At 40.0% G+C, this 72089-nt stretch overlaps 1 protein-coding gene across 1 annotated transcript; it reads left to right on the top strand.

The window, feature by feature from the left end:
- Positions 1 to 24705: 24705 nt before the first annotated feature.
- lrrc4cb (leucine rich repeat containing 4C, genome duplicate b) lies at positions 24706 to 64347 on the top strand. Its single transcript, XM_056380130.1, has 2 exons — positions 24706 to 25560; positions 60830 to 64347. Exon 2 carries the CDS (start codon positions 60857 to 60859, stop codon positions 62750 to 62752), a length of 1896 nt encoding a protein of 631 aa, XP_056236105.1. The 5' UTR covers positions 24706 to 25560; positions 60830 to 60856; the 3' UTR covers positions 62753 to 64347.
- Positions 64348 to 72089: the final 7742 nt, after the last annotated feature.

The raw sequence follows: 72089 nt of genomic DNA, 5'->3' as shown, positions 1-72089 counted from the left end.
TTAAACTTTAATATTACATAAAAATGTCAAAAAACGTCATAGTATAGTACGGCATACAATTTCCAAAAAAGTTAAACTTCAATATTACGTAAAAATGTAAAAAAAAAATGTCATGGTATAGTAAGGCATAAAATATCAAAAAAACATCATAATATAGTAACGCATAAAATGTCATAGTATAGTAAGGCATAAAATGGCAAAAAATATCATAGTATAGTAAGGCATGAAATACCAAAAAATGTAAACTTTAATATTACATAAAAATGTTAAAGAATGTCATAGTGTAGTAAGGCTCAGTGGTCTAAGCAGGTGCCCCATGTGTAGAGCCTACAGTGCTCGCTGCAGTTGGCCCCGGTTCGAATCCCGCATCGGACGGTCTTTCGCTGCATGTCAATCCTCCCCGTTTCCTGTCTCTCTCCACTATACTGTCCAATAAAGGCATAAAAAGCCCAAAAAATATACTTAAAAAAAAAAATGTCATAGTATAGTAAGGCATAAAACGTCATAGTATAGTATGGCATAAAATATACAAAAAAAATGTCAAACTTTAATATTACATTAATATGTCAAAAAAACGTCAAAGTATAGGTAGGCATAAAATTACAAAAAATGTCATAGTATAGTAAGACATGAAATACCAAAAAATTTAAACTTTAATATTACATAAAATGTTAAAGAACGTCATACTATAGTAAGGCATAAAATGTCAAAAAACATCATAGTATTGTAAGGCATGAAATTAAAAAAAAAAAGTCATAATATAGTAAGGCATAAAACGTCATATTATAGTAAGGCATTAAATGTCAAAAAACGTCATAGTATAGTATTGCATAAAATATGAAAAAAAAGTAAACTTTAATATTACATTAAAACTTCAAAAAACGTCATAGTATAGTAAGGCTCAAATACATCAAAAACGCAAAAGTATAGAAAGGTTTAAAAACGTTGTGTAGCGTAGTGGTCTCGGCCCCGGTTCGAATCTCGCATCGGACGGCCCTTCGCTGCATGTCACTCCCCTCTCTCTGCCTACCTGTTTCCTGTCACTCACCACTGCCATTAAAGGCATAGTAAGCCCAAAAAATACACTTTAAAAAAAAAAAAGTCAAAAAAAAAAATATCACAGTATAATAAGGCATAAAATGTCAAAAAATGTCATAGTATAGTAAGGCATAAAATATAAAAACAAATGTTAAACTTTAATATTACATCAATATGTCAAAAAAAGGTCATGGTATAGTAAGGCATAAAATATAAAAAAAACGTCATAATATAGTAAGGCATAAAATGTCATATTATAGTAAGGCATAAAATGTCATAATATAATAAGACTAAAAAAAATAAAAAAAAACGTCATAGTATAGTAAGGCATAAAATGTCAAAGAATGTCATTATATAATATGGCTCATAGTATATTATGGCATAAAATATCAAAAAAAGTTCAACTTTAATAATTCATAAAAACGTCAAAAAAACGTCATAGTATAGTAAGGCATAAAATATCAAAAAAGTTTAACTTTAATATTACATAAAAATGTTAAAAACGTCATTCTATAATAAGGCATACAACTTTAAAAACAACATAGTATAGTAAGGCATAATATATCAAAAAAGTTGAACTTCAATATTACATCAAAATGTCAAGAAAACGTCTTAATATAGGAAGGCATAAAACGTCATATTATAGTAAGGCATAAAATATCATACTATAATAAGGCTAAAAAACATCAAAAAACATCACAGTATAGTATGGCATTAAATATAAAAAAAATGTTAAACTTTAATATTACATCAAAATGTCAAAAAAAAAAGGTCACAGTATAGCAAGGCATAAAATGGCAAAAAAAATTACATAGTATAGTAAGGCATAAAATGGCAAAAAATGTCATAGTATAGTAAGGCATAAAATGTCAAAAAACGTCATAGTATAGTAAGGCATAAAATATAAAATAAAACGTCTTAATATAGTGAGGCATAAAACGTCATATTATAGTAAGGCATAAAATATCATACTATAATAAGGCTAAAAAAAATTAAAAAACGTCATAGTATAGTAAGGCATAAAATATCAAAAAACGTCATAGTATAGTAAGGCATAAAATGTCAAAGAATGTCATTATATAATATGGCTCATAGTATATTATGGCATAAAATATCAAAAAAAGTTCAACTTTAATAATTTATAAAAACGTCAAAAAAACGTCATAGTATAGTAAGGCATGAAATGTCAGTATAGTAAGGCTCAAATACATCAAAAACGCAAAAGTATAGAAAGGCTTAAAAACGTCAAAAAATTTCATAGTATAGTCTGGCATAAAATATTTTTAAAAAGTTAAACTTTAATGATACATCAAATCATCACAAAATGGCATAGCATAACGGAATAAAATGTCATAGTATAGTAAGGCATAAAATATCAAAAAAGTTTAACTTTAATATTACATAAAAATGTTAAAAACGTCATTCTATAATAAGGCATACAACTTTAAAAACAACATAGTATAGTAAGGCATAATATATCAAAAAAGTTGAACTTCAATATTACATCAAAATGTCAAGAAAACGTCTTAATATAGTAAGTCATGAAACGTCATATTATAGTAAGGCATAAAATGTCATATTATAATAAGGCTAAAAAATATCAAAAAACGTCATAGTATAGTATGGCATAAAATATCAAAAAATTTCAGTAAAGTAAGGTATAAAACATCATAGTACAGCAAGGCATAAAATATCAAAAAATGTCATAGTATAGTATGGTATAAAATATTAAAAAAAGTTAAACTTTAATATTACATCAAAATGTCAAAAAAACATCATAGTATAGTAAGGCATGAAATGTTAAAAAAAAATCATATTATAGTAAGGCATAGAATATCAAAAATAACTTAAACTTTAATGATGCATAAAATTGTAAAAAAAAAATGGCATAGATTAGTAAGTAATAAAATGTCATATTACAGAAAGGCATAAAATGTCAAAAAACGTCATAGTATAGTAAGGCATAAAACGTCATACTATAGTAAGGCATAAAGCGTCATAGTATAGTAAGGCATAAAATATAAGAAAAAATTTTAAACTTTAATATTACATCACAATGTCAAAAAAAGGTCATATATAGTAAGGCATAAAATACCAAAAAATCAAAACTTTAATATTACGTAAAAATGTTACAGAACATCATAGTATAGTAAGGCATAAAAGGTCATAGTATAGTAAGGGATAAAATATCAAAAAAGTTGAACTTCAATATTACATAAAAATGTCAAAAAACGTCATAGTATAGTAAGGCATGAAATGTTAAAAAAAACATCATAATATAGTAAGGCACAAAATGTCAGAATATAATAAGGCTAATAAACATCAAAAAGCGTCATAGTATAGTAAGGCATAAAATATCAAAAAATGTCATCATATAATAAGGCTCCAAAATGTCAAAAAACCCAAAAGCATATCAAGGCTTAAAAACGTCAAAAAACTTAATAGTATATATAGTATGGCATAAAATATATTTTTTAAAAAACGTCAACTTTAATAATGCATCAAATCGTCAAAAAATGGTAAAGTATAGTAAGGGATAAAACATCATAGTATAGTAAGGCTCAAATACATCAAAAAATGTCATAGTATAGTCTAGCATAAAATATTAAAAAAAGTTCAACTTTAATGATACATCAAATCATCACAAAATGGCATAATATAACAAGGGATAAAATGTCATAGTATAGTAAGGCATAAAATATCAAAAAAAGTTTAACTTTAATATTACATAAAAATGTTCAAAATGTCATTCTATAATAAGGCATACAACTTTAAAACATCATAGTATAGTAAGGCATAAACTGTCATTGTATAATAAAGCTCAACAACGTCAAAGAAAGCAAAAGTATAGTCAAACTTAAAAACGTCAAAACGTCTCAGTGGGGCGTCAATTAGCTCAGTTGGTTGATGTGCAGAGGATAAGGTCCTCGCTGCAATTGGTTCGAGTCCCGCGTCGAAAAAAAAAAATGTCAAAGAATTTTGTAATATAGTAAGGCATAAAATTTCATAGCATAGTAAGGCTTAAAAGTGTCATTAAAAGTCATAGTATATAAGGCATAAAAACATTAAAAAATGGAATAGTACAGTAAGGCATAAAAACCTCGAAAAACTATAATATAGTAAGGTATAAAAATGTCAAAAAATGTCAAAGTAGAGTAAGGCATGAAACGTCATAGCATAGTAAGGCATGAAAATATCATAAGACATCATATTATACCAAGCATAAAACTGACAAAAAAAAGGTCATAGTATAGTGAAAAAATTTCTTAGTATAGTAAGTTATAAAATGTCATATTTAAGTAAGGTATAAAAAATGTCATAGTACAGTGCAGCATTAAAGCACAAATACACCATTGTATAGTGAAGCATAAAAAGTAATAAAAACATTATAGTATAGCAATGCATAAAAACATCAAAGTCAGTGTTGATTCTGTCCTCCCAAACTATCGGTATGGACATGTATCTACTGTCCATATGCAAACCTACACCCTTGGGTCTCGCCACAGTTTGTGCTACTACAGGTATCTAGCTACAGTTTGAGAAAAATGAAATTGTCTACTTACTTTCACTTATGTCCTCTGCAAAGCAGTAATGGTTTGATGTCTGCCAAATTCCAAAGTGAATCATCCTCCTCAGCAAACTTATCAGACCAGCAGCAGCCCTTTGCTCTGGGCACTCTTCTTCTCTTAATCCTTCCACCCCGGCCTCACTTTGTTTTCTCGCCTGCTCTGACTTTGCTGATAGACATGTAGAGAACCTCAATCCACAACCCTAGAAAACCTGTGTTTGCGGTCCCAAACACAATTATTTTTCTCTAAATTGTAGATATATGCAGTTTCAAGCCAGCAGTCAAAAACAACCTCAAGTGTCTAGTGTCTTTTTTTTAAAACTGGATAATGTAACATATAGCTTCCTAAAGAATACTGAGTGTCTTTTTCTTTTGAGTCCAACCCTTTTATTGTACAAAACACAAAGCTTCAAAAGGAATGTGGATACTTAAGAAGTTGTATTCTAGGTTTTCTCGGTTTCTCATGCTTTCTAGTTCCTGTCTAGATTTAGAGACCCCACATCCCCTTTCTAATAAATCATCTAATAGTTGCCAAGATATTTCACTCTTGATCAAAGTGTTGGGCTGACTGACTGACCAACCAGCATCTCCATCCCTTGAGCTATGCCGCAAGCAGGGCTAATAAATAAATAAATTAATAAATATAGTAATACAGCAATATAATAATACGGTACATTCCAGTAGTAGTGACATTCCTGCTGAATCTATAGTCCACTAAGGTTTAAAATGATTATCATAAGCTAAAAATAATGTGCATTCATTTCCTAGGTGTAATGATATTCTTCATTCCTCTGTGTTTGTTTTTATCATAGTGAACTTGAACTTTGACCTTAGACCACCAAATTCTGATCAGTTCATCTTTGAGTAAGGGTTAGAGTTACAGTAATGTCTCCCTCCATGGCTGTCAATGCTGTGGAGACATAATTAGCAAGTAACTATCTAATGTATTACCCCTCAGCCTAACCATGTGTAAGAAACAAATGTATTTTTAGTAAATTTATGTGAAAGCGTTTTCATTATCTTTCTTTATTACTGAATTATTGTGTCAGAATAAAAAAGCAACTGTCTACATTTAACAAAAAAAAGTGTAGTGTGAGACATGACGAATGGCATTTAAAATCTAAAATGTGAGATATATGTATAGTAAGTATTTATTGAGAGATGGCTGTGCATTCATTTTCCTTTTCTTCTATTTCCCACTTCAGCTACGTAACGATTTTAAGCAAACGTGAGTCTACCAGTAATTCAGTTGTTTTATCAAGAGGAAAGGCCATGTGCCATTAAAATCTAAGAGAGTTTATCTTCTTGGGTCATAAATGTTCTGAGCAAATTTCATGGTAATCTACCATGCAATCTACAATGAGGTTATGAGGAATGCAGCATGCAGAGTTGATATATTTATAAGAATAATAGTCTTGAGGCAACAAAACATTCAGATTCCTCCTCCGGGGATTGGCAAATTTAATGGAAATTCAGTTGTATTGGGGATATTTTGTCATGCACTGCAATGTTGTTGTTTCAGGAAAAATTTTTGTGTTTTACAGAATAAAGTAAATGGTAATATTTTATCTAACTGAATTGGGTAGAAGAAACTTTAAAGGGATAATGGAAACGGTAACTTTATGCTTTTGTTAAAGGTCCCATATAGTGTAATGGTCCATGTGTTTTTTCATTATAAAGCAGGACTAGGTTCTATATTAACACCTGGACCCACCATCCAGCCTTCCAGGATTTGATTTGTTGATTTGACGTGTTTTTTACGTGTTTTAAGAGAGGCTCAGAGCCTCGCCTCTTCTGATTGGCTCACCGACCTGTTGTTACTAGCGCTCCAGAGAGAAGCCTGAGAGAGGAGATGTTGGTTCTTAAAACCGCAAATATATCTTCTCATGGGAAAACACTTCAAACAAAACAGGAAAAGTGTAAAATAAGGGACCTTTAAATGGAATATATGATTGCAGATTAATAGTACTCTATACTGAAAACTGCAAAGAAACAATTATTGCCATTTTGTATTCACTTAAATTTAGAAGGCTTTTAAATATCTCAATCAGAAATGATCAGCATTGTAGAGACAACCTTTATCAGCAGATGTGTTGTCATAGACGTAGAAGCGATGGTCAGCCATTAAACTTTGACACAGTACCTTGGAAAGAAAAACAAGAATAACGCTCCACTAAAACCCACTAAAAAATGATCAATAAACAATCGCCACCTATGTATGAATACTTAATCGGTTGACTGCGTTTATACAGTTGCATTTTATATTTGAGTTTAATATTTTTTGAGGAGAAGTCCATATGTCTGACTTCAAACATGTGGAGTTCATTATAACTTTGGCTTTGAGAACATAGCTTTGACTTTAGCTTTGGTTTTCTCTTCATCTGAGGCCCCACCCCTCCCCACCCCCCAGGGTCCTGAACAGATCCTCAAACAGATGGATTAGACAAGAAATATCATCAGCAAAAAATACACTGGACCCACATCTGCCTTTTATTTTAATTGCATGTAAGATACGTGTCCTTTATTTCACAGCATATCAGAAAGAGACCAAACATACAGAGGAAAAAGGGAGAGCGGACATGTGACACAGATTATGAGCCAGATTTATCATTGATTGATAGTAATTCCTCTAAATCCTAATTTCTAAGTGACAACCAGGCCCTAGACGAAGCAAAGTCATAAATAATGTTGATCCTGCAGACTTCAGAACAGGCAATGAATTTCATTCTAAGTCTGCAATACTAACTTCTACAAAGAAATTCCACTAAATAATGAGAGATAATCTTATAAAATGTTGATGTTAGGTAAAAGCTTTGGATTAAATTAGTTGGTGTTAAATATTAGTCTGACAGGCCAATATACTGTGTAGGTCTACATCAGTCACATGATCAAGTGCCCCTATAGGCAAATCTCTATGAAAATATGTCTTAGATCAAATGGATTACAATCATAAATTCATGTAATGTATCGTCTCAAATCCTTCATGTTCCATGCAAGTGAAGTCAGTCGCACGTGTCAGGCCTGCTGACATTTTACATGGTTTTTAGTTTGAAAATGTGATACCTGAAAATCTTTTATTAGTCTTTTATTAGTCCTGGATCAAGTCTGTTTTAATGAGCTACAGTAACGTCAGCTTTAAACGGAAACTTCAGGTGAGAGCTTTTTTTTTTGTTAAAGTTGTTATATGAGAAGCAAAATGAACTTTAATCCTCGAAAAAGTGGTTGGCATAGAGACAGCAAATGGAACATGACAGTAAATTTATTCAAAAATACTACTGCTGCTGGTGATAATAATCATAATTATGACAATAATACTTCTCAAAACTGAGATCTTTTACTTCATCAGGAGATGAAAGACAATGGGCCTCATAACAGAACAAAGGTTATTATCACAGCAACAACACTACACTTACACACATTGTGCAGTCCGATATAAAATAGCTAATTCCATGTCTTCTGACTTCACCGTGGACAACTACAGTAAAGAAAGCTTATTACATACTGCATGTTGATTAAATTATATTAAATAATAATGTAAGAGTCAATGGTGCAGATGATACCAGTTTTATTATTCAAAAACAATTTAAAACAATGTCTCCCAATTATATTTGAACGTCCCTCCTGACCATGCACGCTTATCGCCTTCACACAAAATGCAATTTCGCCTTTAATTGTTTTTACAGCCTTGATTCATTTGTTTGTTCATTTGATCAGACCATTTAATAACACACCAATGATTGTTCAATCTATCGCCAACCGTTCTCTGTTCATGGTGCCATTTAGAAAATCTCTCTGGAGTTTATCCAAATAGAAGTAAAGTAAGATGTTTTTTATTATCATTATTTTTACTGGATATTCAAATTGTATCCTTGTCTACATTCACCTTTGAAACCACATAGGATACTGACTGTAGATAGTGTAGCTTATCATACTACTGATGTTCTCATCAGCATGCTCAATAAATACACCCTACATTGCACAGTGAAACAGAGTTATGCATTATGCAACCGCTTCTTGACAAGTCTTGTCTTGTTTTTTCTGAGTCAAACAAGGGGCCAAAGCATTTTATTATTATTCTTTATTTATGTTCAAGCCTCCAGACTGTAATATTATGTAACATAACTTCAGTGCATCCAAAAGAGGCACTTGACAGCCATGTATGACCATACATATCACACACACATGTATTTGAGTGTAGGCGGGTGTTTGTTACAGTACGTTTTGTCACATAGCATAATCTAATTATATGGATAGCAGACACATGGTATCTGGACACTTAAGAGTTGCAAGTGACACAGTCCCAACTAAAAGTGAATAGTGTTCAATCCCCGTAGCAGTTACAGGTTCATTATTATCATCATTATTATTATTATTATTATTATTATTAACAATATTACTATTATTGTTGTTATTGTTTATTTGTTGGTAAAAGTCTTGTGAGCTGGAATAAGCTAGAAACATGAAACCTGGCCCAATAAATGAGCCCAATCGGCCACATGGTGGCGCTATAATTTAAGCCTGGAAATGCAATTTTGGAAAGGCCACGCCCCTCACAACGTTTGTCCCACAGACTTGAAATTTAACACACAAATTTGCTCGACAAAAAAGCCTCTTGGACCATTAAAGTCCGCCATGATGGATATTTTTACCAATTAGCATAATGTGAAAAACATTTTGCCACTTGGGGCAGCGGAAACAAGCTGGAAGAAAACACTGACATACTGTATAACCTTGAAGTTGGGGCGACATTATTATTCTGGCCATTTGAGTCCAATGTTGATTCTCTCTAACCAGAAGCTGAAGCAGCCACCAACACACAGGAGGAATATACCAGCTGCACACAGACAGGCAGCAGCCAGCCACAGGGTTCAAGCCCGGGGCCGTCTCACTGAAGAGGCACCCCCCCCACACACACACTCACACACACACACACACACACACAAACACATATCTACTGTACACTGTAGAGTAAATCTATTTGGCTGCACCCAAGCTGCATAAAGTGTCATTTCAGAATGATGTATTAGATTTATTAACCAAGTGTATTGTATGAGCCCTGGGAATCCTCCTCCTGACTCATTTAGCTTCCCCGGGCGTGTGCGTCATTCACCTCCCCCTCATCACCTTCCCCCAATTGGAGTTCAAGGTTCTGTCATGCAAACTACTTTTTGCCAAATCAAATTTGAATGGATTGGAGGGATGACAACCATTCCCAGTGAATGGATTTGCAAGGGACTTAGTTCCTTCTTGGCACACATCCCTGCTTCAAGAAGCAGCCACAAGACAGAGTGCCTATGCAGCTGCCGCCGCACATCTCAGCTATCACACTGGAAATATCTCGTACTCGTGCAGTATATTTCATACATAACGTGATTGGATACATCCAGTGGAGATCTGGCAGACGTGCTTCTAATCCAGTTACTTCCACATCTGGATTAAATTAACTGCAAGCCAAGTGGATGTTGGATAATATATTGTTTTACACATATTTTATAATCAAACTAGAGCCTTGTTTATCTGACGTCTGAGGAATGGAGGTTGTTTGCTCGGGGGAAATGATTGGAGGACTATATTATCACATTAGACCTTCCTTTGAACCTCAAAGGTAAAATGGTTTATCTTCTTCCATCATAGCAAAGAGCTGCGCTGTGAGTGATTTCCCAGCTCTGCATCTCAAACGGTTCACAGAGAGCGGACTGTGATTGCCTCTGAAGTCTGAGACTTTGAGACAGCAGCAAGTTACTGCCCAGTTATGCACGACTGGTACTTGTGACAGCTTCACTACCGCTCCACAGCGCGACATGACAGCAGTACGTGTATGTTAGCAAAGCTTAACTGTCACATTTAGGTCCCTGAAGCTCGTGCTTACCCCACAGCTTTCGCCTCTCCTTTGGGCTCTTGGAGATGCCCTACAAATGGTTGCTTGGGAAGATGATGATTTTTTGATGCCCTCTGCTGGTGCCTTGTTGTCTCTAATTGATGCTTTTAATAAAGCTGTGATTTATTTTACCAATGAGTATTTCAACTCAGTTGAGCAATTAAAACACAAGGGGAAGCTTTTAATATCCAACTCTTTTGATCATAATGAATATATTTATCTCACTAAATTCTAATTTAACTGCAGGCGAGAGTGACAAAAAACATTTATTAGATTGTAGATTATCAATCAATAATGAAAATAGTTGTTCATTGCAGCTGTGGTATGGATTTTCCTCAGGTACGAGTGCAACATCACAAACTGGAATTCTGGGTAAAAATTAGGGAGAGTCCCTTTAATAATGAACAGAGAAGAAAATCATACTTGTCGACAAAATGCTGCCAAAAAAAACAAAAAAACATTTACTATGAGGCAAAGGAGACATTTTTTAGTGGTGTGTCTTCATTAGTCTGTCTGAACCTCCGGGCTGGTAATTAATGAAAATACTCAAGTAACATTTTCACAATGGAGATGACTCAGACTGCGAGTCAGAGCAGAGATCTGGCACAAAGAAGTGTGGGAGTGAGGGACATCTCAATATTACACCTTTGGTGAGAGGAATTAAAGGCTCTTTCTCTTACGCATTCAGGTTTTCACAGATTTGCTCAATATAAAAGATTTTTTTAAAAAAAACAGTATCACATGCAGATTTACAGCTGATATTTGAGGTTTCTCGATGTGCTTTGAGATCGCGGCTTGTAAAACATGAAACGTGCAGGAGAAGCCGTAACAATGAACTTCTTGTTGCTATTTCATTTGCAAATATATGCAAATCTTGTTGACACTTTATATTTGTGTAATTTCCGCTCAAAAGAGAAAAATGTCCACTTTGTTGTATTTAGGATTACAGTGTTTGCCCTACTTTCCTCCACACCAGCTTGGCGTGCTGAAGCACTAGATCACAGCGTCTGGCAGAAACATGTGTCGAGTTCACATTTCTGTGAGGTTCCCTGCTAGTTATGCTTTCGAGGGCCACAGTCAGAGGGACGGGGGCCCCTGCACTATCCGAGCTCAAGTCTGCCCGCAAGGGAAAAGATCACACTCCACGCATGTTTTTTTAACTCCTGAATTAATGAGTACGCAGCCGGATTCATCATTAAGGCTTGTTTGTGTCAAGTGTTTTATAATAGGAATGATCACTTGAGACCGGCTGTTTCAGGAGCATGTACTTGTAGTACATGTAAATATATTTCACATTAATTCTTCACATACCAAGTCCAGTTTGCATACCATAAAACATGCATGCTTGTGGATTCTATGGCAGTTGGTGCGGGAATGAAAAATATACTTTCAGACCTGAGATTTCATTATTGCTCCTCTCTGGTAAAAAAAAAAGAAGCTGCATAAAGCATCTGGCTTCCTGATGTTGAGGCTGACCATCACTACTAGTTATTACACATTCAAGATGAATTTTCAGATTCATCAGCGAGAGGTATACAGATGATTATCTTATTTTCTGCAGAAGGTGAATGATGAAAAACAAATTCATGAGCTCCCAAAACCTAAAGGTCTGCAGCCTTGCAGGAATAACACGAGACCGGGGACGAGCGCTACAAACGCCTGCGAAAGCTGGGGTAATAATTTAGATGTGCCGCCAAAAGACAGGTCTTACTGAGCTCTTAGGAAACCATGACGGCACCTCATCTGTCATCTGTCATCCTCCCTTCAGCCCATCTCCTGGGCCCGGCTGGAGAGCATCCTCCGTCTCTCCTTGCCCACATAGACAGACACATATATGATGGATGAGGGGAGCGTGCACACAAGCCTCGCTCTTTCAACGGAGCATGACTCCATTTACACCTACAACATTACCAGTGAGCACTGTCTGGCTGGTGGATCCCAGTGTTGTCCTCATCCTGACCGCTTTTATGAACAAATGGCAGACAGATGTAGGGCACACTTGGCTCCTTTTTATTTTTTATTTTTGGAGCTGTAATCTCACCACTGGTGTTCAGATGCAAGTGGATACAACTGTCTCAAAGAGCTGCTGCCATTAAGAGGGAAAAACATATATTAGCATATTAAAATGTTCCTTCCGGCATGAGAATAAAAAAGGCTAAAAATAGTGAGTCACAGGGAGATCTGCATCACGATTATTTGACTGTAATTTGTCATGAAATCATCTTTGGAAGTTCACCAGACTGAGTGTAATGCTGTTTAATTCAGCCGAGTTGAGGCAGGTATGTGGAGGTTTCGTCTGACTGAGAAAGGTGATAACAGCCTGTGTTTTGGTGCTTTATAAAATTTAAAGCTACTTTACTTTAATGTCCTCAACACTGTCAAACTCAGACAGACTTCTTATGAAAAATATGTCATGATTCATTCCCTGCTTTTTAACTAACATTAATTATGACAGCTGTTATGATTTCTCTCTCTCTCTCTCTCTCTCTCTCTCTCTCTCTCTCTTAAGCAGCCATGAGATGCAGTGTTTTACTTGTTCAGATTTGCTTTCAGGAAAATGTGCATTACAAAGCTCTTTTACAGCTTCGAAGATGGCACTGCTGTCAAAGCCCGTTTCATATTTAATATGGTTGCTTTACTCCTCGTGTTTTTCTGAAACTATCAGATTTCACAGGCGACATAAACTGATAATATGACTGCAGGTAACTCTAACAGGAGGTGGGGTGATGTGGAATTACTGGGCATTTGCTGCATTTGTATGTTCTTAAACTAATTGACATAGGAAATTTAAATAAATAAATGAATAAATATAACCTTAAAAAATAAACACTATTTAACCCTGTTTAATTAAAACAGACAGATGCTTTGCCATGTGGATAATTTCTGAGATTCCCTTATGTGCAAAAGAGTCACACTCCTGCAACTATTCCTAAACTTTGATGATTTAAAGTTCATTTTATGGAAAGGCTAAAATCCTCACAGGAACCAGAAGCTAAGTTTAGCATGGAGAGTAATAAGCCTGCTGCCTCATGGTGCTTCACCTGCATATTGTTAATTTAATTTAGCTGATGTGGGAAACCATGCTGATGTGTTGCTTCAGTCCAAGAGCAACAATTAATGAAGGACAGGCATCTTTCTGCTCTCATATTTTCTCATACAAACAAATTAAACTGCTCCATTGCAGTGTATACAATACATATAAGTATACTCTGTGACAATGCATTTTAGCCAGTGAATTTACAATGAACAGATCCTCAAAAATGACAAAAAAAAAGACTCATACAACCATTTTCTGATCTTTGAACAGTATTGTTAAAGGAGGTTTTTGTAAGTTTAGCCAGCGTTAGCATTAGCAGCTGTTTACTAAAACTTCATTCCTTTTACTCACCAGCAGCTGTCTTATCTCTATGTACTGAAGTTAGCACGCTAACAAGCTAGCCACGGCCCGTCTCTTCACTTTTACGACTTGTCTTATAAACGCAACGATGGCTGAAGCTCTTGTCAAGCGACAATCACCTCCACCAGCTCCCGGCAAGAAACCGCATTCGGCGGCAGAGAAAACTAACAAACAGCCCCTTTAAAAATCCAGTTAAGTTCAGAGTTGGGGTTAAAAAGTAAAAAAAAAAACAGCGGTGTCATGGTTTTGTCTCCCGTGTCAAATTCAACCTCCTCCCTAAGACGGTTTTTGACAACATAACAATAATGTGCTACTTCCATCAGTGCCACTTACAGATGACAGTCACTACCCTCATGACTGTAAGAGGCAGCTTTTCAGGAAAGTGTAAAAACAACCAATGCTGTTATTTTTCTGTTGATGACAAAGAGCAGCAGCGCATCCGCAACCACAGGCTGAGCTGTTTGTCCGTAGAGCTGGAATGATCACTTAATAATTGTAAGGGGAACAAAATGGCAGCGATCCACATTTTACATTAGAGACATCACCTCTTATCACACACTGCAATGGTAAACAAAAGCTGTCGAATCTGTGGGTTTATTCATCCACAAGCGGATAAAACTGTTGCACCGAGTATGTCATCGACAGCAGGAGCTTTGAAAGTGTCCAAATCAAGTCCAGCACCACTGTAAGTTTTTATTGTGAAACACTTGATTAACAGGAAAGAGAGAGTCGTTCATTTGGTAGAACTGTTTAAGAATCTGCATTTCCATCAGTATCACTGTCTCATGAGCCAATAAGATTGTGAACTAGTGGCTTAATATAATAAATATACATGTACAATAAAACACATTGCTGTGAATAAATAATTCGAATCTGTATGTGAATAAATTACCGACACGCAGCCATTAGTAAGACTGAATCGAAACCCAGTTGGCTCACTTCCAAATCAACGTTTGAATATTAGATGGAGATTGTGACACGAGAGGAGGGACTTCACAGCCCTGAACCTACTCATATAAAGTCTGTTGTCACTGGGTTTGTGCTGCTGATTTCCTGCCTCTTAAGTATCTATACAGATATATTCAGTGAGGATGTGAGGCAAGCGTAATGTGCTGTGACATGAATAAGGAATGTCAGGTGGTGCAGTTATATAATGTTGACTCTCTATGTATTTTAGTGAAGCGTTCTGTATGTGTTTATAGGAGGAAAAAAATTATTTACCTAAGTGAATCATTTCCGCCTCGTAGCAAGTGAGGCATGAAAGGATCCAATAAAAGCTACAAAAACATAATGTTCTTTTAGTTGTGGATGTGCACATTTGCAGTAGTATACAGTTTTATTTACATGAAAGCAGTACATAGTATCAACCTGACTGCTTGGGTCCTTAAAGTGAATGTGTGCACACTAAACTTCCTCTTCACCCCCCCCCCCCTTACCTTTTAATATGATATCATAATCTATCCCATGCTTTTTAATAATCCATTATGCATATTTGTGTTACCCCCTGAGTGAGTTAAGCTAATACTCCCACTTTGCTTTTATTAGTTTGAAGCTGCAGAGCCGCGGTTATTCAATTTAAAGATCTGCCTTTTTCTCTTTTCATGTCAGGGATACACGGAGGTTAGCTCTAACCTGTTTGTCTACACTGATTACACGAACCCATAAAAACGGCCTAATTTGTTCAAATTAACTGGATCACACATAAAACAAGTTGTTTTTTTTTATTGCTTTAAAAATTTGCTTTAAAAAAAAGATAATTCTTATTTTTCTTGCCACAGATTTGATCAGTCTCTTTTGCTTTTTACTACTGCTTCCTTGTTTATTTAGATATTTATTCCTTCACTGTTTTTTTTTATTTTATTTATTTATGTTTTTGCTGATCCTGCTCCAATCGATTGGCTGCACTCTGTTGCAGCTGAGAGGGATGGGTAGGTGGTGCGTGGGCGTTTTTATGATCCGTCCTCATCCTCTTTCCATCCTGTAAAGTGCTTAACGACAATCAATCTTAACTCCCCTCCTTAGGAGATAACGTCGACCATGAGGTTGGTATTGATTTGTGAAGAGGCCTCCAGGTGGTCTTTAGTCATTCCACAAACCTCACCTACCCGCCGACGGAGAAAAACACTGATTTAGAAGGAATCGAGTATCAGTGATGAATTGAGCACGGTAGCATCGGTAGTAACATAACATCAGCAGTAAGGAGAGCGTAGCCTGTCTGATAACCCAGGAGACATAACCTCTATTAATTAAATTAGTTGGCTGGTGAATGGGGCAGTTAGATTAGTTGGTTACATAATGAATTGTGCTGCCTGTCTTATTGTCAGATAGATTTATGCCCCAGTCGCCATTTGCAGGTGAGTATATCCTTCTTCTGACATCTGAATTGGGCTCCTGTATGGCTGCTCACTCTGGATTATGGCACAAAAAGACTTTAACATCAGATCCCGTGTATTGATTAATACAACCACCTGATCATATCTGTCATCCATGGGCCATTTCATAGGATTTCCGAGGAGAGAAAATTGCCTTGTTAAGGTGACAATTTTAATGCCAGGACAACTACAGAGCGCTCGCTGGTCCCAGATTTTTATTTTTTTCTCTAGACATTGATTTTGACTAGAAATGTTCCTGCGACTCAGAACGGTTTTTGCTGAAAGAAAACATTCAAAATTCAACACATGAGTACTGAGAGACTAAGGTTGGCTTGGCTTGGAAGAGGCAATCCTACAAATGGAAGGTCACCGCTTCGGTCCTTTATGACACCCACTGTCCATTCTGATTAAGGAGGACATTGAGCTGCCACTGCAAGAGCGCCACCAGTGTCTTAACCTGCTGCTTGATTTTCAAAGTGATAAATGCACATGCTCAGTACGTCCGCCTCTGATGCACTGCTGTGCACAGGAACTATTTTCTCTTTACATCTGGGTGATACTAGAATCTTCTCAACCCTGAACTGAAGAGAAGCTTATATAAATATCTTCAAATCTCATTTATCTAAAAGGTATCAAAGAAATTAATTTATTACTCGGCTGGTATTCTTTTTCATTCCGATTTAAAGTTAACTCTTGAGAGTAGTTCTCAGTGCAAAGATGTTTTATGCATAGGACTCAGGACCTTACAGATCACATATGACAGCATGCATGTGATAAACTCATTTTGCCGTGTCTCAACACCGTACACAAGCTGCACAAAGACAGGGAAGTGTCATAACTCAGTGGGTTCTGGTTTGCTTTACTGCGACATGCTACAGCGTTTACGACAAAATAACAGGACACACTAAATTCCCCTTAACCGCTGTCCCCGTGCACTCCCCACCGCCTAAAGCATTTGCATTAATCACCATCCTCATGCATTTAGTCCGTCTGAGCTGCACTGTAGGTTCACACGTGGCGGTAAAACCGTCGAGAAAGTTACAGATAAAAGATATAACACCCCGACCCATTTTAGAAGCCTCTCTCTGTCTGCATGTTTATGCTAATAAGCCTCATTATCATGCTTTATAGAAATCTGGGAAGTCACATGACCAGGACTTGGTACACTCTTTTGGAGGTCATTCAAATCCAATGGGGACCTTGTGTAATTAATCAAAATAATGTATTCTGGAGAAACAAGGTCTGTTGGACAGCAGTGTTCGACAAAGATAGGAACACGGCGCGTATTTGACCACATGCCAGCACATCCATATTGGCATGGCATAGACGTCTGCAGCTTTGCATAACTCTTCATTGTTTGCTCCTAAAATAATCTGGCCTAGAACCTATGAGAAAGGCTAAAACATTATATATTTTTTTAATCCTCACATTTTTCTTTTTATGCACTTTCTTTTGCAAATCTGTCACAAAAATCAGAGGAGTTTTGCATAATTGGCCTCCAGCTCCTTGCAAAGCCTCCAACAGTCTGACTGTTGCTTCAGATACTGCTGCAGTTATTAGACACATTGCCATCTAAATGCTGAAGAGTTTCCCTCTGAATTACACCTTACTGGCGACATCAATAATGTAAAGAACATATGTGCTTTAAAAGAACTAACAAGCCGACTGAAGCTGGTAGATCATGATATACAGAATTCTCTCTGGTTTCCACTTCAAATCAATTCAATGCATAAAATAAATGATCAGCTGTTTTTTTTTTTCTCTATATCAGTGACAAAGGCCCCTGAGAAATTAGGCTTTTGTAACCAAGCACACAAACGACTCTCTTTGACCTACATACAGATCCTTTGGCACTTCTATAAGCCAAAGAAACAAGGAAAAAATATATAGTAGGTATTTTGTTAAGACTTTAACGACCCCCTCCGATGAAAATCAAGTTTTTATCCTTGTTAACATCCAGGTTGTTTTTCTGTATAATACAAGACATATCAGTGAAGTAATCATCAACGCCCTGACTGCATATTTCCACCTTGAACTGCAGTGAACCAATGGCAGTCTCATAAAAACCGTTTCAGACAGCAAGGGGTTCATACGTCACAAACCTAAGGAACCAATCCTGTCGACTTATGGGGACGGAGGGCGGGGCTAAATAAACCTGAAACCTCGTCAGTACCCAAGCCAGAGTTTGCATTCGCACAACGATTAAACGCTGAGTCAGCCGCTGCCAATTCAACAAGCTAACAAACTAATAAAAGATGCTAACTGCGCTAACCGTTCTGATCCGTCTGCAAGTCTCTGGTTCTGGATCTCAGACTCCTCCTCTGAGTCTGGGTCTGACTGAGGCTCCAACATGTGGCTGAGTCTCTCTGATGTCTCCTCCTCTCACCATCTTGAGACTCTCTGCTCTCTCACCAACCTAGCGCTGCAGCAGTGGTGGGCGGGGCACCAGTTTTAACTTTGAACGAAATATTAATCACAGCAGTAACATGTCTGGAGAGGAACTTTGAGAGTACTGCGGATGTATAGATACAGTTATCAAGCATACTGACTGACTGCAAACTAACTGATCCATTTCGATGCTGGTGAAAAACAAACCAAAAAAAATGCTTACCAAAGATTTTCTCTGACTCATTTGGATTCACATTAAAACAGGAAGTGGTTGCTTGTTGTTCCAAGAAGTGACTCTGACACTGGCGCCTTTCCACTCACATCAGTGTGGAAACATCTACAGCCTTTAGAGCAGCCATTAGACCAGCTGAGGTTTTTTTTTTTTTTTTTTATTATTTTCTCAATCCACTAAGGGGCTTTAGTGTAATATGCATACACAGAAATGCCACCTCAATTATCTGGAGCTGCTGTAATGAGAGGAAACACGGTCCATTAAGGTTCATCCTCCTACGCTGCTCACTCTGATCACTGAATACCACAAAAAGAAATAAATAAAATGAAATAAAAATAAATAAATAAAATAAAAATATATAAAAATGAATTAAATTGTCTTGGGGACTCTCTGGAGGGAGTTTCTATTGACTCACATGCACTAAGTCCTCTCTCTAGTTCACTATATTAAGACAGATGAGTGGAAAAATTAAATCCCTGAATAACTGAGTGAAGACACATTTGCCTCCGTACGGGGAACAGGGGGTCAGCGACTGGTTTAATGATGTCAATCATATGCTGTGGAGCTTCGCAGTCACCAGTTCTCAACCATGTTCAACACCTATGGGAGAATTTTGGACTCGACACGTTCATCAGTTGCTCTCCACCACCGCCATTAAAAACACCCACCGGAATGTGTGAAGAAAAGGTTCTCCGTCTCTCCAGCAGAGTCCCACAGACTCTGTTGAAACAGCGCCTTGGAGAGTTGAAGATACTCTGGAGGCCTGTGGGGAGAGAGAGAGAGAAAAAAAAGGCACTATTAAATCACTTAATGTTGTTTTGTTCCTTTGAAAGGAGAAAGGTCCAAGTGCACTTCAGCTTATCACATTCATTTGCCAAAGCCTTTTGTCCAAAGCAACTATTTTTGTTCCAAAAATACATAAATGTCTTGCTCAAGACCGCTTGGACGTATAGTGAGGAGGAGGCAGGGATCAAACCACTTAACCTGTCCTACTAGTATAATGTTCCCAAGCACACTTCCTCTAGTACACAAACTTTACTACAATTTTGATTCAAATTTAATCTCCGACTACTTTTTATTTGACAGGCGTTGCTTTGTAGATTGTGACCTTTCGTAAGGTTCACGATCAGACTCTGGTGACCAGGCCCGGAGCCCCCGGAAGACGGGATCAGGACCTCTGTTACCACTTCACTGTGCACCCCCTGTGAGGAAGTGGCATCTCCTGTCTGTCGGGATACAGGTACTACATGCTCCACTTGATGCAAATAACGCGGTCCCTCAGCCTGTCTTTCATGGAATTCAGGCCAAACATGACAGGAATACTTCCCTCCTCAAAGTCACGCAGTCAGTTGCACAGACATGTCTCTCGTTCATCGACTGCTGCGGTGGGGATGCAGGGAGTCAAGCACACTCAGCCTTTGCTCTCTGCGTGGGCTTCATCATCTGGATATCTGTCTCTTTGGGGGCAGCCATTTTAATATTCAAACCAAGTAGAGAGAACAAGTGCAGAGGGACAGCGGCCATTTGAATAATTGAAGAGGCTCCGTAGTGCTAGAGGATCCTCTCTCTCTCTCTCTCTCTCTCTCTCTCTCATATTTTCCCCTTCCATCTTTTTTTTTTTTTTTTCTTTCCCAGGCTTTTTTACCCAGCTTCTTGAAGTTTGTCCCAGAAAGCAGTCTGGGACATGAGCTACCACAGCAGCCGATTCCAACAATCCCAGTAGGCTGATGGAAGAAGATAGAAAAGATGGAAGATGGGAAAGAAAACGTCTCACAGAGCAAAAGAAATATAGAGGCCAAATCTATTTTGACAGGAAAGTGGCAACTGACCAAAAACGAGGGATAAAAAAGAATGAACCGAAGCCATCTCTGCCTATAATTTGTTAAACACTTTTACACAACCCCACCCCCTCCACCCCAACCCCATCTGTGTCCTTCAATTTGTTTGACAGACTTTAAAGCCAAAAAATGTCTAAATAAGTCAGTGGAAGGAACCTTCTTCCTCCCAGAAGACTGAATGAAGCAGAGAGCTGTTTCAAAATTTGCAATATTCTTTTCTCATCTTTATCACATCTCGAGCAGTTATGAACGAAAACTAATGGATGCTCAGTGAAGTTTTGCTTTTTCTCCTGATCACGTGAAAACGCTTCGTTAGGAGGTTCAAATCCATCCGGCTGCATTTAGAAGACCAAAGGGAAGCTGGGCGCAGCCTCGTCTGTCTGTCCGTCTGTCCGTCTTCAAAAGACTGAGATTAATCCTGACAAAAAAAATGTCATTAATATGCATCAAGCTGCAGTTAATCACACATCATTCAAGCTTGATGGAAGCCTTGAGAAAAATAAAAAAAATGCACAGGAGCACCAGCGTGATCCAAACTATTTCCAACTGGAAAACATAAGTAATGGAGGCTGTTGAGCTGTCAAACACGCTTCAAACTCTGTGCTGATTTACCACGCGGAAGTCATCTGTGGGCTGGAAATCCTTGGCATTGACACCGAGTATTACTGTTGTATGGATTCAAATAGGGCTAAATAAGACAAACAGTATATTTATATTGTCCTTGTATGAAAAACACTGTAATGAGGGTGTACGCAGTCGGAGCAGCATGTGGTTGACATTGATTTGACTGTGCAGATCTGCTGAGGCTTTTCATTTACAGCAGCACAGGGTGTGTGTACGCCTCCCCTTGTTCCCTGCACTTTTATTTTTAATTTTTTTTTTTCCTGCTCAGGAGATCTCGAATGAATTAAAATTCATATTTCATCAAAGCGTGAATAAAATGCTGATGACAGAAAATATATCAAGTGTGTCTCAAGTGTTTGTAGTGGAGACTGTGAAAGTCTCTCGCAGTTATGTAACTCTTACCACATTAATATTAGTGCAGCGTATGAAAAATGACATTGAAATAAAAGTCCAATTATGCGCCGGTATAGGTAATGAGAAAGCCACAAAGGTCCAGCTGTGTACACCTGGATCTGACTTTATCAGAGGCAATGGAACTTCTCTGAGATGAGATTTCCACTGGTTTCACTTCCTAGACCAGGACACACTGTATTTAATCTATGTGAAATTGGCTTGTGTTTTGACAAGCCACTCTTTTAATTATGCATAAAAAGGAGGAAAGTTCTGACTTTCACAGATGTAGAAAAAGAACTAAAATGAGAGTTTGGGAACTGTTTTCAGTGTGAGACGCTAAAGTTGGATGAATATTAACTTAAAAAGGGGGAAGTGAAGAACTTATGAACCACTGTCATATTCCGAATGGTCCACCAGATTAAAGCCGTATCGCTCATTTTGCCATGTCATGGCAGTTATACTGCGTTTCACTGTGTAGAAGCACAAGGACAGAGTTTGACTTTTAGTTTTCATATTGAGTCTCTGACTTTGATTCAGTCAAAAACCTTTTTTTTTTTTTTTTTTGACATCTTATTTCTTATGATCCTCACACTTTTTCATCTCAGCTTTCTATAAAGCTCTGTCAACCTCACAGATCTTCATTATACAGTGAATAAATACGACTGCTACCAGCTTTAAAGAATTTTCTTTTTCATACATAATTATTAGCCATAACAATAGATAACTGTTGCGACCTTTGTAACACAATTGACAGATGACGAAACAAAGGAAAATCAAACGTAGTGTCGTAGTAACGTGTCGGGCCACAGCAGATTAGATTCATCGTGTCTCTGGAAACTCATCCTCACAAAAGATAGTCAGAGCTTAATCCTTCAGCTGATTGATAAAGGAGTCGATCGAGAGAAAGTGAATCTGCAACTATTCTGGAAAAAGATCATTTAAGTTTTTTTTTTTTTTGCCACACTAGCTTTGAATCTTTAGGGACGTCAACGTCTGGTAATGTTGACCGGTCGTTCCATCGCATTAAAACATCTTAACTGCTGCTGGATGGATTGTCGTGAAACTCGGCGCTGACAGTTATGTTGACTCCTACTGACTTTGGTGATCCCCTGACTTCTCATCTAGCACCATCATCAGGTCAAAATTTCAATTTGTCCAACGCTTTGGTTCATCTAACAGAGTGATTTTCTATTACAGCCTCACAGAGCCATTACACTGAAGCTGGAGATTTTTGTTTAAGAAGAAATGCAACAACAACAAAAAGAAATAAAAAAATTCACTAGTTCTGACTTGTGTGAATATTTCCTGGTTAATTTTGTGGATGGTGTCTCAAAACAAGCACTTTGATGTCAACAACTTTGGAAAATTGTAATTTTTTTCTTCCTGTTTCATGACATTTTATGGATGAAACGATGAATCAAATTGCCAAATTGCTTGATAATGAAACTAATTGTCATAGTTGCAGCCCCATTTTCCTCGTTTGGTGCTTTGATGATGGTGGTGGTGGGGGAAGAGTGCTGTTTAACATGTCAGTCTAACGTGGTGGTGTTCATCTGGTGACATATGAATCATACTCATATAATTCAGTGACCCTTCATGTCCTGTATGGAAGTAGCTGCTATGGTTGTTTCACATTTCTCTAACTATAAATTCAGATTTTTTTTTTTGTCACCACTGGTCTGTATAGATAAACTGTAATTACTTTCTTTCAGGACTTCATAGACACCCCCCCCCCCCCCCCCCTCCCTCCGGTGATCAAAACAACATGTAATACATTTCCATTATGACTGATTTATATTCATCTTTGTTCTCTCGCTCTCTATCTCCCTCGGTCTCATTCAGCAGCACGGCCTCGGTGGCCAGGAGCCGCTCTGTCACGTAGCTGACTTGCGGCCCATTATGTCATCTAATGAGACAGGCTGTTCATCTCAGATCAAATGAATGCACCCTCACTTGTCCATCTTCAGGTTCTGCAAGTCACTAAACCTCCCCTGCCCCACAGCAGCAACCTGTCTGTCACACTGGGCTCTGCAGTGGATGAAGATTTCCCCCTTTATATGACCATCACCAGTCGAGGCAAATTTCAGCCGCGCAGAGGTTGCCTAGGTTACTTCAGTCTGCTTCCACAGTGTTTTTGAAAGGAATACATTGGATTCACATAAATATGCTCATTGGAAATAAGAGGTGGGGAAATAATAATGTAGTGTTCCAGTAAATTCAAAGCCTCCATCAGTATTTCTCCACCAGCTGTTTTCAACATGGTGGACTCATGCACACTCTCTATCCGTGCTTTTAATGTGGAGGAGAGCTGATAAGACCTCTACATGTTGAATGTGGATTTATTTGTGGATGCAGACTGTGGAAATGGTCCGTTTTGGATGACTGGACAGAGACTAACGCCTGTAGGTGGCAACCATACCTCATCAACAACTGAATCACACGTGGACGCGCACCCACGCACACACAAACACACTCAAAAGACATCAGATCTGGGCTTTATGCATTAATGCCATTGATCCCTGATAATTAACGACCGCTGAGTGATTTAAATGGGCGGATGGACAGGCAGGCAAAGTGGTCAAAGTTAAAGTGGTCCTTGGGTGATACAGGAACACACTCACGCCTACACAGGCGCGCACCTACCTACACTTGGATACACACACACACGCACACATATATACACACACACACACACACACACACACGTGACTCGCGCACACAAGCGCGTGGCAGATCTGTGCCTGGAGACCGTGATTTCAACGTGCTCGCTATTCAAGTCATGGACTGCAGCGAGCGGGGGAACCATTAGGAGCCGGTGGCAGAAACCCGCTTTATTTGCAACACACGGATGCTGCTGCTGCTGCTGCTGCTGCCACACCACCCGGATCGGACAGTCTCCCTGACAAGGGAATTATTACTAATATCAGCGCTTATATAATCAATACACCAGATTGGGGGGGTGGGGGGGGATATAGCATCTCGTGGATTCTTCCCATTCTTCCCATTCTTCTTGGTAGAAAACAGTGTGCACCATATGCTCTGCGATTTTTAGAGCAGGCTATGGCAACCCGATTGTCCTGATGCGACGCGTGTGATGGTTGCAGTGGGACGGATATCCTTAATTTTATCCAATAGGCGTTCTCAGGGTTTTTTTTTTTCTTTTTTTTTTTTTAGGACGCTTCTGCACCCCTTTCTGCGCTGACCTTATAAACAATGCTGTAAATAGGTAATTGTTAATTGTCACGTCTGTCTACTGATCTTTTTCAAAGGAAATGATCAGCGCAGAAAAAGCAGCCAGACTGCTGAATCCTAAAGAAAGAGCCCACTTTGGTTTCTTTTTTTTTCTTTCCTTTTTTTCTTTCAATTTTTTCGGGTCGAATTTGAATTGGCCATTTTTTTGAGAGAGGAAACCACCGGTGGGAGTCAGTTTTGGACTGTGACTGGTTTGGGGGGAAAAGGGCTTAAACACAGACTTGATCCCCCCATCATAAACTCTGCAGGATTTCCTCCTTCTCAGTCCAGAGGAATATCTTCAGGTCCAGGAGGCTACTGCTGGTCCTCAGGGTTTTCATCGGTGGCTCACTCACTACATCCGAGGGAATGGTGGCCGCACCGCAGATCCACGCAACTCTTTCTGAATGTTTGGCATTTTTCGCAGGCGAGCATCTTGACTTGTGATCGAGAGAGAGACGCGGACTGCAGCAGCCTCCGATCCCTTTCACATGGAGATTTGTGCCTCGGTCGCGCTGCAAATCTTGAAAACGGGGACCGGGGCCCTGCTGATTTTTCCTGCACTGCTCTCATCCTCGATTTCATTTATTCGAGAAAATGCGTAAGTATCTTTAATTGAATTCAGTCCTGATGAGGCTATTCGGCGTGATGTGCTGCTGTATATTCCCATTACTCATCGCCATTTAACCCGTAATTTGTGGCTGGCTCACAGACTTCCATGTAACCAGAGGTACTTTTTTTAAATTCTTTAACAGACTGTGTCTTTTATCTCGTCTCCATAGGTGGGTTGTGATAGCTGTCTCTGTCGTGTGTGAGCGATTGTGTGTGTTTCTGAATGTGTGTGTGTGTGTGTGTGTGTGTGTGTGAGAGAGAGAGATATACACAGAGCTGTAGATAGAGATAAAGATAGATGGGAGCAGAAAAGGGGGGTTGAGGAGGTGTGTGTGTGTGTGCGTGTGTGTGTGTATGGGGTGGGGGTGGGGGTGGGGGGGTAGCTGGTGCAACAAATTGTGTCTTTGAGCGCTTGGTAGAGACTGTATGGGTCTGTATGTGGTAGTCCCTGTTGCCAGTAGGACATTACTGCTAGAAAAAGGCCTACGTCATATGGTAATTCAAATTCAGTTCAGGTATTCTCAGCATACACGTTTGCAGCAAAAAGAGCGCCGGATTGGCCAGGTGGGCCGGCTGGCCCCCACAGGAAGGGGCGCTTTGAGTTGGAATGTGGCAAAGCAAAAGCTCCAGGTCCAGGCTTTATACGGCAGAATCTGCTCGTGCTCAACCTCATGCACCCCCCCCCCCACCCCCTTCTTTCTCTCTCTCTCTCTCTCTCTCTCTCTCTCTCTCTCTCTCTCTCTCTCTCTCTCTCTATGCTTCTGCGTGTTGACCCAGTATGTCTGCAAAAAAAAAAAAGAAAACCAGCAAAGCCACCCATGGGTGATACACCTCCAGGAGAAATGAGGTTGTCATTTCTTCTTACCACAGCCTGAGCAGATTAACCACTGCAGGGTATATTCTTTAAAATTTAAACTGTCAAGTCCTGCAGTTGTTGCTTTGGCAAACACAGCCCTTCTTAAAAAAAGAGAAAGAAAAAAAGAAAAAAGAAATGTGAATAGGAGCTGTCCATCAGTGGGAGGTGCTGAAAATGCCCTGATGCTGAAAATACTTGTGTGTTGGTTGGAACGGGTATAGAAGGAGCAGCCATCACATCTGAAATTGCTGCTGCAGCCAAAAAGCATTGCACTTAAACCTGAACCGGTTCGTCCTCCAGTGCACACTGTCATATTCACACCTGGAGATTTAACGACCTGCCTGTAAAATGAAGGACGCAGTCTGAGTGTTTGAGAGAGGGTCTGTCATTTAGAGAGTTGGTTACCACAATATTTGCGTGCATGCATAAGCATAACCTACTCATTATATTTCATCTATAGCCTGTTTGCTTGAGTTGAAGATGGTGGTGATGGTGGTGGTGGTGGTGGGGGGGGGGTCTTTATGATTAAATGATGGATCGAACCATTTGTAAAGTGTTCTGTCAGTGAAGACGACCCTGTTACACATCAGTATCAGTGTGTCCTTTAAATGTCTGAAGACTCAGACAAAACTATTTGAGAAGAATAAATGTCTTCGATCAAGCTGCTACTGGTGTTGCCACCAGCATTTCACAATTATTCGTAGTGAAATATGCATTTCATCCTCTATGCAGAAAAATACTTTCCTTTTAACCTTTTTGTTTACAGTCGAATTTGTTTTGTTTCTTTTTAGATTGGCATTAAATTAAAATGAAGGCCACACACCACTGAGTGTATCAATAAGGCACTGGGCCACAACCTGAGCTGCTACACTGAGAAAAAGACTCAACTGAGAATTCAACAGAGAAATGTGACAAATTTTTACAAGCAGTTCCTCCATTTGAACTTTAAAGGTGGCCAGAAACAGTGTTTGTAGTATAACTGTAGGGCTCAGCTTGGTTGAGACTGATGACCGTTACTGCCAGGGTGGTAAACATGATTTCCATGCTCCGCAAACAACTCGGGGACCTGTCACGGCCTGTGGATTTTTTTTTTTTTTTTCACCTTGTAACACTCCTCCGGTCATGATGACAGAGACACCAAAGCATAAGAAATGTGATCACTCTGACAGGCGTAGGTTTTGGCATTTACCTGCCCGCTAAGGGACCAAATGGATGTAAACTGTGCCAGGACCACTCACCAGAACAGCCCTGACAGAAGCCTTCACTGTGGGAAATCAGCACTTGGGCGAATAGATTCCTTTTCATGCGTGACACACATGTAGTCAACCACTGGTTCAGAGAACAGAGTGAATGGTGACTCATCTAACCATCAGAGATTTTTTCCTCCTCAATAAACTGCTGCTTTTGTTCTTGCACAACCTGCTGCGTAAAAGAGGTAATTTACACATAATAAGGCCTTTACGGCTGCAGCTCCATCATATCGCTCCCTAAATTTCTTGTGACAAGCTGCCTTCTTACACCTCAGACAGACTTGTCTTCTTTTTTGTTTTTTTTTCTTGCATCTGGAGATAATGCACAAACATCACAGTGGAGGACTATATGCATCTGTTCTTCCCAGGTGGTTATGTCTTCTCAATATATTTTCATGACATCATCACCTCAGCCACATTTTCTAATCATCAAACATAATTAAGTCAAACAATATACATAATATACTCCCACAATCAACCCTCTATAAAAGTAAGAGATTTTTCTTCTTTGAGCCACAGGAGCCAAAATAATGAGCAACTAGGTCTGCACAGGGTTTTTACACACAACACTAAGCATGGTGGGATGTTAATCACTGAGTAATTTCAAGGACCAGTTCCACACCTGTGTGGAATAAACTGCATGATTTGTTTTCTCCCTTCTTTTAGACTTTAAATGAGCTGTCAGTCAAACCAGATTTCATAATTAATTTCCCGCTCCTCGGGTTGCGGGTCAACCGCAGAAAAGAAAGTTCATTGATGCTGCAACCAAATCTCCATCTGATTTTAGGGACATTTTCAAGACGTACTTACAATGGCAGTATGTTCGGCGTCAGTCTGCGATGGTACTGAAATTAGCCGAAGACACTCAGGATTCATTTAATGCTGGAACAATTAAGTCGATAAATGATTAACTGACAAACAAGTCATTTATCAAGCAAACTATCATAGATTATCTCAGATGTGAGGCTTTGCGGCTTTTCCTCGTTTCATATTATTATGTATTGACCACCTCTGGGTTCTGGGATTATCATTTAAAGGCGTCACCTCCTGGGATAACGTGATGAGCATTTGTCACCATCTCCTGGCATTCTATAGACTAAACTACTGATTGATTATTCAAAAAACATACCAATCAAGAGATTAATCCATAAGGAAAATTAAAAATTGTTGCAATCCTAGATATAGATCATTTTTTTCTCAGTGCATCTAATGTCCCTTTTCTTTAGTAAGTGACTGTGTAAACTTCTGCGACTAAACACCTCTTTGTATAATGAGGGCTTTTGTTAAAATACACTTACATTATTTGAACTGGGAGGGATTAATGTCCATTTTTGAAAGCCTTTGGTTTCAACCTTTCAACAGCAAAAATGCTGATTCATTTTCAAATTACTATCTTCGCCATTGCACTTATGCTTCTGGCGAATGATGGGGCAGTCAGTGTATTTGAGGGATATGCTTCACGAGAAGGTGGCACTGTTTTGTTGCTTCATCGCTTATATTGCCTTCTGCATGCTTCTCTGTGTGATATGAGGATTGGTGTTGGGAGTGGTGATAATTTATGGCTGACATTCTGTCTGTCCCCAGGCCGGTGCCTTTTTTCTTTATCTTAACTAATGCAGAAGGATTGTGTGTGTGTGTGTGTGTGTGTGTGTGTGTGTGTGTGTGTATGGATATGTACTGTATGTGCCTCTGTGACATAAATAAGCAAGTGGGATGCAGCTTGAGATTAGACTGACTTCCAGCCGGCTCCATTTTGATAGATAGCACTCTGTATCTTTCCAGTAGTACCTCCACAAAACATGTGTTTGTGTCGAGTAAAGAGACAGGCCGATCCGAACGAGTTGGACTGCTCGGGTGTGAAAGAGTCCAATGCACGCCAGGCTGGAGAGACTTAGTATTCACTGTAGCAGCTTAAGTTTTGCCTTTGTGCACCAGAAAGGGGGGATTATTCAGCGAATCCTGCTCTGTGTCATTCACGAGTCTGAATTTCTAAATCAACAAATATTAATGTGGTGATGTATGAAGAGGCTGTATCTGTGTGTGCGTCTGTAGATCCAGTGCTGTTCATTATCACTAAGTGTGCCTTATGTGGAGTGACAGTGTTGACGCTGCACAAAATCATAACTTATGGCACAAATGTCATCGTGACACGTTCACTGTTTTGACTGCAGCCGTTGGTGCCTTATTTCACCATCTGTGTTGTGTACCATGTGTCTGCAGTGGCCTGCAGCAGGAACCAGCCATCAACTCCAGTGAGAGCTTCTGATAGAAAGAGTATGTTCAGGCTACGGGTACCATGTTTCTGCCTCCTCAGCAAACCAGCCACTTTCTGCAAATGCCATAATGCTCTCCACAGATTCCCAACAGCCTACACATACGCCGTTTAGCGATAATGCACGAGTCAACATTATTTTCTGTGATTATAGATACGGTGGTGCTGTGATGTGAGGCACAGCTGAGTACCGCCCACTGCTCTAAAGAATGAATAATAATTACAGTAAACAATGTCCTAAAGGCAATTATGGCTTTCACACAAGAGTTTCACTGATTTTTTATTTCTTTAGTATTTCAGAAGTTTTCTTCAGATTGTAGGAATATGAATAAAATCAAGACATGAAAAAACTGTTGATGCAGCGTGCAGGAAAACACAGAAAGCTGTGCACCATGGAAATTATTTCTGAGAACATTTCATTTTGGATCTGATCCAAACTCTCTCTATTTTACTTGCAAAAACAGAGAAAACCTTCAGGACAGGTAACCATCAATTCAGTTAATCATTCAGCTAAATAGAAAGTAAGTCCCAGTCAGCGTGGTATTATTGATGTGCAGTTCACAAAATGTCTAGACATCCAAGGTAATGCTTGGCTAAATTTGTTTGTTGTAGTCATTTCTTTTTTGCGGGGCCAGACCTATAAATGTGAATGTCCGGGATTGACTGACTGAGTGATCAAGTTGCACCATTTGTCAGCCGAACACCACGTGACCAGTGATGAGTCATAAAGTTACTTACAGCGTGCAATGTTGCAGAGAAAAAAAGCACCTAGCAACAAATCTAACGATGTTTTGGACAAACGTCAGCTACTTTCCATAGAAGAGAGTTGTTAATACTACAACGTTAGTGAAAAGGTACACCTCTCTCTGCGTCTACTCTGTTCAGTGAGTGGCGGGGTTGTTATCCAGATGGAGGCTGAGCGCCGTGTGAGAGACAAAATAAGAAAGATATTCTGTCGCTTTTAACTTTCGAGTGTTCATTTTACAAGTAAATATAGCTGAACACTTACTGCGATGTGACCTATCTGGAAAAAAAAAAAAAAACTTGAGCTTTAGTTGCTAGAATATGTGTCTTTGTTTTGTGTTTTTGAATATCAAAACATTCTCCCAGTGTAGGCTTGAAAGGTGGCTCCTGTTCCTTCATGGAGGACAGCAGCTTGCATTCACAGCTGCTACAATGAATTAAAAAAAAAAAAAAAAAAAAAGTATGAGTATGTCCATAGAATCGGCTAAACTCCTGCAGCATTATCCACGTCTCTTCTGTCCATCTGTATGGTCAGTATGTTCCAAACCGTCCAATTTTTTGCCAAAATATGGCGCTAGACAGTGATGGACAGTGAAGTTTATTTTACTGCAGGAGATTAACTGGGCTAGCTGTTGGAATCCATGTTGTAAACGCCACAATCAAATCTATCACCCTCTGCTCAGGAGCAATCTTAAAAAAGCTCCCTACAGTGAGTGAGTATTTCATAGTAAAAACACAGATTTTTTTGAGTAATGGTGAAATATTCCTTCACTTCCTCTGGAATGTGGTCTGAACTGAACAGAAACAGAAACTACTTTTTTTTGTACACCGTGTATGTAAAGATAATAAATACACAGATGTATAGGAAGTGTCTTGTTTAAGAGGCGAAACGTCATATTAATTAAACTTCAGTCAAGAAGAAGATAACAAGTCTACAGCCATGCTAGCAGCTCTGTGAGGCAGAACCTACAGGCACCAAAGTCCATAGGATTCATCAACTGAGAACCATGAATGTCTGGGAAAAAGTTGGTGCCAAACCATCCAGCAGATGTAGAAATATTTGTGTGAAATAGTGAAAACATTGGCCTGTCTGGCGCTATAGTAATAGTCAGGAAATCACGGATGTCAGGATTCAGCCTCAGTTATATCTCAGTGGATATCTGTACCAAATTTCATCAAGCTGTTGTCAAGACATTTCTGTAAAAAGCCAGAAACATCAGTCTCATGGCCCTAGGAGAAAATGTAGGGGTTCATCAAAGTCAGAAGGATTCCTCCTCTGTCTGCGCGACATTTCACATCAATCAGTCCAGTACATGTTGTGATATTTCACTTTGGGCCAAAAGTTGCGGACTGGCTGACTGACCAACAAACATAAGCATCCCTACAGCTACGCTGCTAGCATGGCCAAAAATGGAACACCTACACCTTCAGCTGCATTTCATCTGTGAAACAAAACTCCTCAGTGCTCCTCCTGCACACACGGCCCACAGCTTTACACCATGAAGAAATTTCCTGCAGGATGTTCCTGATGTGAGAAGCTACGGTTCTCCCTTTAACCTTTTGTGGTTTGCTAATTAGAGATTCACAGAGGGCAGAGAGGAAAAGAGAATCAAATCTTTACTCTGCAAAGACCGCAAGCAGCTTATATGCGCAACACAATAAATGTATGTTGTAAGCCACCCACCGGCAAGTTTGCACAGCACCTGCTTATGTCACCTCAAAACACAACACAGCAGAATCCAACATAGTGCTGCGCGATTAATCTAACCACATTCGCGATCCGCAACTGCAGTGTGCCACATGCAGGTGTGAATGTGACAGCCTCTTCTCTGTTCTCATTCTCCCATTCGCCGATAATAGAGGAGATGACCAATCAGTTTCTGTTCAGGCAGTGTTTAGAGTGTGTGCTGTGCATGGTCACATGACTAACTGGTGTAGAGACTAGCTGAGACGTATGCCACGTGCAGGCTGACACTTATTGGTGCTAAAGGTAAGGTACCGCCTGGTGGACAGGAGGTCCGATCCCTAAGCTGTGCAACAAATGCAGCGGTGAGGTTCAAGCGACACCATGTGTTTACTATATTGTAATATCTCACACTATTCTCCACAATAATTGGAGTATAACTTTTTGACCAAATCAAACATATACCATTTGTATTCTGCCATTTGACGCCTCAAGTTCAAACCCAGTGTAGGTGAAAACAAGACCTTGGAAGGGCTTTGCCTCAAAGCCCGGGCAAATCTCATTGTCTGCTTATCAGCCTCAAATTTACTCCGCCTTACTGAGATATTCCCTTAGAGAATTAGGGATAATAGCTGAAGTGATGACTGTCATGATGAGTCTCTATCTCTCTCATGTTCAATGCCCCCCCCCCCCATCCTTCCATCTCCCTCTCTCTAACTTTGCCCCTATTTATCTAATTCCCTACATATTAATATACATTTTATCTGCTGCCAGTTCATTTAGCTCAGATGTCTTTGATGAAAATATCTTAACATTACTTAGAGCCATGCATGCATGGACTTTTATGTTGCAACTTACAAGGAACAGACAGCGATTCATGATACAAAGAAGGGAGTTACCGAATCAGTGTAAGAATGAAAATAATATCTCGTTCATTAATACTTTGGCATACAGTGCAGGTTCTAGTTGCTGGAATACACTAGATTGGCTTAATTGGCAAAGATGAAACCCTAGCAACTGGCGCCAAGTCAAACACTACTAAACTGAGAAGGGAATTTTGTGAGGCTGACAAGATTGCCTCTTGTGTGGCTCAGAGTCGCCTCTGATACATTTTTACCCTTTTATGACAACACTTTTCTTCAACCAGTGTTTTCTGGATTTGAACATGGGTGTTAGAACATCCTGTTCCCTTGTTGCCATGTACTAATACATTAATGGTGAACCTCATTGTTCGCCACAAGAGCATTTTGTCCTTCACATTCAAAGGAAAAGAAAAAGAAAAGCTCTTATGGTGCCTTTTTTGTGCCTTGTATCCTCAATAATAACAAAGTCCCTTTCATTTGTTGTGAAATGTATAAAGCCTCGGCTAAGTATCCAGTACAGCTGGATTTCTTAAAAAGAGTTGCAGCTTAATTTGATCTTTTAATTGTTTCCTGCATCTGGTGACTGTTTCACGTGACTGGGGATAATAATGTCCAGCTAATTACAACCAGAGTCCTCCTGCTGAGTCTATGTACATATTATGTTCAATCCAATATTTTCTAAATTATCATTACATAATGCAGGTGCACAGTGAGTACGTAGGCTACAGTGCCGTAGGCGCACATTAAAATTAGTAAAGCTATTTACTGTAAATATGTCACAGTTAAATAGCTCTCCTTTAGGAAAATACACTCTACATCACAAGTTTTTTGCAATATCTGTGGAAAGAGGACTGTCAGTCTGAGTTGACTGTGGAAGGAGAATGTGGACAGAATAAAGGCACGGTGAACAAAATTCTACTGCTGAAATGAATTTTTTTCCCAACAACAGCAGCATGTCAGAGGTACGGCTCGCCTACAACACGCTGAGATGGATGTAACACGACAGTTGTGGGTTTTTTTTCTTTCTTTCTTTCTCTTTTTTTAAATCCAAGCAGCTTTGTTGACATCACTGACTAACACTGCCATTTTGGCACTTTGCAATTAACTCATGGGGTCACTCTAACTGTGTGATATCAGTATTGTAAGGAAGTGTTGTGGTGTTTGAACAGGACATGGAACCAAGGCAAAGAATAAAGGATCAGAGATGGATCAGGCTTTATCACCATTAATGAACAATTAAAAAATGCACACATCGAAAAACACCAATTTGATATATATATTTTTTTAAAACAAATGTTGTCCCAATATTAAAAGGTGCTGTATTGTAATCATGTAAATTACAGGCGGGAGACATGCCATAAATCAGACAATTAGATAATAATTAGCCAAGATATTATAAGTAGCAAGACAGGAATTTAATATAACATGAATTAAGTCGAACAAGTTTTTTCTAATGCCATTATTAAATGCTTAAAAAACTACAAACAAAACTTAATTTGTCTCCATTTTCTCCAAACCCCACTACGTCGTCCGGGATTTACATGGCTCAATAATGCTTAGGTTAAAACGGGGGAAAAAAAGATTTATGTGACTTGACTGTTTTAATCAGTGTTTTGATAACTGATTAATTCACTGCAAAATTAACCAGCAGCTGCTTATCAAAGGTGTTTAGATGATTGCAAATATGTAAATATGTTTGGGGTTTTGAAGATGTCGCCTTTTTTCACTATTTTCTGTCATTAACACAAACAGATCAATTAATGAATCAATCAAGACAGTAATCAGCAGATTAATCAATAATGAAAACGATAATTAGTTGCAACCCTATGGTTTTCAATCATCAAAGGTGGCAAAACTTCTCAGGGGATTATTTGTTAGACTGTGAGCGTCGTGTGTTTCCTTGTAATGTCTTTGAGAGCACACAGCTGAAGCTAAATTTTGCAAGCCTGTCTAACCAGCACCTGCTGCTTGGACTTTAATTATCCAGACAGGGAATACTGAGACAAACTAAGGGGGAGTGTGAAGTCTTTATCTCATTCACACCTTGGTAATGAAAGCACTAACAATAGTGTCAGAGACAGTATCGCTGCTTGACTAACCTACCTACCACTTTTGGTGTGGTGTTTCTATTTAACAAGTCCTATCATCTGATTGGACCGGGGTGCTTCATTGTGCTGGCGTCCAATCAGGCTGCAGAGTCTCTGTTATTCACCAAGAGCGCAAAGCGGGTCAGACAAAGTGCAGTGTCAATATACAGGACCTGATACTAAGAATAAAATCTGACTATGCTTTTAGGTGAAAACTTTATACCTCCTGAATTTTCAAGCACTGAAAAGAAGAAAGCCTTTTTTTAGTTTATAGCTTGACCGCAATGTCTTGTGTTGAGTCAGTATCATGGGTTTGAAAGTGCTTTTGAGAGGGAAAGAGCATGCACATTCTCAAATGAAGTAAAAATATGGAAATAATCATCATTTAAGTCAAACCTAATGCAATTTCATTAGATCATATCACAACCAACCTCCAGGGCTGAAAAACAAACGCTAAAACCTGCAGTTCCTCTAATGACCACTAGAGTCTGGCTCCAACAGTGAGTCAATCCCCATAGACTCCCATGTTAAAACAGAAATAAACATGTTTACAGCCTGGTACAAAGAATGGTTTGGGTCTCAACAGCTGATCTCCTGCATCATGACAACTGTACAGGGGGTAAACTTTTATACAACTCACCTGTTTACATTTTATTAAGGCTTAAAGTTATGCATAATTGACAGCGTGGCCGCTTTGAGTGACAGGTGGGTGAGCGTAAGTCATAGGTCCACACACGCCTTTTTGCCCATTTTTGGATTAGCTGGTAGTTAGGGGCGGAGTCAGGCACTGTCAAGATGGCAACGGTGGCGCAGCTCACTCTGAGCTTCAAAACCGCTCTCCAGAAACCTGTGGGTGACGTCACGGAGGCTACGTCTTATCTTAGTTTACAGTCTATGATCACAACTAGGGCTTCAACCAACAATTATTTTCATTATCAATTAATTTGTTGATTATTTACCAAAGAAATCCATTAATTGTTTGGTGTCATTTCATAAAGCCAGAATTGAAATCTTTAAATTGCTTGTCTTGATAAAGAAAAGTTTAGAAGAGAAAAGTGTGGGGCTTTTTAACAGTTTTATGATGATGGTCAACAGATTAATTGATAATGACAGTAATGTAGCGCTAAAATAGAATTACTGTTGTCCAACTGACTGAAATGATTTGATTTGTGCCAGACAAGCACCAGTATCCCCCCCAGTAGTGTTTTCTCATTGTTGGGTAGTGATGACATGTAGACTCTGTATGAGTCATTTAATATAGAGTAGAGCAGCTAGGCTAAGGGGCATATGGCCATGTTGGAGCAAAGCCATGCGGCTTAAGGCAGGGTAAACGGATGGGCAGAGATTGTTGGTGCATTAGCTGTTCGGCTCTGCATCATGTTTCCTTGTTGTTTCTACAGTGAGCACGCTGTTTATCCAACAGCAGTAAATAAAACACTGCAATCACATTTATTTTTTTTTTGCTCCATGTTAGAGAAAGTTGGTGTTCGAGGGAATTATGGCTGTCACACTGTAAATACCATTTGTCTGTGCATGCAGATGAGAGCGACAGAGTGAAACAGAGAGGCAGACGGAGAGGGAGAGCGCCTGTGATCCACTAAAATATCCAAAGACGCTGTATTCACACGTTATTCACGGACAGTTTGTACCAACACTGACGTTCTGTTGAGGCTATGATTGGCTGTGATTGGCTAAATGCACTAGAGAAAATGCTGCCGCAGAGTTAGAGAGCTGACGACGGACTGTGTGTGTCGACTGTTGATTATGGGGAGAGCCTGTGGTTCCATCTATTTCATATTCATGAGCCAAATGGTGCACGATGTAATATTCATGAACAAATTAGACGTTCAAAACACCAGTGTGAGTGCGGCCGTACGCAGAATGCATAGGGACTCATAAACCCAACTTTCACTTGAAACTATTCCACCTTTTCCCGGCCCAGTGGATGAATTTGAATCTTGTTTTCTTCCTTCGCTGATCCTGATGCTGCTGTTCCCTGTTGAAATGAGCTGCCGATGCTGAATGTATCCCGCTGATTTTTTTTTGTAGTACAAAATTCTGGGCTTCTGTCCTTACAGCAGTTTCCACCATCTACAAGCAGTGGTAAAATAAAGACGGCCCTCTTTTTTTTTTTTAATATATCCTGTTTACTGTACGAGAGGTTGAGAGCCGACTGGCTTGTAAGAGACCGGCTTTGTTCTGCCTCTCTGATCAGCTGGCTTGCTAGCAGTTGGGCCGGAGCAACAGAAGTGTGTCTAATCAAGCTGAGCCCTGTTTTAAAAGGCCCTGCAGTCCTTGGGCAGAGGCCGCGTTTATGACCCAAAATCGAGGAGACAAGCCTGGCCCTCTTCCAAGCCCTCGAGCTCGTATATTCTGTTTGAGCATATCCAGAGGAAAGTGCAGCACTGCAAGGAGGCCCCCACGAGACACTTGTACATGTGTCTCATATCTGACACTGCGCGTGTGTCTTTGTGTGTGTGTGTGTCTTTGTGTGTGTGTGTGTGTGTGTGTGTGTCTCTGTGTGTGTACACAATATGTAGGATGAAAGACCTTGCCAACCTTCAAACCTCCTATAAACATGGGTTGAGACATAGCAATAACAGTGAAAACATATTTGATGTGTTGATGAGAGAAGCTCCACAGTGTAACACAACAAGAGATATTCTATGGGGTTAAGAAAAAATTTGCACATCACAAATGCAACCCCACCCCCACCCCTCAGGGTCTTCTCAGTGTTGCTAGAAATGACCTTTGACTTAACAATCAAATTAGAAACCACATCATTCACATCAGCTAAATGGGAAACTACAATAATTTCTGAGATTACAGTGCCGTTTGTCAATTACTGTAATGGTGTGGATTTAAAGCACGTGTTGCCCATTAGGTGATCAGGGTGTTTTACCTGTTCCACAGCTGATCTCCAAACTGAGGGTCACAATCACAATTCATCACGTATTGTGTGTCTGATTTGAACAGACTTTGTAACTGATGGCAGAATTAAGTAGATTCCCCTCTAAGTATCATAACTTAATATTTGGTAATGGCCTGCATAAATGACACAGCAAAGGCACTAAATATAACTTAATACCTTTAGTGCTGCATTTCATATTAAGCAGTAGTTTTATGTCAGAAATGCTTCAATCTAACAAAATGCGTCATTCGTCTTTTCAGTTCCTCAGGATTCTCCTGTTCAAAACTGGATGCAAGAGCCGAAATTACACCGGTGTCACAAGTATGACAGGAACGTGAGCTGGATGCAGACACTGAGTCAGCCACCTGAACTGATATTTTTGTGTTGCTGCACTGTAACAGTTTGTTTTCCTCGGAGTGGATCCGTGCCAGCGTGGCCCACGCTCGTGGTGATCAATAGGCATTAGCTTGAGACAAGTGTTTTGTCAAGTAGGTTGTTCAGTGAATGATTGGCAGCTCGCGGCTTCAGTCAGACATCAACATGAACCCTTCCTACACCAGACGGAGCAGACGCACTCCTCAACCTGAATGAACGTGCGTGCCACTCACCGGGCTGTCACCGCTCTGTGCTTATGGTTTTTCACATTTAAAAAAATAAAAATACGCTGCAGATCCTCTGAGCTCTGAAATGATCCATCAGAATATGTTTCTAGATCAGTCTGAGGTGGAGAAGAGGCACCAATGTCACCGCACAGCGACAAGGTCCAGGGATCGAACATTGGCTCTGTTCCTGTTTTTCATTTGCCCGTTGTCATTGTGTTCATCCAAGTTTCCCATCAAACCTAAAGTCATGCCTCGTGGCTCTGGTTCTTGACTGGTCACTGCTCGTCGAGGGGAAAGAGTTATCAAAGGAGGAATTTCCCCACTGAGATTTATAAACTTTACTCTTCATCTGACAGATCTACAGTAAAATAGAGGGTCACAAAGTTTGGGACTTTCTCTGGTTTTTATTTTTCTTTCTAGACAAGAGTGGTTTTGAAGCTCAGAGTGAGCTGTTCCTCCGTCGCCATCTTTGCAGTGCCTGACCCCGCCTTACTCCAGGCTAATCCAAAAATGGGCAAAGAGGTGAGGCGCGTGTGGAGCCGGGGCTTTGTGGCAAGCATACCCTCACCCACCTGTCATTCAAAGAGGCCACGCCCTCAACTTTAAGCTATAATAAAACTTAAACGGGTGAGTTATAGAAATGTTCATCCCCCATACAGTTATTAGCTGTAGAGACCAAAACCGTTCTTTGTACCAGGCTGTAAACATGTTTATTTATGCTGTAACGTTTTAACATGGGAGTCTATGGAGTCTATTTGAAGAACTGCAGTTTTTAACGCTTCAGTGTTGACTTAATTTTTCAGTTTGTCACTCGGTTGCCACTTGGATAGTACTGGAGGTAAAATACAGAGCCAGAAAATGTACTGTTACTGTACTGACGTTCATTAGTTACTGCTGTAGGGGATTTTTGTCATTTTAACCACCAACAACGTTGATCAGCGGTGAGTCAATATAAGAAGCCGCTACCTAAATGTTTTCTTCATTGGTTTTTGCTCATAAAAAGTTCAAGGAAAGAGAAAAAAAAAAGGTATAAGAGATTGTAAGATTAACAAATCCAGGAACCAGATCCAAACTACTGGAAACCAACCCAGCCCAGTTTGAGAGGCAGCGAGTCACATCATTATGTAAATGCAGAATTTGCTGATTGATCTGTTGTGTTTCCTGTTGAATTTATCATTCAATATGTTGACAACTATAAACCTAATCTGGTTTAATTAAATTTCCACTCGCTGTCTTTGTCTGTTTTGACAGGAGAGGAAAACATTTGTCTGTTTGCCCTATTAAAGGCTGAAAATCAGTCAGTGTGCTCCAGTCTTGTGTTTGGTTGGGCTGAGTTTGATCTCAGTAGGTCTTCTTCAGACTGAGAGTGCAAACTGTAATCCGGCTTTGTACGGCTAGATCCACACACTGGTTCTGTTGCTGTCAATACCAAAAGTGTTTTTCATTAAAGTTCAAACATCCATATTGCAAATGCAGCCGCAGCTCAATCGATTTTCTTTCACACCTCTATCGCGGTTCCCATCCTCCTATGCAACATCTAATGAGCTTCTGATTTTACATGTCAAGTTACACAGATGTATAATCATTGAAACATTTACGTTCCCTGTGCCGTCGCCTTTGCTGGATTACACAGTGGAACAATAGCTAATGCCTCACTTAGCATGTCAAACTTGTTAAATTATAAAGTAGTTGCATATTCATGTGCAGCTCTCCGTACATTAAAAGTGTCTGAATTGCAAGGTTCAACACAGTGAATAGGAATTTGCACAACAAAGAGCCCGGCCTATCAGTAACTAGGGAGGCAGAGAATGTGGCAGTGGACTTTGAGATGTGCAACAGGAGGGGTAATTTAATTATTGAAAATCTTGCGGGCTCCTTCCTCTACTTTCCCCCACGGTGTTCAAGGTTAATTGTCATAAGTTCAGCCTAATCTACCACCAAGGCACAAGGGAGGGGCCAGAGGAGAGATACCACAATTTTATTAAGATGATTGTGCATTCAAGCAATATTTTCCATTAGGCATTGATTCCTCCGTGCAGTCTACCTTCAGGCAGCTCCAAAGAGTAGCTCCAATTTTCTGCACACGTAACTGCTCGTCCCTGCTCCTCACTGGCCAAATAGAAAAACCAATGCAACACATTTACTGTAGAGCCACACGAGGTAATATGAAATGTCTTCTGAACCGTATCCTAAACTGAGGCTCCTGGCTGTGACATTAACAAAAGGTGTTTGGCATTGCAAAGGCGCTGGAGATAGACGCAGGCCATTCCAGACACCAGCATGTTAGCGCGTCTCAGCCGTTTAGAGGATTGCTTGTGTAATACCATCTGTATTCAGGGGATCAACACCCACTTTTACACCAGGGCAGAGAGAGAGGAGCAACACTGACTTCAGCCAACATCTGTCGCTTTCTCTCTGTCTTCCATTCACTCATCCGCTAGTCGCTTTCATCCACTTAAAGTAGCGACACCAGACCGGATATGTTAATTGAAGGAACAATTCACTCTTCAGAGCGAATGTGGAGGATAAAAGCTGTTTGTGAACATAGACCATGAACTGCGACAAAACACAACAATAATTGGCTGTTGATATTTAAATGCTCGGTAAATAATTTGTTCCTGCTCATTTATGGAGTGAGCTCTGCCGCATACCACAAGAAATCCAAGATACAAAATCTGCACATGCAACGTGCCATGTAGAAATAAAGTTATTAAAAATCAAGAGCTGGAATTCTTTAAACAGAGGTTCCAGTAAAAGGTGCAAACTAAGGCTGAAACGATTGGTTTATAATTGGTTAGTTAAAAAACAAAAAGACAACAACTATTTTAATGGTTTAACAGACACAACCTTGTTCCAGCTCATGATCAAATGTTTTATGTGACAGTAAAATGAACGTCTTTAAGTTCTGGAGAGCTGGTCGGACAAAACAAGAAAAACTTTGACTCTCTCCTCACATTTTATAGATCAAACAATTAATTGATTATTGAAAAGGGGAAAATAAGAATAATAAGCAGATTAACTGCTCAAAATAATCATTAGTTGTATCCCTTGTGCAGATGGTTTTGTATTAAATTATTAATTTCTGCAACTTTTTTTTGGCTGAAAACCCATTTGTGTGCCTTAAATCCAGAACCAGCAGTGGCTACTTACTATAGGCCCTCCTCCATACGTTACACAAAACAAATCACAATTAAATTTGTGCAAATATGTTACGCACGATCTTCTCAAAAATCAAGTATTCGAGAATGCGTCTGCTATTGATCAATTTCCATAACTGAGTTCTGCATTCAGCAAAAAATAAAAATAAAAAATATTAGCCAAAATCTCACAAGAGGCTGGTAGAAGGAAATAATATGTATTAAATCATTTTGTTGTTGTAATGTTAATGCAGAGGTATTCAAAACATAATTTCTTGAAAACATCCTACATGAGTAAATATTATGAGTTGCTATGGACGACCCCGTGAAAAGACTGAATCATGTTACTACACTCAATATATTTGTAACAAGCTCGCCAACAGAGATCTTATAACCTCCTGTTTGGTTTTGTCTTGACCTTCTATCCTGAAGTCTTTAGATACAAGAGCAAAACTATTTTCTTAAAGAAAGGAAGTACTTCAGGATCGATGGCATCGGCGACAGGCGTGAAGGTCGGAAACTTGATGAAAAAGAAGTTGAGAGAGAGATGTGGCACCTGCCGTCACTGCTATAGTAAACAGGGTAAACATTCAGTGATGCAAATGCGCATTATGCATGCACAAACTGCTGTTATGTGTTTCTATATAAAGGAATTGTTTGTACAGTGTCTGTTATTGATGCTAAATGGGCCAACGAGGCAGAAGATGTGATGCTGTAAAATGCAGCTTTCTGTTGACACAGCAGTCACTCGCTGCTGTTTAGGAGACACTTTGTGTGTCTAAATGAGATGAGATTTTTTCCCCACCATTTTATTTTGACAGCAGCTTTTATAATTTATCATTGCTTTGTTAAAAAAATCAAAACAGGAACCAGTCTCTTTGGTTCCTCATTGTCCTCCTTCGTCCTGAAGTGCTTTTTACCTTTGGAAGGTTGTTTCCATGTTTCACAATTTAGGTCATTTTTTTCCCTTACATTTTGTGTATGCGTGATTTGACTCTCTGTAGGTGGCATCTGTTTTTTTTTTGTGTGTGTGTTTGTTCAGTCACATGACGGTCGGTGCTCACACTTAACTGCCCAGTTTATTCCAAACTAGCTGCTGTTGCTGCTTGAGAAGTGTTGAATCACTACTGTAAAGTACAACTTTCCACTAGAGAGGGAGCAGTGCACAAGGTGAAGTGTTACCTTCAGCTTTTGATGTGTTCTTGTGGGTAATGAGGCTGGACCGGTTGTAGACTGGCTCTGATGACGACGATGAAGTTATAGATTAATATGCATATGTGCGTACATTCTAATCCTCATACACAATCAGTCTCCTTTTCTTAAATGAGGAGCCTGAATAATATCTGCCACACACACACACACACACACACAGGAACATTTTTCAACTGATAATAATAATAATAGTAATGATAAAAAAAAAAAAGAAAATGGAGGTTAAAGCCATTGATCTGAACCACCTGCCAAAGAGACAATTAGTCTATTGGTTGGAATAAACAGGCACAACACACGCGCACACACACACACACACACACACACACACACACACACACACACACACACACAAAGACACACAGACACACACAAAGACACACAGACACACACACAGACACAGTGTAGGATTATTTTGACTTCAACCTTTACTGCTGCTGTCAGAACGAGGCCAAAACAAGCAACTTTGTTGTTCAAATATAGCTCAAACAAGCAACTTTTTTCCTCCCCCACAGACTGAACAGGAGGGGGGGTGGGGGTGATCAGCACACCTTATTTTAGTCTGCTATTAATTGTCGCAACATTATTTTGGTTTCGTAGTGTTTTCAGGATCAAATAAAAAGGCTTGTGTGTGTGTTCTTTATAAATGGGCCGTGACATACATTATACGTCTTTTATGCACAAACTGTCTGGATTTATAAATCAAAGGCAGTAAAACATTTTGCAATATGTGAATATGAATACACAAAAATGAGTTACACGTGCTTTAATTATTAAATGTACTCCTTGACGGTGACGATGCTGATTTTTTTTGTCTTTAATAAGCGATCTCCTCACGTATACTGTTTGTTTTGTTATTTATAGGTCATGCTGCACATTTGCATATTTCTATTTTGGATTCATTGTGGTGTCAGAGAGATGTCACCCCCGTGTACTTACTGCACTGGAGGAGCACTGACAGCGAGTTGCACACTTTAAAGACGCAAACATGATTTATAAAACCCTGAAGTGTGAGTACTGAAAAACAGCCCTCTTAAATATTGCACATAGAAAACCAGTCTATCATAGCTCTTTCCATTTTGGAGCAGGCCCTGATTTTAATTACTATACATGGTGAATTAGCTAATGAATAATGAATGGATTCCTCACACTAAGTGCTCTGACTGCAAATTCACTTGCAGTTCTTTCACTCTACAACCCCCTCACACACTGCCAATGTTGCTCTCTGATTCTGTCTCTTTTCACCCCCCCCACCCTCCACCCCATCACAGCCCCCACCCTCCACCCCACCTCCAAGTTGGATTCACACACACAATTTCTTCCCATCTCTGCTTTTCTCACTCTCACTCAGATTTGATTAGATTTTCCTCTGTAAGGAATTATTTAGTGATGATAGTAGAGAATGAGAGGGAGACGGAGAAAGGCTCCGGGATAGAGGGAGACAGATAGTGGCTCTCAGGGGAGCGAGGGGAAGAAGGAGAGAAAGGTGCTTCGAGGAAAGAGAGTGAAAAAGCTGGAGGATTAAGGTGTCGTGGAGCTGCAGACGTGGAGAAAGAAGCAGAGAAAAGACAATGTACTCTGTGTGCTCAGTGAGCAGAACTTCAACTTCCATGGAGTTGAGATCTAAGAGGAAAAAAAAAAAAAAACTACAAATATACATCCATAAATATAGGAAAATATATGTAATAGTGACTTACACAAGCCCAGGGTTGTGTGTTTTATCTGCTATAGCCAGCTAGGGAGAACATGTAAACTCCAGACACAAAGGTTCTGTGTGGATTATTTACATTTTGTCACTCTGTCTGCGTCTGTTTCCTCCATGTGCTCCAGTTTCCTCCCAGTTCAAAGACATGCACGTTAGGCCGACTGGAGACTGAGTTTCCTGCAGGTGTGAATGTGTTTGTCTGTCCATATTTGTTAGCGCCGTGACAGACCGGTGACCCGTCGAGGGAGGTTTTCACCCAGAGCATGAATGCAACAAGCAACAAGTGATATATAACATGGATGAATGGATTTGCGGAAAACGTAACTATAACTCATTCATTTTCACAAGTATTTTTAATTATTCCAAGCATTCAGAAGTTAGCGATCAGCTGGTGAACGGCGTGGAGCATCTAGAGTGAGATTTTTCTGGTGGAGACAAAAAGCAGAGCCGACAGGAGAGTGAATATTGAACGTACATTCATCAGGCGTCCAGAAACACAACGCAGCTGAACGCCGAGGTTCACCAACAGCAGTTTTCCAATAAATCCAACCATATCATATCCCCATCAGCAGAGGCAAACCGGGCAAATGCTGGGGTCCACCAGGGGGAAAGAGGGGCCCTGAAAGCCCCTCATACTGGTACATTTTGCATTGACAACTATAATTTTAAATTTCACATTAAGACACTAAAGCTAAAGCACTGCTGTTGCTCCAAAAAAAAAAAAAAAACCCTGAGGCTCCTGATGACCTGTGCTGTAACTCACATCTACCCATTTCCTGCCTGTGAGGCATTAAAGGAACATCTGTAAAATGTAGCATCTACCTCTCTGCATGTGGGTGCGGGGTTTCTGGGATTCGATGGGCTTCTCTGCCTGGGGCCCCCCAGAGTCTGGGATCAGTGCTGCGAAATCAGTGATAATATGTCAGCTCTGTTCTCACAACGAGTTTCTGTTGCCCCTGATTTTCTGTATGTCTCAAGCATTTATCCACAACACAATACAAATTTGGTGATTTTCAGATAAGTGGAAAGATACAGGAGATATATTACAAGTTGAGATAAATCTACTTCTACAGAATTATTTAAAGTTCTCAGTGGATTATATTAAAAATCCACTGCCACTAAACTTAATACAAGGATTTAAATAGTAGTTAATAAAAAATCTGACATTTTGGAGACACATTATATTTTTATATCTGTCACTCAGGTCAGGATTAGATGAACTAATACTTTTATCAAGTTACGTCCAATACAGACAAATCAATCACAAGATGTACAGCATCAAACAACCATAAACATAATGTTTACATGGTAACAAACCTGTAGCTATCAGTTTTAAGAGGCATAACCCAGTTATAAATATTATAATCATGTATCATGATATTACACTTTTTCTTAGATTATAAATAACTGACGGAACAAAGTGAACCTTCATGAACAAATACAAACACATGGCTTGGGGTCGGACAATCATGAAAGGGGAGGAAAAACAGAGCAACCTCAGATGGAGAATAATCAGCACCACGGCCGCCGGACAGTTCGCCTCAGGGCGACCAGGATTAAATATAAACAGTGTTAAATGTGTAAAGATAACCCAGGGTGATGTTAACTCGGGATTAAAGCCCAAGGTTAACAGGTTCAGTGTACTATAACATGATGTTTGCACCGTAGGGCATCGGACTTATGCTGCTATGTGATTCACAAAGGTAAAATTAGTGTCTGATTTTCATACGCCGTTGAATTCACACCATCATCACCGACGTCACGCTCATCACCGCGTTGAGCTGGAGGCCCAGAGTCATGAATGTTAACGTTAGCAAAGCTAGCAAAAAAACAAAAAAGTTTAGTTGCTATAAATGTTAATATGCTTGTGAAATGTCAAAAAGAAAAAGCACAAAAACAACAAACAAGCAGGACAAACAAGGACAACCAATTTTTCGTTTTTTTTGGGGGGAGTACAAATTTTGTACACACTAATCCTAAACAGCTCATTAGCATGCCAGCTGAGATTTCACACTATAAGGGAATAATGAAAGAAAAACAAGATGGACTACCTGCTGTGCGCTGTCAACGCTGGCTACACACAATCAATCAGCCATCAGCAGTGGGAAAAGTAACACAGTCCCTTACCTAGCACTGCCACGGTGCATTCAGCAGCTGGACTGGTAGATAATAATAAAACGTAATAACACTTCCTTCTAAGACTATCAAAATAAGAGGTAATTATCATCATCATCTGCGAGAAATACAAATTAAAAAGTGTAACTCCCAGGCCTTCCAAATGACCTTGCACCAGCAGAACAATAATATGGCTCATGGTGATGATTTGTGATCCTCTTGGTAGATCTGAGTCTTTATGAGAGACTGCGTGAACAGTGCACATCCATCTTTTGCAAAATTGTTGACTGCCACATGAATAATTGCATTTTCCCAGCTTTGATTTCCGACTGACTTTAAGACGGTCTCCCACCAAGCGTCATGCATTCGCTGCCGAATTATCAAAGAAGATTAACAGAGAGAAAGGAAAAGAGGAGGGAGAAGAGGAGGGAGAGAGGGAGAGAGAGAGAGATCACACCACTGAGAAAATGTCTGCTCTTCAGCTTTCATTTATTGAGTCCAAATATATTTGATGGTGGTTATTTTTAAACAGACCTTAATCCTCTGCTCACCCTTCATCGTGAGGTAGATAATTATAGTAATCTGGTCAAAGGGAATTTAATTTTCTAGCTGTAAATCGTTGCAGTGGGATGGACTAGTTGCTTTATGAAAAGGAATTTATAGCATCCTAGAGTTTTGAGACTTAGATGACAAAACATATGCAACATGGAGCATTGCCCAGGATCCGACTTTAATATACGAATTAGCTCTATTGGCACCAGCTACCCATATGATACAGTGTGGCACATGGCAGGGATATACTTTAAGAAGAATAGTTGAGAAGTACCTATTGTTCTTTTTGTTCTATATAGAGGAGTAGGTGAATAAGTTGCCTTCAAAGTAGGACAACCTAATGGCGCTCTCCTAATATTCACTTCAAATAAAAATCTACCCTTTACCTCCAGAAGCTTTGTGTCTTATGTTGGGAATTTCTTTTGAAGATATTCTAAGTAGAAGAGATTTAAGAGCCCCCCCACCCCCCACCCCCCTCATCCTAGCCATACAGGAAAGAGCTTGTAATGTACTCGTCGTTCTTGTCCTGCCCTTGAGCAAATCAGCGATTCCCCACTGACTCCGTGGCAGCTCAAGGGGCGCTCCATGTGAAGATGACCCTACACTCTGACCTCCCTGGAGGGAGCAAAGTGAAAAGAGAATTTCACTGCGGGGATCAATAGAAATATCACATGGTTATCACTTTATTCGAGTCAGTTAAGCAATTGGAGGAAGAAGGGGTTTAAGTTGACTTTAATCCTTGGCTGAGATATGCAGGCGTGTACTGTATGTATGTCTAATTCTTATGTGAACACGTGTGTGTGTGTGCATGTGTGTGTGTGTAGCTCTTACAGGAGTAAATATGATCATGAGGGGAATGTATGCACTTTCATTACATAGAAAACGTTGATGAATCTTACTGCATTATAAAGAATATGTATTTGTCCTTTTAGAATATTCGAGAATCGATCTTCCTCATGCTCCATTTTTTGTGCACATGTGCATAAAGGTAATTGTGAGTAAACAGCCCACTTATACCCTCACCTGGTGCTCACTGTACGCTCTTTATGGAGGCATCACTGGATGATTGCTGTTACTGTGACATTTCAAGTCAATTCAAACCAAGCCAACAGATGAACCTGAACATGATGTCGTCAGTGGCAACAGTCTAGAGTTGTTTTAGAGAGGCATATGGCAAATATGGCTGAAGGTTGGCAGGAAGGTTGATGGTGTAAGTCTACATCATTTTGGACTCACTATACTTGTTTTGATGTGTTGATTTCATGTTTGTGGGACTGTGGGTGTTTACTACTTATTTTTATTAATAATATTTTATTTTACTAAGAGTAACTACTGCTAGAATATAAACAGACGGGTGACAAATTAAAGGAAAAACCTAAAAAATGAATGGAGAGACAGGATGACACTGCCCCCATCTACAGGGCAGGAGGGGTCACTGGATGGTTTGATGAGTATGAAAATTATATGAATCATTTGCTGTGGACTTCACAGTGACCAGATCTCAGCCCAGATGAACACCTGTGGGAGATTTTGGACCGACGTGTGAAGACAGAGCTTTCAATCATCATCGTCAAAACACCAGATTTTTGTGGGGGGGGTGGAGGGGGAATAATGATAATCTAATTTTGGAAGAATGGTGTCCATCACCTCCAGTAGAGTTCAGAGGTTTATAGAATCAACAACGAGGAGCTCTGAAGCTGTTCTGGAGTCACCAAGTGGCAACCCACCAGCCTTCATCTGTGAGTTAGCATTTTGGCCGTCGCCATCTTGGTTTTTTGGAACCAGAATTAAAGCTATTTGGACGAGAGGAGTGAGGGGGCGGATCTGACCTGAGGACAGAGGACAACTGGCAACCTGTCCTGCTGCACCGTGCGAAGTCGCTGCTAACACAGTTAGCTTCCATAATTTGAGGTAAGTGTTAAAATAATCTTAACAGCTAATTGCATTCATTTCCACATTTGGCAAATATCACATATATGAGGAGTAACTTTTTAATGTTGTAGCTGAAGCTATTGTTTGGTGTAACTACTTGTGTTAAAATCATAAACTTTATATTAAGGGTAGAAACTATTATTATTACATTGTTTTAAAACTGGTTCTGAAAGTGTCATTGTTGATGACGGGTGTCAAAACATCTGTTGGAATGATTCTTTCTCTCTTTCAGAATAACTAACATTACTGAGAGCTGGGAACCATCGTGACATGTGCACCCACACAACGCCACCAGGGTAGTATTTTCTCAATAGTCTACAATAATCATACATTTCTCATCATTACAATGTTGGTCTGGATCTTTGGGGACAGCTACCACCACCTCCAGCTGCAGTAAACAGACTTGAAGCTCATCTTCTCTGGCATCACCCAGAGATGCGGGAGGATGCTGGTGCTAATCCGTGGGCGACTGACAGGGCTCGCAGGTTTGTGAACAGTGTTATGGCCTCACGTGTTCATTGTTTTAAGTGGCAGCTTTGCACGTCACCCTCACGTATAATAGGTTTGACACTCCTGAGCTATTTTTGCATGATGGAGTTCATTTCACCACGAGGGGAAATGATATTTTAAAACAGATTTGCTGAGTCTGTTAAAACACGACTTCAGCAGCAGTGAAATGTTCATGTGACAGGTTGTTCAGGGCTGAAGTTGAGTCTTAATGGATTTTTTAGACCCGGACACAGCCCACAGTGCCTCATGTGATGACTGATACTTTTGTTAATATAGTTTGAACACTTGTGGCCATAACATTGTTCAGTCTTATCAGCTACGCCCTTCTCTTGTGCCCTACACCTGCACCCTCACCTGTTCCCTCTATCTTATTCCTTTACCACCCCGTGGTCTTTGACTCTCTCTGCCCACCGTGTCAGACATACGGTCCGAAGACCTTCGGATCCCACTGCAGCTGTAACAAACTGTAAGTAGATTAAAACATTAGATAGTTCTGGTAGTTCTCCTACATTAGTTAATATCAGAGTGGTGTTCTGAGAGCATCACTTATTTAGAGAGAGGTTGCTACTGGGGCACATTTACATTCAAATACTGTGGCAGGTTGCCTTTTTGTCCCTTTCATAGTGACTTCAGAACAGCTTCTTCCTTCAAGCTGTGAGCCTGCTACATATAAACCTGGGACTCCTGATAAATAAAGGGTTTATACTTGTTGCTAAAACGATGCTCCACCGGAAACTCAACTTCCTCTTTATATTATGCAAACTTGTCTTTGTGACAGTGAAGTTCACCTTTACCTTCATCCACAGCTGTGTGTGAACTATTTATTCTTTTCTTTTTTTTTTTTAAATAGTTGCAGTTGATTGTAATTTGCACACAACAGTATTTAATTCGTCCATTTATGACGTTCTTTTATACACCTTTCCAGTGTTGTAAATTGTTGAAATTAATGTAGTTTTTAATGTGCAATAAAGGTGTTTATGAAGCTCTTGAAGTTTGTTAATGGTTTTATGGAGCATATATTATAATCATACAGGAACACATTGATGAAGGGTCTAAAGATAGATGATAGAGTCTGTGCTGTCCTCATGTGCCTTACTTCTCAACTTTAATGAAATTGAAAACACTAGTTCACCAAAGCGTCCTGTTGGATTCACTATGAGACATATGGTCAATTTGGAAAACCCATTCTCTCAGTACAATTGAACTGTAGCTTTGAATGAAAGTAATATATATGAGCTGTACAGTGGCAACTGCTTTGAAGTCCAACTGTCAAATCTTTAGTTCGCAGTAAAGAGTTTGCAACTTCTAAAGTGGTGACAGCAGCGCACGTAGGTGCATTCGTATGAGTGGGCTATTCACTGGGATACTAATTTTGACTAATGAACTTACTAGAAAAAATGAACAGCTGACTCCTCAAAATGTCTTTTAGTATAACCAAATTCTGAATGAGGTATTTTTCGGCAAACACAACGTCGTAGCTAACTGTCATGAACTGAAAACAGAAGCTCCAGCTCCGACACGTCACTCCATCCTCTATCCTGATTGACTGGCATGATGTGTCAATCCCTCAGTAGCCACGCCCTACAGCACACCCTGTTTTATTCTCAAATTTCCTTTAAATGGGACCATAATTAAAAAAAAAATGAACATCTTGCTGTACTGAAGAAGACTTGAAACTAGTGATTGAGAACATAAACCCATTAGGAAAAAACTTACTGAGGTAATAAATCAAGTGAGAATAAGATTAATTTCCCATAGTTTTCTATACATTCTGCCTTTTTTTTTTAAGGTCAGCCCCCTGATGGTCATTGGAAAGAATGCAGGATTAAGCCATTTCTGGCATCAGCTTCATTTTCCAGAACTGGGTCCATTATTATACACAGTTTATAGGTGGCACGATGTGGCTCAACACCTTACTAAGACACTTCATGTTGGTTTTTCCTTTAAATTTGTCACGCGTTTGTATTCTCTCTTTTTTTTTAAGCCAATAGCTTTAAAAATCTTAACGGTACCTTACTGCTACACCAAGCCAAAGCTCATCACCTACCTTTTCACAAGACAGTCACAACTTGTGACACTCTAAGGATACATATAAATATATAAATATATCCTAAGTATTATTAAAGTTCACACATGTCACCCGTGTTCCAGAAACTGTGCTCATTTTACAAAATCTGTGTGAACACCAACCTACATACCAACTGTGTGTCAGCAGGCGGCTGCATACACAGCCTCGGCATTAAACTTTTTGCTTTTAGAGACGTGAAGAATGACTCCTCACGTACTGATAGACGCAGGGCACAATCCAGACGAAGGATGTCCAATGAGAATCAGTGGCACATTGGTGAGCAGCAATCTTAAACAAGAGAACAAAAGACTGTGCCACGTATGGTGCCATCTGTTGTCAGTATCCTGTCACCCCAATGTGAGCACAAAAGCTCCAGAGAGAACTGCCTCCAACTCCTCCTATGCAGTCAATTTGCAAACTAGAATGGCTGGAATTCATTGGCAAATAGCTGTGACTGAACAGAGGACACTCCAGTGAACTAATCCCTTCGAGCACTCTGCATTTTGCAGGGAGCGGCAACCTGCCAAGACTGGCCATTGAAGCTACATTGCTATTGTGCCATTTTTTAATACAACACTGTTGTATTCCTCAATACTAACAATGAATAACAGTATTTTGCCCTTTTGGAGGCATTACCATAGAATATCACTACACCAGTGATATGCCACAGTGAGGTCGAAATCTCATTGGTTCATGCAAATTGCAAACTAAAACGTGCAATTTGCGTGTTATATCATTAAAACACAACTCCCTGGCCCACTTCCTACAGCTTCTGAACCTGAAAGAAATCACATTCAATGTTATTAACACATTTGCAAAGAGCCAATTTCCTCTGATGAAGCATAAAATGTAACAAGAGCGTCACTGTAATGTGGAACCTTTTTAATTCAATGTTTAATAATTGATCTTTCAAACAAAATGAGTGTCATGAGTTCATTCACAAATCAGCATCAGCCGCATGCGCACCTCCTGCACCAATCGCAGAAATCCTCCGATAAAACTGATCTGTTTAACTACTATAAGACGGCAGCTTATGGGGTGTGTGCAGCTCATTATCCTGCCACTGCCGCCGGCTGTGTGTACTCACCTACCTAAACCCCGGGCTGCCACCTGCTTTTATGCACCGCATGTGGAGGGAATGTGTTTCCACAGTTTTTTTCTGATCAACAAAAACCCAAATGTTTTGCAGTGAGAGCATTAGTCCATATCTGTGTAACCAATTACCAAGACTGTCCCCACTGCCTAAGACGCGCTAACACACTTAAACTGTGCCATGTTTTCATTTAGTCCAGTCATCCTCGACTGTGCCGCGATGCCCTTCCACCTACAGTTGGCCGATCCGGCAGATCTCTTTTTAGGAACGCAGTCATGGAAGCAGATTGGCGGGCCAGACAAGTGACACGAATACTAAGAGCGCCCTCGCATTCAGCCTGCCTCCCACCCAGGGCATCCTGTCTTAATCCCTTTGCAGAGACCAGACAGAGCCTTGGCAGAGTGCATTCGAACACGGAGGTCCCTGCAGATTATTTAGCCCATGCAATTATCATAATGGAGGCAGCATAAGGCAATATGTGAATAGGAATTGAATTATCACTTGAAAAGGTGTCTCTTTGCCGTCTACCTTCTCGCTCTCCCTCTCCCCAGTATTGGCACAAGATAGCAACCTCTGCGTACTTACCTGAAATGAGGGCACAAGAAATAACATACAGGAAGTCTAAGTTGTATAACGTGATGCTCTTTAACAGCACATGACAATAGTTCATTCAAGTGTAAATCCCTGAGAAAAGATTGCACTCGGGTACACTTGTTTAACATGTCTGGCATTTTACACACATTCTTACACAGTAGCTTGATCGGTTTCTTTCCACTCAACACACACTAAAGTTTGAAATATGTGTCATGGCAAATTTCAAAGCCTTTCAATAAACAAAAGCAAATAAAACGGGACTATCACTAACCAAGACTGCAATCATCAGTCTGTAAGACAAAGTGGCTGGATGGCTGATAGTAATACGACATTTCTCATCAGAAACAATAGATTGATTAAAAATGTCGCCTGCACTGTTTTCACAGACATAATACCATAGCATATTGCCTGACAGCAAATTAAAATGTGTCTATAGGTTTTTGTCCTCGCAGTGATTGTCTGTCTGACCATAATTCCAGATGGCGGTCTGATTGCTCTCAGTTTTGCCTTTATTTTAATTTAATCTCGTTCCATCACAGGCTGGAGAAAATGAGCCTGGTGATCAAAAATCATGATGATTTTCAATAATATGATCGTGCCATCTGGGAGCGCTCCTGCCCCGAGGGGACGGCAGACACTAAGCTCGGGTCAGAGGGTCAGCTGTAGCACCTCTTCTCTCATCATATCATGATGATGAAGGGACCTAAATTACCGCCCGTTATCTTTCGTTGGGCGGAGTAAACGTAAACTTTTATTTGCCTCACATTCAGCAGAACAATGGCAACGATTTTGGTAATAAATTACCTGCAATGTTTTCAGTATACAGTGGGGCGGGTAGACTCTAGCATCCCGAGTGTGAGTGTGGGAAATTCACACTATATTGTTGGGCTTTGAAGTTTTCCGAGCATAAGCCCTAATTTTTGTCCTATTTTTGAAAAATATATTAACATTAAATCAAATTACTCAAATCACTATTGTGTGAAATGAAAGGGGTTGGTTGTGGTGTAATGTCAGCCAACTCTGCAGCTCCATAAAGCCTTTTAGCCTGTTTTAACTCATTGTTTGAAATTTTACGGCTTTCACATTTGCTGATTGGTTGAGTCAATGTATCATTCAGCCTGTTTTCATGTTTTTGTGCCCCCTAGTGTGCAAAAATCAATTAATGGAGCTTTAAAATTAAAGGAACCAATGAAGCTGTTACATGAAAGCATTTAGAAAATCCAATTACCCTGTTCTATTGAACTCTCCCAAAATGACTAAGAATTGCTTATAATGTAGTCTATAGAATCAAAACACATTTTTGCTCTTGCCGTCAAGTGTCAGCAACTGTGTAAATACTTTTGGTGATCTTTGCTAAATGTGGAGGGGCCCTGCAGTCACTGTAGCGTCTTGTACCCTATAGCTGAAACCCACTCCACCTCTTCACCCACACCCTTGACGAATATTATCTCCAAACAGATGAGAGAAACCACTTTAGCGTATGACCTTGCTTACATGTTTCTCTTTTTTTTTTCCTTCCCCATTCTGTGTCTGCAGCCGAATCATTGACTCTAAAACGTCTTACAACAAGATTTAACGTCTTGTTGTAAGACGTTTTAGAGTCAATGTGAATTTTTCACAGATTGTATCTCCTGTGCAATGACAATGACGCTACCTTGACTCCACTGAAAAAAGGATGTTCATCTTACTGTCGTTGTACTTTGAATGACCAGATTGAAGGCACAGAAATGATTTGGTTTCAAAGCTGAAATCATGATTTCTTTGTTTCTTTTTGAGCATCCTACAAAATAATATTTCACACAAGGTGTTTCTAAAGAAATAAATAACACCAAAATGTGGTTTGCATCATTTTTTTTTTTTTCTGTGCGTGTGAGCGTGTGATCTAGACGTCAGTGTACTGCAGCTGCAATTCTTCTCACAGAGACCAAAGAGAGGCTGCACCGCCAACACACCCTGTTTAAAACACTCACTAAATGTGACTGGTGCAAAAAGTCCTTTCTTTCAAAGGCCCAACCGAACCAGTTGCAAAAGGCAAATTCAAATATATATCTGGTGTTAACAACTAGCAAATATGACAATATACCAAGCATTACAATGCATATGACAGCTGCAGTAAGGCCTGTACTCTAAGCAACCTGAACGTTCCCTACACTTACAGGCATAGGCACAGTTTAAAATGGGCTGCAGCAAGCAAGCCAGTGATAATACAAAAAAATAAAAATATTTGTTAGATAACACCATCCCAAGAGGATGAAAAATGTTGAAGAAAATACACTTCATTTTTGCTGTTGTGAGACTCGTCGGGTCAACGAAAGGGCCATCATTCCTGTTCCTGTTAAAAGAATAGAGTTTGGCTGATAAGTCAGCAGCGCCCAACAGCCTCGGAGATTTATTTCCCCAACACCAGCACTCTGAGTATTGAAGGCAAGGTGGGGGAGGGGGATTGCCTTTATTTTTTCAGGTGGAGCGGAACTGGAGAGCGAAGCACTCTCAGTCTGCATGTCAGATTGAGACAGCAGCAGTGGTGGCCGCCAGTTATGATGGCCCCCAGTGCAAGGCTTTAGCACGGGAGCACGCAAACACACACACACACACACAGATTTAAATGTCTAGTCTTCACTTTGACAATATGGAGTGACACAAACAAATGGTCTCAAATTACACGCGTTAAATTACTCAATTACACGCATTAACACCCCAGAAATAAAGCTGCACACCGGCGCAGGATTCCCCACCACAGTGCGACGTTATACTGACGCTTATAGCGCTGCCGCTGTTCTGTTTTAAGATATTCAGGTTGTTATGATAAATGACTTTTGAGAAGCTGGAACCGGAGAATGTTTGGCTTTTCTTTTTTTTTTTTGCCTTTTAAAAATGACTCAAACGATAAATCAGTTGGCAAAATAACTGCTGATTAATTGATCAGCTATTTGACAGAAAATTAATCGACTAATTGTTTCAGCTCCATTTCGTTTCTCTCCAAGGGATTTTAAATGAATAAGGCTGGTAATATATATTTCACATATACAGCAAATTCCATAAAAGATAAAAACCAGCAATGGATTTGGTCCAATTAATACTATTGTCTGTGCCGCTCCAAAAAATCAACTGTGCTTGAGTAATGTTTGTTCAAACTTTTCTGTATTCTGCTAAAAATGGGATCATAAAGATTTAGTGTTTAGAGCGGGAATAAACAGGCGTTGAGCTGAGTGCCACAGATACAGCAGTACTGAGAGATGGACAAGCACACCAACCACTGACTCTGCTGTGTTGTTTGTTAGGTGGCTTCAGTTTTTAGACACATTATATATACTAATATATTTATCGCTGCTCGAGATGTGACACTGACAGAAGAAAACCTGTTATCCATCTGTATCTCCCGGCTACACTGTACACAGGTCTTGTAAGATGCAGATGGCCTGTGAGGTTACAACATCAGCTCGAACGAGGTTAAGAACAAGACATGCAACAAATGTATGCAAATGCGATGAATCAGTAATGCGTTGAATGAATTAGCAACATGACATTCAGCTCATCAGACAGGCTTCAGCCACGGGCTCTTTTCTCTATCATGATGTGAGACTTGCCAGATTTCATATCACTTCATATTTTACCCGCTCACACTCACTAGATCGGCTGCAAGTGGCTGTGATAAGCAAATCATAAAGGATGTGACTTGGTTTTTGTTTTGATTCTTTTTCTTCTTACCTCAAACATTACAATAAATTATGAGATCAATGAGCATTTTTTTTTTTTAATGTTCTTTCCAGTGATTTTAGTTATTTCATTACGTTTCATGTAGGAATATGAAAAAGAAACTGTGCTTTATGGGGATGTAGGAGGCAAAAAAGGATTTGTGATTCCCGAGGGCATATTAAGCAGCAGAGTGTTAATGACATCAGGTGTTAACTGTGATAATATCAGTATTAAAACCTTGTGCCACACAAGAGATTAGCGCATTTCCTGGTGAACATGTGACTTTTTTTTTTTTTGTCCGACAGTGGAAGTGCAAATTGAAAAATTACTTTTTTTGTCAGTGGGTTGGAATAATCCTTCGGTACATGAAACATATTCCCCTGAGAAGTCTGAGGGAAAATGCTAAATATGCCAACAAGCTAAATCAAATTGTGACTGCAAAGCAAGTTGTTCAATATGCAACAATTCATAGATGCATTACCCTCAATTTGACTTGTGTAGAGCAGTTTTAACATATGTCTCCTCATATTTACACCACGACAATATGAAACAGAGAAGCTTTTCTTTCTTGGACATGAGGCTTTACTTGATTTCCTGATTTGTAGACATTCAGTTATTTAGGTCTTTGCGTCGTAAACAGCCAAGCTTGCCTCCCTGGAGGGTGGGGATGTCCATGCTAACATGTTTTGCTAGTTGGAGTAGAATGTGAGTGCTCGCGGTGCTCGACAGCGACAGACTCTAATCATCTGACATTGTAATTTGAGTGCTCTGATGCTCTGCTTTATATTACACTCTCCTTGCTATGTGCGCCCTGATTGAGACATATGTTACTCTAGCGCTTTTCCAACAAACTCATTATAACAAATGAATTTGGCAAATCACAGTGGTGTCAGACATAATGCCAGTAGCTGCTGGTGCAGAAGCAGAAAAAGTAAGGGTGGGTGTGTTTTTATGTTGCTGGCAGGATTTTAGATGTAAGCAGCTACTGCTTTCAGTGGCTCTGAATACATGTTGAGCGTGCCTAGATGAAATTAATCCACACAGTGTTGCACCAACAAAGAGTAGAGGGATGTATGAAGTGATTTTTTTTTTTTTTCTACCGCAATATATGTGGCATCACTTTATGTAATGAGGCATTCTATGCTGATAAAATGTTTTATGAAGAAGGCATGTATCCAAGAATACAATTACCCTGAGTGGTAGATCATCTTGAAATGACTATATTTCCTTAAGTATTCCAGTGGAAATGCAAATGAAGGCGTTCTATTGACAGCTGATAATCTCTATCAGTGAGTCTGTCATGTTTGACATTTTCTTCTCTTCGGTGGCAGCGCAGGGTTGTTGTAATTCCAGCCAGATGAAATGAGCTCCTGCCAGCGGGAGGCCTCACTCGATCTGATTCCCCCAGCAGAGGCTCGTCTCGCCGCAGCCTCTCTACACTGCGTCTGGCGTGGCAGCACGGCTGGTGCAAAAAAAACCAAAAAAGCAAGCCACATTTAGACTAATTTCTGCTGATCGAGTCAGCCATTCGTCCTCACCGGAGAACATTTCCACCACAGTTAACAATTTTTACAGTTTAGAAAACACCTGTCACAATACACTCATGCCTTTTCGCTCGTGGCTTGATGGGAAAGAGATGATTAACAGATAACTTGAGTTGGAAGAGCTGAGAAGAGACATGGAGAACACATAAAGTTAAGGAGTCAGTAGGGAAGGTTAATGTTTTTTTTGCACCAGGCAAGAGTGCTTTGCTTTTGGCAAAGGCATTATAACTGCACTGAAGAACAGCGTCGGCATCACTTAATAGTACAGCTTGACACAATGCGGTCACATTTTATAACTTCACACTGTGTGTAATGTTCGGTATATGATACGTATTGATTTATGTGTAGGTTACCATCTTTGTGGGCAGATGATAATATGGGGTGATAGCAACACATCAACACTGCTTTGTGGAAGTGGGAGGTACAGGCTGTACTGTATGTGTATGAATGTCTCAGTCTATTTTGGTCTCGAGCACACTCAGGCATATTCCCAGGCACTTTGGCTGAATGGACTAATCTAATCTAATCTAATTTAATCTAATCTAACGGAGTAACAAGTTTCTTGTTAGTCACTTGATTTGGGGGATAATAAATTCTGCTGCAGTTATGCGAGGACAATATCAGACCTCTTCACAGTCTTGATTCACACTATTTGTCAGGGATTTTGATGTGACAATAAATTGGATCGTAATGAAAAGTAAACAGCAGTGCAATACTGCTTTGAATAAAAAAGAATTAATCATGTAGATGAATCAATGAACAATACTGTTTTAGAAACCACAGGAAATGAATCACATATAAAATAGGCAATAAACAGGCGATAAAAGTCGATATAATGTTATCACTTAATAACATTCATGAATGACTTGTTAATATAAATGTAAATGTTAATATATTGTTGTGTTTCATATCAAGTTACAAGCCATAGCTCATTATCAAGCAAGCAGAGTTGGATTTCCTCTGTTTGCCATTGTATGCTTTTCACAGGTTACATTGCTTTTTGCATTGTTTTTTAGCATAGACAGATATTCTGTAGAAAATTCCTGGCTGGCACTCAGACAGTGTTTGTTTGTGACAATGCAGAGCCACATTCACTGAGCGTGATGCTTTGGTGTCAGTGACTTGTCTTGTTCTGAAACATCTTGTCCCAGTGGCATCAACAGATTGTACTATTTCTTTTAAAAATTTCATGACTAAGGCTTTGTGTATTAAATAATTGCAGGCTTAGGATTTCGATGAGTAAAGGGCTTACAAGTAATTCACAGGTCCTGCTCGGATGGGAGATGGGGATGCTAAGTTCTCATTTTTCATTTTCGGTCTCCAGTGTAGATATATCAGCGTCTGTGAAGTCTGCAAATCTGGGGCAATCCAGGGTTAGGGAGCTGACAAAAAGCTTGTTATATTCCACAGATGGGCAATGTTGACAATTAATTGAAGCTTTTAATTCATGTTGCTCTTATTCATTTGTCATTCTATACACATTGTGCTGTATAAATAGATTAGGGCTACAAGTAATCATTTTCACTATCAATTGATCTGTTGATAGAGCGCCAAGTTACATCTTCAAATGTTGTGTTTCATCTGACCAACGGTCCAAATCCCAAAGATATTAATTTTGCAATCATATAAAAACATACAAAAGCAACAACTGTTCACATTCAAGAAGCTGAAAAAAAAGCAAATGTTTTTGTTGTCAGTTTATTCTCTGCCAACTAATCAATTCAGCACTAGAAAAGATCTTGTATCGAGCCAATGATAATTATAACAACATGAACGATGTACTCCCTTCTACTTTATGTGGTTACTAAATATTATCTTTTTCTTCCTTTTGCAGAGAACACACACAGCAGATGAACTATGAATGCTGAACACAATGATCTCCTCCCTCCAGCGCCAGACAATGAGAGGTCGTAGGCTGAAGGGGGCGCTGTCCAACCCCCTCTTTGTGCTTCTTTTGGCCCTTCAGATCCTGGTGGTGGCTGGGCTGGTTCGTGCTCAGACCTGTCCTTCCGTCTGCTCATGCAGTAACCAGTTCAGCAAAGTCATATGCACCCGCCGCAGTCTACGGGATGTCCCAGATGGCATTTCCACAAACACTCGCTACCTGAACCTCCAGGACAACCTCATCCAGGTCATCAAGGTGGACAGTTTTAAACATCTGCGCCATCTGGAGATCCTGCAGCTGAGCAAGAATCACATCCGCAGCATTGAAATTGGCGCCTTCAATGGGCTGGCCAGTCTCAACACCTTGGAGCTCTTTGATAATCGGCTCACGACAATCCCCAATGGAGCGTTTGAGTACTTGTCCAAGCTGAAGGAATTGTGGCTACGCAACAACCCCATCGAAAGTATACCATCTTATGCCTTCAACCGAGTTCCCTCGCTTCGAAGGCTGGATCTAGGTGAACTCAAACGTCTCTCCTACATTTCTGACGGCGCCTTCAAGGACTTGAGCAACCTGCGCTACCTGAACCTGGGAATGTGCAACCTCAAGGAGATACCCAACATCTTACCTTTGGTCAGGCTTGAAGAGCTAGAGATGTCAGGAAACCAGCTCTCTGTTGTCAAGCCCAGCTCATTTACAGGATTAGTCAACCTGCAGAAGCTGTGGATGATGCATGCCCAGATCCAAACTATTGAGAGGAATTCCTTCGATGACCTTCAGTCCCTGGTGGAGCTCAACCTGGCTCACAACAACCTTACCTTCCTACCACATGACCTCTTCACACCGTTGCATCGCTTGGAGCGGGTCCACCTTCATCACAACCCTTGGAACTGCAACTGTGATATCTTGTGGCTCAGCTGGTGGCTGAAGGAAACGGTACCCGCCAATACCAGCTGCTGCGCCCGTTGCCATAGTCCTGCAATTTTTAAAGGTCGCTACATTGGGGAACTGGACCACAGCTACTTCCAGTGTGATGTTCCTGTCATTGTGGAGCCGCCCAGTGACTTGAATGTGACAGAAGGCATGGGTGCAGAGCTTAAATGCCGTACAAGCTCGTTGACATCCATCAGCTGGCTTACACCAAATGGATCATTGGTGACACATGGGGCTTACAAGGTGCGTCTGTCTGTACTCAACGACGGGACACTGAACTTTACTAGCGTCACAATGCAGGACACTGGGACTTACACCTGTATGGTTAGCAACACAGCAGGCAACATTTCTGCCTCTGCTGTGCTTAATGTCACTTCTGTGGAGAACAGCGGGGTGACCTATTTTACCACAGTCACCGTGGAGACCATTGAGACCCCAGGGGATGACAGCCAAACGCCACTTCCCCCATTTGGCTGGGTGTCATCCTCAACAACAAAAGGTACTCCTGTTTCAACGAGGACCACAGAGCGGACTTACACCATTCCAGTTCTTGATCTGGATGGAGAGGGAGCCCTCAATGGCCTGGATGAAGTCATGAAAACCACCAAGATCATCATCGGCTGCTTCGTGGCCATCACGCTCATGGCTGCTGTTCTGCTGGTAATTTTCTACAAGATGAGGAAACAGCATAACCAGCAGGATCCCGATGGCCCTGCCTCCTCTATGGAGGTCATTACTGTTGAAGAAGACCTTGCAGGTGTCGCCGCCATGGAGAGACACCTATCGCTTCCCCCTCTGGAGCACTACAACCACTACAACACCTACAAGAGCACTTACCACCACCCTCCTATGCTCAGTACCATACACAGCTCAGCCACACAGGAACCTTTACTGATTCAAGCCTGCTCAAAAGACAATGTACAAGAGACCCAAATCTGATCTTGAATTTGACTAAATATTCAGTATCAGCAGTTTCATACTTGGAGTACAATGGACCAAAACATGAAGATAAAAGAAATCAAAATGACATTGACTTGACAGAGTTGATGTCGATAACGGCGATAAATCAGCATTTGGCAAAGGGACGACATATGATACTTTAACAAGTGTCTTTACAAAAACAAAGATTATTTATTAAAAGTATGTCTAGTGGCTAAATGAAGAAAAACAATTTGTGATAGCTTTTTAGCTCATTTTATTTCTCTCTCTCTCTCTCTCTCTGTGTAATAATGCACAAGGGAAAGGATGGTTTACTATGAGTGAATATCGAATGTATGAAATGTGTCTCATGTGAAACCCACTTCAGAAATTGGCCTTGTACTAATATTAATGCAGTGCCATTAATTCAATACTTTGATTTGATTTTACCTAATAATGATATATTTTGTAGAAGGACAATGCTTCAGTATTTAGAAGCATTTATTTGCTAGTTTTTAAGTAATCTTTGTCCAATTTGGCAGAGGTTTATGAGACAAAACATTAAATGGGTTTATTTTCATTGCCATCATACTCTAGCTGTCACTCAACACAAAATGAGATCTTTTAATGACACAGCTCTGGATGATATCACAGTGAAGCCAGCATGCCTGAGGAGCAAAGCAGCCAAATGAGTAAATGTGCATTTCCCCTGTGGCTCCTAAACAACAGACATACATCCTTCATTTTAATTAAGATTAAAGTTCTTGCTCCCACTGCTCCTCCTACCTTTTCTTTACACTTCTACCTTTGCTGTCTTGCTGTCTCTCTCTTTTTTTGTCCTCCTCTCTTGTTCCATCTCTGAATTCTCCACCTTCCCCGTCTACCCTCATTTCGCTTTCTCCCCGCTCTCCTTTTCTCCATGTCCTCTTGCTTCTTTGATTGTCTCTCTGTCACTTAGCTCAGGCACGTTCCTCACCCCATCGCCATGTCTCATTTGTCTCGCTTTATCTGCCGGCATGTGCCGTACGAAGGCAGAATATTGCTTGGGAAAATGAAGGGGAGCATAAGGCTGCGGTCTGTAGCCTTCCTGTTAACCCAGTAATGATCTACGTCCACTCAGTGTCGCGTTACCTTGCCATCACCCCAGGGTCACACGAGCTTGGGTGCTGATAGTCCATCTGTTAGTACAGATAAAGAGGCAAATGAGGCTGTTTTGTAATGTAGTGTGACCCTGTCAGACTAACACAGACGGGGCTAACATAGTCAGTGAAGCAGCTAGGAACCTGCAACAAAATAAGGGGAGATGGGTTATAGCTCATTAATCTGTATCAGCAGTTCATTTGCAGACTAACAGAGGAAAGCTGATAACAAAACAGCATGAGACTTTTCCACTCTCCCTGTGCCCAACATCTAACAGGGGGTAGAGGCCTTTGATATTGAAGCGACCCCTGCTCAGTCTCATTTTTGTCGGAGGAAAAACACACACACTTTGATGTTGCATCATTTATAGACCATCAAAACATTGTCTCTCCTGTAGTCTGTTTACGCTTTGCTTTTTCATTTAGTCTTTCAAAGAGCGAGGCTTAAGGAAGGGGGAGGTAGGGATAAAAAGTGAAGAACAGTGGGTTGGGGGGGGGGGGGGTGGGCCCAGACACACGACGGTCATGAGGGGTCTTCAAACAGAGATATTGCAGATATGAAGGGAGTGGAGTGAAAAAATAGATAAGGAATAAGGAGGCAAAACTAGCCATAAGACTGTTGCCAGGGAAACAGTGACCTTGTGCAGAAAGTAAGAAGGAGTAGGTATGCCTTTCGCTTTAGTGTCTTTGCAACAAGCTTATTTTAAGCATATTTATTCTAAGCATATTTATTTTAAGCATACCCCCCGCCGTGATTCCACAAATGCGAGTAATTACCGACAAAACCGGCATAATGGAATGTGTATTTACAGATGGCTTTGATGGGATTTGACCGGCACATGATGTCACCTTTGCAGAACAATGCCCAGTTTCAGTTATTCAAATGAAATAAATCACCGCACGATGTGAAAAATTGAACAATTTAGCTGTCCTGCAGTTCTACTCGCCTTATTGATCTTCATCTCTGTGAGGACAGCTACCATAGCTTGCAGCACGAGCATAATAAAGCACCGTCAGTCACGAGATCGTACGCTTCTGATCGGTCATTCTCCCAAAATGATTCTCCATCTTTCCACAATAACAGTGGAAAGGTGAAAAAAGATGGTGGGTGAACAAAGATGGCAGAAGCAGAATTTACATTTAAAGACTGGGCCCGTCTGTCGAGGTAGAGACGGATGAAACTGTAAATGGAGCAGGAGCGGCTGAAACAGAAGCTCTTTCTTCATCAGCCTTTCATTCACTGCTATGAATGACAACAATACAAGTCAATGAGTGAACCATTCTTTCCCTTTCCACTGTTTTCTTTTTCAATGCTCAATTCCTTTTCAATGCTTTTGGTGGCTTAATGATTCAATGTTGACGCTGGCTACAGTGAAAAAAAAAAAAAAGGTTGAGATTTTTCATATATATATATATATATATAAATATATATATTTGGAAATGAGGCTTGTGAGTTCTTCAGAATGAATGGAATATCTCTGTGTTGGTATTTACTTGAGCAGGATGGCTTTACGTGGAGAAATATTTGAATGCCAGAATGAAATTACGACTGACGTGCAGATTGTTGGACTTGAAATACCAGCAGAGTGAGCTTGATTTTTGTGCAAAACCCTAAAGCCAAGGTGATCAAAATCTTGTGTGTTATTCTGCCAACTGTCTATGTATGGGGAGGGTTACTGTATGTGGAAATATTCTCTCTCATTTTTGGAGAGAATAATCATCAAATGGTTAAATTTCTACAAAAAAAGAAAAAAAAATATTTTCAAAAACGTAATGCAAAAAAAAAAAATCTTCAGATCATAATTTTACATGTGCTTCAATTGTTAAAAAAAGATGAAAAAGCAAAACAAAAACAAGAAAAAAAGAAGAAAAAAAAACAAGAGACTGTGCTTGTAAGGAGTCCAACTAATTTCTCTGAGGATGATGTTCAATTATTGATACCTGAGATTGTAGTTCATACTGTACATGAATACAAATAAAAATTGCAATTCTTTTTTTTCCAATAGATTTCATGGAATGTATTATTCGCGGACGATGTCACCGGTTTTTGCCATTTTATTTATTTTTTCGTCCCATTTTCACATGAACACACGTATAGAAAGATTCAAACAAAAAGGATTACCAAGCAGCTCGGAGAAGGAGAAGAATGTGCCCTGAGGAAATGTACTGTAGCTTATTTTACAAGGTCAGAGGAAGAGGGAAGTGGATCTCTCTCTGAGACAGAAAAAAGGAAGCCATCTTTTCTGTATTATACATTGGAAATCGGATTCTTTAATCCAATTTCAATCACTCCATCTGTCTGACAGAATCGTTTGATTCATGCAGGCAAATCTGAGAATTTCATAACCAACAGCACAATAAGCTATTCCTGCTCTCTTTCTGCTGACTCAATATGATGAACAAAGGACCTCGCAGACCCTCGGAGAACACTGTCACAGTTATGGAAACACGAGAGCACTCTACCCCCACTGGCTCAACTCAGAATCTGCTTAATATTGAATCAATTAAACGGGAAATATCATGATATTTGTGTAAAACATTACAACAATTCAGTGAAGAATTGTCATCAAGATGGCACCCCCACTAGCCAAACAGCACAAAATGTCTCAGTCACAATTGCCTTTTGGATTACTCTATTTCAGTCGGCAAAATGGCGCGAGGCAACCGGTGCAGGCTTTGTTCAGACACTGATTTGGTATGTATGATCAGTCTCGAATGCTATTCCAACAAAGAGATCATTAATTCTTTCCCTAACTGATCAACTTATTCAGGAGGTGACACCCTTAGCCTCGAGGAAATGACACCAGATCCAATTCAAAAACTGAACAGTATAATCTCATTCATTTCCAGGGAGTTATAGTATGTATGCTACACGTGGGAAATGGAAGTTTTGTTTTCCCCCACCAGCAGTGACTCAGATATACATTTATCTTCCGTGGGATCAGTGTGGGTTCTTTTCACACGTCTTTATTTTTCACTGCACTTGACTTGAGTTCATCTAATAAGGAGGGAAGAAAGGAACAAATAAAGATGCCAGGCTGCTGCTCTGTGTCTTACAGAGGTTATACAGTACAGCGGTGACATTCATGTGCGGGTGTGAAGCGCTGGTTATCTATAACTTGAGCATCAGCTGCTGAACAGCACTGCGTTCACAAACTACACTGAGGAAAACACAAAACAACAAGTGGAAAAAACAAACAGCGCGGTCATTTGCTTCGAGCCTTGGATGCTGGGCGATCATACGGCACATAAATGCACAACAGCTCACAAAGTACAGCGCAGAGCAGCCTGCGGTGGACGTTTCAAACCAGATAAAAGGGGGAGATAAAAAAGAAAAAGGAGCTTTCAGACAAAGAAGAGAAGCTGCATTAGTATGACCATGATACTACAGGGAACAGATAAACAACAAAATCTGAAATACGACAGCACGTCCACTTTTCCACTTTTATTTAATGAGCCATCAGTAAATATACCAAGATGAGTGGCGGTTTATACAAAGACATCACATCTGGACTCCCCAGTGCTGCACCAGCCTTGGTAACTCAATACAATCTCTCATTCAGGGTTTCTTTTAAAAGGTACAACATGTAACTTTTCAGCATCAAAATATGTAAAAACAGTATGTTCTAAGTGGATGAAGGACTTTAGTCAATGGGCATATAGTTAAAAACCTCCTGAACGTCTGGATCTTATGTTATCAGAGAAACAAGCTGAGCAAATGTTAGTGGCAGCTCGGCTCAGAGCGCCTCCGACCGTCTTGTGTCCACCGGATAGCATCAGAGAAATGCTGATTTTTTTTAATGTGAAACTGCTTTATTCACCTTTTTTTTTTTTTAACCAGATTTAATCAGCAGGTAAGTTTCTTACGAGGAGGAGGAGGAGACCTCTGCGGATAATCCGGCTTCTGGGAAAAAATTCCTGAACGTTTGACAGTGAAGGAATCCAAAACCAGGAGTAGCTGACTGCAATGGTGGTGGAAACAACAACTCCCATGATGCCACGCTCACAATGTCACCAAACCGTCTTTCTCCTAGCAGCAGAAAATGACATATTGTTAGACACAAGGTGTTCCAGGGATTTACTAATTCTGATAAATACGACTAATTAGAATCTGAAACTTTCACACTGACATTCAACCTGTTCCTGGATTTTACAATGTCAATGTGATTCTGACATTTTCCCACCTTTAAGTTCTGCTTTCACCATGGCTCCGTGTTCTTTGAGGCAGGAATGTACATCTCTAAACAATTAGCCAGTAATTTTCTATGCTACCTGCGAGGGACACTTTCACACATGTATGCGAGCCATCGGCAACGTTCCCTGCTGTTACAGAGCAGTGGTCTCGCTGAAAGGGAGCCTGCTTTTTCTGCTGCAGAGCCAGTGTGAAGGATGCCTTATGTTGTGTGCACACTCTAACAAATTAACCGACTAAGACTGAAGGTCATTAATGTCTGTAAAGAAGGAGGGAGCAACATTCAAACTGAAAATTTCTCATTTCTTTAAATGAAAGAGAGCAATTATAACTTTCTTTTTTTTTTTTTTTGCAGCAAGAACCTTACTACTGGTTATTACTGATGGAGTTTTTTCATCATGACGAAAGCCGGTTTAAACTTCCAAATTATGTGCAGCACTGTTGAAGCTCCTTCACTGTGAATAACAGTGTTGTGCAAGGCGACGTGTCATTAGGACACGGTTAAACAGGTACGGCAAAACGGGTGCTGCGTCATTGTTGTGGGCGTGTCGCTCCATGATTTCAGTAAAGAATATTAAAACACAAACAGTCTGAAGGCTTATGAAACTTCAAAATATCAAACAGCGCTTCATACTCCTTTGAGGCTGAATTGTGCAACAGTAGAAAGTGAATCATGGCGAGGTATTCTACCCGGTGCTCTGTGTGCTTGCACATGCAGTACCTTGTCAGGCTGTCAGCGTGAAACCCCTTAAAGCAGCAAACACAGTTATGTTGCTCGAACATTGCTCTAAAAGGTGTCATGAGGAAGAGAGGGAGAATTCATTCTTCTGTAGGCAACAGTAGTCCACATCTGTAAATATCAGATTTACTCTAAAGTAAAAATGCACTCTGTTGTATTCAAAACAGACATGTTACCCAGACCAGGTTCTCTGATTTCCAGGCGTATTTAGTTACAAGTGCAAATGTCCCCTTTAAGAAAAGCTCTGTTCAGGGAGTCTAGCTCTAAGAGAAGACAGCCAGGTTAAACGGACCACCGGCAAGCTGTGAAACAGATGGTTTCCCACTTGACTGCTGTTGTCTATAATCAAGCATCTAATAACACCTGTTTCACAATGCGAAAGGTAGACGGAGAGGAAGAGGAGAAGGCCAGGCTGCCGACCAGCAGCACGCTCAGGCTGAAAGTTGTGAGGCAGAAAAATCCTCTGGAAGGGAAAACGTGGAAATGCATCATCTTGGTTGTAATCCGGCTTCGTAGCTCGGTGCTCGTTGCAGCACTTCTGTCTTTTCACAATGAATTATGCGATATAGTAGAAAATGTTAAACAAATATTGTTTGAAAGAAGTACTACGGAGCAGGGGGCGCAGGAGGCTTGCCAAGTAAGATGTAATTTTCTCTAAGTATGCTTTAAAATGCTCAGTTTTTGATAAGAGCATGTGCATACCAATTTATGAGAGAAAATGCAATATACTGACCTTTTACTGGGATTAATATGTAATCAAATAAAACAAAGAGATATATAATAAAATGCAATAAGAAGTTGATCAACTTTGCTGCCAAAATGGAAACTTTGTTACGTGAAATAGTCTCTGTGTGTTTTGATAAGATAAGAACCAGCTTCATGTGTATTAGTCTGAATGACTGCACTATTCACAAAATATCCAGTGTCTGTATTCAGTAACTGAAGTTGCCACCATTCTATCAGTAAGAGTCAATGTGAAACAGATGTAGGCCAAGGCCTAAAATTGTGTTTTCAAGGCGCTGATAGTTGCCTCTCAATGCAATTTGGCATCTCCCTCAATTTTGGCAGCTTTTACGCCCAAAGTAGCGACAGACATTTGTCTGCACAGACGGGATAAGAGAAGGAGCCAAGTGTCTCATGATTTTATGGAGAAGAGGAAAACATTCATGTGGCCTTAATGCTCAACTCTGTGTGTGTGCGCGTGTGTGTGCGCTTGCGTGTAAACTACCAGATGCCTTTTTATTTGGTTTGATTAATACGCTGGTTAATGGATAATTTATTACAATATCAGACAGAAGCAAACAGCTGGGAAAATGTTGCTGTGAAAAACTGATTAAAAGGTAACAGCATCCCAACTTGAAAGGCTTCTGTCACAGCAGAGAGTTTGAGTTGTACCGTTTTCTAAGCTACATCTAATAGTTTTGTTGAGTTACGGCTGAACAGGCGCTGGATCGTCTCTGTTCTCACACATGCTGCTGAGTGATGGAGTGAAAACAGCTTACAGACCTCCGTATTGGAGCATAATCAGAATCAGCTTTATTGCCAAGTAGGTTTTCACGTAAGAGGCATTTGCTTTGGTGTTTTGGTGCACTACACTAAACATAGTGAGAAGGAAAAAAATATTAAGAAAGATGAAGCAAAGCAACTGCTGCAGCTCAGACAGCTTAAATTCCAATACTTATAAAAATGTTATTAAAAAATATATATATAAATACGAGTATGTACAATGTTCAATATGAATGTGCTTTAGTTACAGTATGAAAAACAGGAATATGTGAGAAATGTGCAAGTCATCCAAGATAGGAGTCAGTTGGGGGGGGGGGGGGGGCAGTGGTGGTCTCTGGCCTTGTTGACTGTACTCAGGGAACATATGTGGTCTATAACAGCAGAGAAACAGTGATATCACAGTTCCCAACATGGACTCATGAGGCTAAACAAATGGCTGCACACAATCAAAGTGCTAAGTCCCGCCTACTGCCGGACGACCGGCGCCGCGACAAACGATCCAAGAGTGTTTCTGTGTGAACTGGTGGCACCAGCAGAGGCGCGTCGTCACTCAACTCAACGCGCCTGTTCGACTCATGTGGGCTGAAAATGTAAAATATGTGTTGCAGCTCCAGAAATGAGAGAGAGAGAGGGAGAGAGAGAGAGCACTTAAAAAGGACATGCTGATGTCGGGCGATGTTGCCCTTTGGGGTGGAAGAAGACATCTGCTTGTGGTTGTTACTACCAAAACCACTAGCAGGCAAAATCTGACAAGCTGAATATCATCTGATAAAATAAATAATAACTTTATTTATTTAGGACTTTCTAAGCGATGAGCACAAAGTGAATTCCAAAGGAAGGAGAGGAAAGATTACAACATTTACAGACTGTTATTTCAATATTTAAATAACAGAGATATTCTTCTTTCCGTGTTGCGGTTGTCTCCACCTTCATCTTTACTTCTTGTTGCTTTTTCTGATATTACAGCTGTTTTGTTTATTCTACATTTAACTTCACGATTCCATGCTAAGATGTTGCTCTTTTTTTTCCCTTTTCGGGTCAAGGAAGCGAGATACACAAGACAAGAGTGACACGTTCAGCGGAGGACAAACTGTGACAGGACCTCTCATGTTGTGTAGACTAGTCAGACTGTCAAGTGGCAGATTAAGCATAACACATAGCACATAACAAGTAGCCTTTTATATTTAATACTTCAGTAAGTCTCATTGTGCTGGTGTTGCAGCTCTGGCAAAGCTTCAAGCAGCGCTGGCACAGTCATAAAAGTGCTAGTTTGACATATAGGGAAAAGCTGCAGAGGAAGAGAGCACTATGAGCAGATATAACAGTTATGTATGTAGGTGTAGTGCTGAAACGGTTGGTGGGTTGACCACCAGCCAAAAAAACATCAAAATATCCTCTTGGCTCCAACTTCTCGACTGTGAATTTGCAGCTTTTCTCTGTTTTTGCATCGACGTTAACTAAATATTTTGCAGTTCTGGACCGAGAGTGAGGGCCGTCACTTCAAGCCCTGGTGAACCGCGGTGGGCATTTATGAGCATGTTTGACAGTAATCAGTTAATTGCCAGATGAATTGGATAATAAGCAGGATTATTGTTCGCAGCCTTGTAGGCGTGTATCTGGGCAAATGCTTGGGACTGTGCGGTTGTGGTTTTAAGAGTCTTACACGGCCGGTGGAGTAGTGCGACAGCTGCTGCGGTGCTAGCCGCTGTGAGCTCAGATGCACCAGTCGTGTCTTATGCTAAACAGGTGGTTACCTGTGTTGGCACAAGCGATCGACAGTGG

This window comes from Seriola aureovittata, chromosome 1 (assembly GCF_021018895.1).
Source record: "Seriola aureovittata isolate HTS-2021-v1 ecotype China chromosome 1, ASM2101889v1, whole genome shotgun sequence".
In the NCBI taxonomy this organism is placed as follows: Eukaryota; Metazoa; Chordata; class Actinopteri; order Carangiformes; family Carangidae; genus Seriola; species Seriola aureovittata.
Note: the sequence above shows the minus strand (reverse complement) of the source record. Positions and strands in the feature narration are given on the sequence as shown.

Coding starts and splice junctions, on each gene's coding strand:
- lrrc4cb (XM_056380130.1), top strand. CDS start 60,857: ATGCTGAACACAATGATCTCCTCCCTCCAGCGCCAGACAATGAGAGGT.